Source organism: Panthera uncia, unplaced genomic scaffold (assembly GCF_023721935.1).
Source record: "Panthera uncia isolate 11264 unplaced genomic scaffold, Puncia_PCG_1.0 HiC_scaffold_1225, whole genome shotgun sequence".
NCBI lineage: Eukaryota > Metazoa > Chordata > Mammalia > Carnivora > Felidae > Panthera > Panthera uncia.
This window is the reverse complement of record NW_026057838.1, coordinates 34565-106653: the sequence shown is the minus strand read 5'-3', so window position 1 is coordinate 106653 and position 72089 is coordinate 34565. Positions and strand designations below refer to the sequence as shown.

At 40.1% G+C, this 72089-nt stretch overlaps 1 protein-coding gene and 1 long non-coding RNA gene across 2 annotated transcripts; both read right to left on the bottom strand.

Annotated features, from left to right (window-relative positions):
* Positions 1 to 42159: 42159 nt before the first annotated feature.
* On the bottom strand, positions 42160 to 47778 carry LOC125916829 (ankyrin repeat domain-containing protein 26-like; the record flags this gene model as incomplete). Its single annotated transcript, XM_049623099.1, has 3 exons — positions 47394 to 47778; positions 42495 to 42609; positions 42160 to 42333 (listed from the first exon to the last, which is right to left on the bottom strand). Coding segments are annotated over exons 1-3 (525 nt in total), but the record flags the coding sequence as incomplete, so codon positions are not given.
* Positions 47779 to 55775: 7997 nt separating this feature from the next.
* On the bottom strand, positions 55776 to 61617 carry LOC125916830 (uncharacterized). Its single transcript, XR_007456043.1, has 2 exons — positions 61519 to 61617; positions 55776 to 55997 (listed from the first exon to the last, which is right to left on the bottom strand). It is a non-coding gene; the product is annotated as an uncharacterized LOC125916830 (long non-coding RNA).
* Positions 61618 to 72089: the final 10472 nt, after the last annotated feature.

The following is a 72089-nucleotide window of genomic DNA, read 5'->3' as shown; positions in this document are numbered from 1 at the left end:
ACTTTGGCTCCAAATCCCAAATTTTATACAAGCATAAGTTCCCAAAATTTCAGAACTTTAACTGAAGATAAAGAAGGCATGAAAGTAAAAAAGAATTTGTGAGAAAAGTTTTCAGAATCTTAGAATTGGAAAAGCCTTTCTCTGATTTACAAACCAGAAGGCCTAAAATAAAAGATTAATACATCAGCCTACACTTAAATATTGAGTTTATGGTAGATATCGAACACAGGTACCCCACAGTAAAATCCTTAGCTCTGCATATACTAGGACAGATTAAATTTCCTAAAATTCTTCTTTCCTGAGAATATTCCAGAGATATCTACTTTGCTACCATTTCTGTAGTCAGTTATAAGAATTATATCTATTGATAACTGAAAAATCTAGGCACTGTAGTATAATACAAACCCTTCTACATACATCAATGAACTCATTTGGTTATAACAATTCTAGAATGGAGAGATTAAAAGAGTGAGCTGCAGGACTCTCCCCAGGTCTTCTCACTCCACAACTAGTGTTCTTGCACCAACCACTGCCACTTCTCTAGTGTAAATACACAAGTACGAAAGAAGTCTTGTATTTCAAACTACTCATAGGAAATAAGGTGAAATTTATACATCTCTTAGAAAATCATGAGAGGATTTACTGCTGCAATAACTTGTATTTCCTCTTCATGTTGAAAACAGTAATAAATATAAAAGTGGGGAAATACACTCAACCATTTTATTAGGAATACAATACCTATCAATATATTATCATTAAGTATATGCCACAGCATAACATTGTTATCAAAAGTTCCTTGTAATGAAATAGGATGCTACTTGAAGCAAAACTGTTATATTTCTCAAAAGTTGGAGACTTGATGCCGAAAATATGACCAGTGAACTGGCTACACTCGTCCTCCTGTCCATTAGCAGAAGTGCTCAACTAACCTAGTAATGTATCAAGGCAGTGAAGTAACTGTTCAAAATCAAAACACATATTGCCAGTAGAAATAGTTTTGAGATTAGGGAAAGCTCATCAATGCCTAAAGAAAGTAATAAAAGCCTCTCCTTTGGATGAGGACATTATGAATGTCACTACTTGTTGCACACAAATGCATTTAATCAAGAATATTATTTTATCCAGTGAAGCAAAAATGCCACCATCCCCCATGCCCTTCTGCAAAATATATGTGCTTTTAAAATCCTTTATACTTTCCATGATGAACAGAGTTCAGTTTCATATATACATATATATATTTATACACACACGGAGAAAAAAGTAATAGTAACTAAAAAATAGAATGTATACAAATACATACACACATGTACTTCAAAATGACTAAAGAAGATACCTTAGAATTAGTTTTCTTATGAGCCATTTCTTGCTCCTTTTGCTTGTAAAGGTAATTGTTTAGACTTCCATCTTGTAAGACTCTGGCCTTCTGACCTGGAGAAAGTTGTCACTGAGTGTCACTGCACTCTTCTACAACCTGGAGACACATTTCATTATGATTCTGGTCTCATACCGGTAAAAAAAAAGGTCAAAAACTGAAGAGGAGAACTTTAAACAAATGCTCAAAAGAACAAGATCCCTTGTTTTAATTTATTTTAAACCTAAATAATATATATTGAGTGAAATGTATACTATAAAATATATATGTATTGCACTATGTAATAATGATGGAAATACAGTTTTTATCAAAAACTGATTTACCTGATTTTTTGTGGCCTTCAATTCCATGTTTAGCGTTCTAAGAGCGAGTTCAACTTGTTTTGTTTCAACTTCTTTCTTATAATCGTCTTCGTTTCTTCTTAACTTTTCCTTAATGTTTTCATATAACATATCAGCATTTCTTTTTTCTTCTTTTTCTTGTTTTAAGGTACATCTGCAATTACATGTGCTTCTTTTATTTTTTTAATTCATTTTTTAACATTTATTTATTTTTGATACAGAGAGAGAAAGAGAGCATGAACGGGGGAGGCAAAGAGTGAGAGGGAGAAACAGAATCGGAAGCAAGCTCCAGGCTCTGAGCCATCCGCCCAGAGCCCGACGTGGGACTCAAACTCACGGACCCCGAGATCGTGAGCTGAGCTGAAGTCGGACGCTCGACCTACTGAGCCACCCAGGCGCCCCTACATGTGCTTCTTTTAAAATTTGTTTTGTTAGACATAAAAATTTCATTTTATGATCTGGTTCCACATAAGTTAGCTTATTATCCAAATGAAAAATTTCTATGTTCTCCAATTGTTTTCCTTGTAGGGCTCACGTTTTTAATTTGTCACTTCAATCTCTTCCAAACCATATATACAGTTGAAAAAAACCCAGGAGAAAGCATTATGCAACTTAGTTTTAGTCAGTAATAACTCTGGTAGATGTTGTAGGAGAGGAAGTTTCAAAATTATTCAGGAAAGTTAGAGTTGAAAATTACCCCCTTTCCCACAGGTATAATTATTCCTCCATAGGACAGATAATTCAGTTTCTCATTAAAAAGAGAATTTGCTGTCTATAAGCAAGTTTATCAATTCACTGGAAATAAAATTTCCACTTGAAGAAACCTTACAGGTACCTCCAAAAATGATGTGCAGTGTAAGAGAGCATCTGTGGATGTTGTTTACACAACATACACATGCAGATTACTGTCATCCAAGACTACGCTGACGAGTCTAATATCTGTTGCCTATATTTTTGTTTCTTCTTCCACAACACTTGCAACTTACCTTGTTGAGGGTGATTACCTACTTTACGAATCACTTAAACATCCCTTTTAGAACACAGGATACGTATTAAGTAAACAATAAAGAGTAATATGACCTTTTGAATTAATTTACACTTTTGAATTAATTTTATCTACCTATGACAGAGATGTTGAAAAAACATCAGTAATCACTTTCCGTATTACTTTTTTTTAATGTTTATTCATTTTTGAGAGAGAAAGGGAGAGTTCATGCAAACAAAGGAGGGGCAGAGAGAGAGAGGGAAGCAGAAAATCCGAAGTGGGCTCTGCACTGACAACACACAGCTCGATGTGGGGCTCGAACTCACGCACCCTGAGATCATGACCTGAGCCAAAGTCGGACGCTTGACTGACTGAGCCACCCAGGCGCCCCCATTTTACTTTGTTTAAATTTTTTTAGAGAGAGATGGTGCAAGTGAGCGAGGTCAGAGAGAAAGAGAGACAGAATCCCACGACGCGCAGAGAGGGAGAGAGGAGCTCACCCGACGCGGGGCTCGTGCTCACCCAAAGCAAGGCTCAAACTCACGAGATCATCACCTGAGCTGAAGCCAGATGCTTAACCAACTGAGCCACCCAGGCAGCCCCACTTTACTTTTTAACCCCTGCATGTTAAGAAGCAAACGGAATAAATTGGGGGAATTTTACTGTCTTGAGAAAAATGACCATTTTATAATCTGTTGGTAGATACACAAAGTAATATAAACTTTCCTGAGAACAATTTAAAAAATATGGATCAATGACTTTTTAAAAAATTTTTATACTTTAACCAGATTATATTATATTGAAGAATTGATTCCAAGTAAGTAACCAGACATGTAGAAACAGATTTATATAAAAGACATTCCTGCCAGGATTAAATAATACTGAAAGATGAAAAACAAGCAGAATTCAATCTCTTAAATAATGTTTCTTGGACTATGGTGGACTTTTATATGGCCATTAAAATTTTGATTTGGAATACACATTAAATTATTATAAGTATTCACTGTTAAGAACTTGCTGTGTTATTTCCAAGATCGCGCACCTCACAACACTAAACAAGAATACTTTCCAGGAAAATCCCATAAGGTAAGTCAGCAATTACAAAACTGCCCCTACACATCTGTAGTATAAAAGAAACAGTTGAAACATTTCCTTAAAGCCAAGATGCTATACCTAAAACTGCAGAATTCACGTTCCCATTCCACTTTTTGATGCTCTAGTGATATCATGTCTTTGGCTTCTCGTAGCTCGTTTTGTAGTGCGCTATCCATTTTGTCCATTTTTGTCATTTTTCCCATAAGTTTACAGTGATTTTTGTTAAGTTTCCTTAATTTCTCATAGGAAACACGAATATCTTGGATTTTCAAGAAGCCAGCATAATCTGCATCAGAGAAGAAACAGAAATAAAATACATGAGTACTTTTTGCATACACAGGCCTGTGCAACTTCATTTCACTCATTCATACATTGAATATATACCTTCAATGGAAGATGTTATACTCAGCTCTACAGATACAATAGACCCTTGGCTCTCGATTAGCTTAAAGTCTAGTGAAGGAGAAAGACAACTCAAATGGTAATTCTAAATTCAGATAGTTCCTATTAGAAGACAGAGTTCTGTGATCATAACTTGATCTAGATTGGGCCCAAGGAAGATAGATATCCCTGAAGAAAAGATAACTACACTGAGGAATGAAGGATGAGCAGGAGGCAATTAAGCAAAGGAGGAAGACAAGCACTCTTGACAGTCTAGAGCATGTGCTGAAGTTCCACTGTAATCTGCTTCTGGACAAGATGGGGTAACACGTACTGATTGATCTTCCTGAAACAAGCAAAAACAGAACAGAAAAAATACAATTTTAACATGATTTTCAAGATGCAGAACTTCAGGCAATGAAAGACAATGATCCCTGAAAACAAAACACGTTAGCTTAACACGTATGCCCAAACTCACTGCCTTGAGAGAGTTTTCAGGCTACGACACAGGAGACATAAATTATTTAAGTAGATTTCACCATACTCCTGTGTCAAGGTGGCAAAACTGAGAGTGTGGTGAAGTCAAGACAGATAGAGACGACAGGTCAGCATCCAGGAGAGGAGAAAGCAGGACACAGAAAGAACCCTGGGCATCTGCACAGGGTCCCCTTTGGCTATTCAGCAGAGTAACAACCAGTGCATACATGGAAGGAAGTCATCAAGGGAAAAAAAATCTGAAAAGAGTAGAGGAAACACTGCCTGGTGCTCCCACAGCACGAGGGACAGTATCTATTCACATTAGCTAAGATAGAAAAACTCAAAATTTGCCTTAGTCTGATCACCACTCTGGATTTAGCCAATAATTCGTAAGAGCAAGACTAAAGGATCCAACTGTTTGTAAGTAACTTAACTATATCTCCAAACAAAGCATGAAAAGATAACTAGAGGCATAGAAGCTATTGTTTTAAAAACCAAATAGCACTTACAGAGATGTAAATTATGTTAGCCATGAACAATACGATGGGTAGGAATAAACACATATTAGACATCACAAAACAAAAGTTTAACAAAACTGAAGTTTAACATTGGAAACCTGGGAGAAAACTTTAACTGGGAAATATACAATTGCCCAAAGAGGTAGGGGAAAGGGACAGGAAAAAAAAAATGGCCCAAATCTTCCTAAACTTCATGAAAACTATATTCCCACTGACCCAGGAAGGATATGTTTAGGAAAGAGAATTGGAAGTCAACTCTTGTAATTTGCCTAAACTATATACGATGTGGTATATCATTACTGGAAGGGAGACTGTGATTCTGAAGCCATAGACTACAAACCCTAAACCAACCATTAAAGCAGCAAAACTGAAAAGTTCTAGCTAAGAAGCCTAAATAAATAAGTGAATAAATGAATACATGAATAAATGAATACATGAGTAAATAAATACATGGATAAAACTGAATCATAAAAATTACTCGATTAAAAGAAAGCGGAAAAAGAAGAGAACGGGAACAAGGAGCAGATAGGGCAAATGCAAATCAAACAGCATGATGACAGATTACAATCAACGGTCTCAAAAATCACAGTAAATGAAAACGGTCTAAAAGCCTCAACTAAAATGCAGACTGTCAGAATGGATAAAAAAGTAAGACTCAACTATATGCCACCTATACAAAATGCACTTTAAATGTCAAGACAGAAATTTATTCAAAAGACAGAAATATGATATACCACACTAACACTTGACCAAAGAAGGCTGAGCTAGAGTGGCTATATGAATACCAGACAAAACAGTTTCAAGCAAAAAATTATTACCAGCAATAAACAACAGGTCATTGTATAATCATAAAAGAGTCAATTAAGAGCAATCTTAAATGTTCATGTATCTGTTAATAGCTTCAGAGTAAACGAAGCAAAAATTGATAGAACTGAAAAGAGAAATAGCAAATTCACAATTATAGTCTGATATTTCAACACGCTCAACATCAAGGGCATAGTAGAATTGGCTGCCACTATTCTCAAGGATCTATGGAACACTTACCAAAAGAGTAGGTCTTGGGTCAAAAATAAATCTTAATAAAAGGAAGAAGTCAAGAGGCCTGAAGTCATAATAGTGTGTTCCCTGACCACAAAGCAATCAAATCAGAAATCAAGTACAAAATTATCTCTGGAAAATACTCTATTTGTGAACTACAGAACACATCGAAATATCCCCTAGGTCAAAGAAGTAATAAAAAAAAATTAGAAAGGATTCTGAACAGAATGAAAATGAAAACATAGAATTTGTAGAGTCCTGCTTTAGTAGCACTCACATGAAGACTGATAGCACTGAATGTATACATTAAAAAAGAAGAGGGAAGTGCAGTGATTCTTGCTGCCTTTGTTTCTCCTCCCCCAGCTTCTCGAGCGCCCCGCCATGCCCCGACCAACCCTGGCAGTGACTGGAGAGCAGGTTCTTTGTTCACAGCGCACAGCAGGCACTTGGACGGGTGGGGGCGTGGTCTGCCCCCTGCCGGGAATTGAAGATGGGGGAGTAGCTGTAGATAGCTGTAGGAGGCCTAGACTGAGGTGGGCCTGGGCTGGGCCCCGGGCTCTGCTGGAGCCCGAGGCGGCGGCGGTGACAGAGTCATGGGCCCTTCTGGAAGGGAGAGCCCAATGCCTGTGCACCTGTCTCCCCTCCCTTCCTCTCCTCCCCTGCCAAGAGTTGTGTGTTCTAGCTCCCCATCTTTTTCTCACTACCTACATCATCACCCTTCTTCCGACTTCGCTTCCCAGCTTCTTGCGACCGTTTCTCTCACTTAAGCCGCAGTTATTCAGGCTCTTTTCACCCTAGTCCTGCCGGAGACTTCATATGCCAGCAGTCTCTTTCATGGGATGCCCCCATCCTTCCCCTCTCCCCACATCCTATTCTGGGCTGATGGCAGCCAGAAATCCTTCCTATTGTGTTTACCGGCAGTTTCCACCTGGCCCTGAAGCTTGGCGCAGATCAAGTCCACCACACCCACGCTGAGAAGGACCCCTAGGAGAACCACTTGTCCCATGGTGGTATTGGACAGTATGTTCTCGATTTTCCTCTGGTTGTTTATTTTACTCTGAATATTTGTTACTCTCCACCACTATAATTTACAAACGTATGTTTTGGTTGCATGACAAGGAGTTAGAAATGAGCCAGAGACCATTCGCTGGTAAGGAGATTTAGACATTTAGTATTAAAGGAAGAAAGGACAAAAAGAATGTTAAGAAGTTTAGATTCTTCAAAGTATTTTGATATCTTTTGTGATCTGAGGAAGTGGAGATTACTGAACCTACACAGATTGACATTTTTGGAGAAAATTTCATGATGCTTGATTCCGCTCTTGGAGTAACGTGAACACAAGTTCTCAAACCTGCATAATCTCTCAGCTGGAACCAGCTGTATACCTGAATGTTCACTTCCATCAGAACTTGTATAAGAGAAAGGACGGGAGTCTGTTTCAACAAAAATGACTACGTCCGGGACCTGAAAAGGGTAATTCTGTTTCCTAATAGTGTATATGGTCATTTTAGTGTGCACAGATCAGAATTTTTACAGTTTACTTGGAGTATCAAACACTGCAAGCAGTAGAGAACTTCATATGCTCTATTTTCTGTGGGAAAAGTATGACAATTACAGAACAAAGGGACTTGCAGATGATCCAGAAGGTGGCCCGTATGAAACCTGGGATTATGAATAACCCTGGGCGCCTGGGTGGCTCAGTCAGTTGAGCGTCCAACTTCCGCTGGCTTGAGTCATGATCTCACAGGTTGTGGGTTGGAGCCCGGCGTCGGGCTCTGTGCTGAAGGCTTGGAGCCAGGGGGTTGTTTTGGATTCTGTGTCTCCCTCTCTGCCCCTAACCCACTTGCATTCCGTCTCTTTCTCTCTCAATAGTAAATAAATACTAAGTAAATAAATAAATAACCAACGAACCTACCAACCAAAGGATAGTCCTAAGGTACAGAGTGATTTTCAGAAATAGAGCATATGAAGTACTGAATGCCTCAGTCAGTTAGCACCTGACTCTTGATTTTGGGTTGGGTCATGATCGTTCATGGGTTCAAGACCCCTTCTCGTTCTGCAAAGTACAGGGTCTGTTTGGGATTTTCTCTCTCACTTTTTGTCTCTCTGCCCCTCCCCACGTGTGCTTTCTCTGTCTCTCTCTCCAATTAATAAATGAATAAAATTTGAAAAAAAGTCAGAAAATTCAGATCAATACAGTTCAAGTATGAAAAGCCCATTGTAACACTCTATGAAACATATTAAACTGATAATAATGCAAACCTACACAGAATTGTGAAACTGTGAAAAGGAAAGTAAAGGAGGTGGGAAGAGAAAAGATGGCAGTGGAGCGGGATCAGAATTTCCCTTGTCCCTCAAACACAGCAGTATTGAGGTCACAACATTTGGAATACCAGAAATACAGGCCGCAGAGGGACAGAAATATCTTCACAGGTGCAAAGAGACAGCTTGGCGGGACGGAAGGGTGTGTATGCGAATTGGGAGAAATAAAATGGTCTGCACATAGAGTGGGGGAAGCATTTTGGTGGAGAAATGAAAGAGAGAGAGAGGCTGTGGGAAGTTTATTTGGATAAGAGAAAACTTGTCCGGACCACAGACCAAAGAGAGGTCCAGAGAGCCAGTTTCTACTTTGCAAAACAGCCTTGGAAGCTAAAAAACAGAATTTTCAAGGTTGCCAGACTTTCTCTAGAAAAGAGCTGCCACCTCCCATGACTGGTGGGGAGGGAGCCGCCCCTAGGCTTGGTAGCAATCTCAGAGCTACCCTGGGAGAGAACACCTTGAGTATGGTGGAAAGGGGAAGTATTGCCCTGCCCAAGGGAAAAGACCCTGCAGGCACGAGCCAGAAGCCCTCTGTTCACTGGGCAGAGTGGTGCAACTCTACTACCAGGTCCGAGCAAAGCGGGATGCTACAGGGTTTTGAAACCCAGCTCAAGGCTCAGGGAACACAGGGGACTGTGCACCAAGGCAAGCCGGCCCTCCAGGCTATTCAGTGAGGACGACCTAAACAGTGAGTTTTGAGACACCTCGTGTGGGCAGGAAAGATTGGGGTATCACCATTTTTCTCCCCATGACCAACGTCGTGCGGCTTCAGGGAATGGACAGTGAGACTCTGTGGAGGCAGGCCCATTATACCAAACCCTGCCTCTCTGTGCCTGGTAACTGCTTCTCTATGGGAGTGAGACTGACATTGATGAGACAGGACAGCCCCTCCTCTAGACCGGGACAGACACCAGTACCAGACACCAGTAGACAACAATCCTCTGGTTTTCTATTTTAGTTTGTTTTCATTTGTATTATTTTTTTTTATCTTTTCTTTTTAAATGTTTATTTCTTTATTTTGAGAGTGAGTGATCAAGCAGAAGAGGTGAAGAGAGAGGGAGAGAGAGAGATTCCGAGCAGGTTCCATGCTCTCACTGCAGAACCTGATGAGGGTGTCGAATCCATCAACAGCAACATGACCTGAGCCAAATTCAAGAGTCGGACGCTTCACCAACTGAGCCACCCAGGCCCCCATCTTTTCTTACCTTTGCTTTCCTTTTCTTCTCTTTTCCCTTTTTTCTCTTTCTACTCTATTTCCTCTTCTCCCTTTGAATTCACCCTACTAGTATCAAATTGACTTTGAGTCAAAGTTAATTATATATATATTTTTTCCTTTGTTCCTCTGTTCTGATTGTTTGATCGAACCTTTTTTCTATGCTTTTCCAGATCTCCTTCTTCATTTTCTTCCTTTTCTTTCTGGATTAAGCCCTATAGCTCCTTTGAGTCACTGCCTGATCTTTTTTCCACTCTTGTCATTTCTCTCTTTGGGCTGATTCTTCACCACTCTCTTCTATTTTCCAAGATTACTTCAACAAACAAATCAAAGCACACTTAGTGGAAGGCCAAAACCACCAATCCAAGTAGCGAGAAAAGCAGCCAAAGACGCACCAAAAGAGTGCACACAACACACTCCAAAAACTTTGGTTTAACGGCCAGGCCCTGGACCCTGTAGGACCTTTTTTTTTTATAGTAGTACTCGCAGGTGTGGGACACAGAACAAGCTATTAAAACACAAAAAGGACAGGAATCTAGCCAAAACAATGAAATTGAGGAATTCTCAAAAAAATTCCAGGAAGGACAGCCAGAGAAGTGCTCAAAAGAGACAGAAACAATATATCTGAGCATGTTTTTGGAATAATACGCATAAGACGCATAGTTGCACTCGAAACCAAGCATAGAAGACAGCAATCTACTGCTTCAGAGATCAAGGACATAAGGATTCGTAACCATGAATCCTGAAAATAAAATGTAAACGAGATACAAAATAAATTAGATGCAGTGTCAGCAAGGAAGGGAGAAGCAGCAGTCAGAATCGGTGAAACAAAAGAGACAATGTGGACAAAGATTAACCAGAGAAAGGAAAGAAAGGAAAATACTAGACCACGAGGCAGGTACTAGAGACCTAAGTGATTTGGTGAGATGAAATAATGGCCACATCATAGGAGACTCAGAAGAAGAGAGAAAGGGACAGAAATTTTATACCAACAGCTTATAGTTGAGAGATTCCCTCATCTGGGGAAGGAAACAGGCATCCAAGTCCTGGCGGCAGAGAATTCCCTTCCAAATCAACAAAACCAGGTCCATACCAAGCGAAACCGGAAAAAATACAAAGATAAACAAAGAATTCTGAAAGCATGTAGGGACAAACAGGTCTTAATCTGCAAGGGAAGACAAGGGTAGCAGCAGACCAGTCCAAAGAAAATTGGCAGGGCAGAAGAGAGGGGTAGAAAACAGTCAATGTGCTGAATGGGAATATATGCAGCAAAAGATCCTTTCCCCAGCAAGCCTGTCATTTAGAATAGAGAGAGAAAGGCTTTCCCAAACAAAACCTAATGGAGTTCATGAACACTAAACCAGTCCTGCAGGAGATCCTAAGGTGCGACTCTATGAGTGGAAAGCAGCAGAGACTACAAAGGACCAGAGACCTCACCAAAAGCATGAAACCTTCAGATAACACAATGACACTAAATCCATATCTTTAACTAATCACTCTGAATGTGAATGGACTCAATGCCCCAACCAAAAGACACAGGGAATCAGAATGGATAAAACACAAAACAAAACCAAAGAACAAGATCCATCTATATTTTGTCAACAAGACACTGATTTTAGACCCCAGGACACCTCCAGGTTCAAAGTGAAGGTATGGGAAACCACCTATCAAGCTACTAGAAGTCAAAAGAAACCTGGAGTTGTCACACTTCCACCAGAAAGACTAGATTTTAAACCAGAAACTGTAGTAACAGATTCAGAAGGGCATTGGATCATAATTAAGGGGTCTATCCATCAAAAGGAGCTAACAATTGCAAATGTTTATGGCCCCAAAGTGAAACGCACACACATATGAATCGATTACTCACAAACATGATTAAATGTATACATACAAATACCATGATTGTAGACAACTTTAAGACTCCACTCATGGCAATAGGCGGATCATCAAGGCAGAATATCAGTAAGGACACACAGATCCAATGTGTCATTGGACCAGATGTATTCAGATATACATAGATATATATTGGCCTAATATATACATTTATATACATGGATATCAACACCGATATATTAAGATCTTTTCATCCAACAGCAGTAGAACGCACATTCTTCTTAAGTGTACATAGAACATTCTCCAATGTCTCCAAGTGACATCCTGGGTCACAATACTGCCCTCCATGAATAAAAAACGACAGAGATCATATCTTGCATATTTTCAGATCACAATGAGCACTTGCTCATTCTTTCTCTCTCCCTCCCTTTCCAAGAGAAATACAAACATTACAAAAAAATTTCTCTCAGGTTCTTCCAGGAAAGACAAAAAAGAATAAACCTTGTGGGGCAATGAGTCCTGGATGAAAACCACACACAGACAGTAGAATTCCATAACAAATATGTTGACAGTGGAGCTGACAGAAAGTGATGAACTAAAAGAACAGATACTAAAGGAATGGTTTCCGCAAGGAAAAATTAAAGTAGGGGTAAACCATTAAAAAAGAGCATGGTGCGGGGAACACGTAGGTGGCACAGTCAGTTCAGCATCCGCCTTTAGCTCATGAGTCATGATCTCTAGGTTTGTGGGTTTGAGCCCCACATGAGCTCTGTGTTGACAGCTCGGAGCCTGGGGCCTGTTTTGGATTCTGTGTCTCCCTCTGTCTCTGCCCATACCCCGCTTGCACTGTGTCTTTCTCTCATACTCCAAAAGAAATAAACTTTAAAACATCAAAAATACCTTAAAATCATGGGGGGAGAAGAGGAAATAGGAAAAAAAATAAGACATGACCAATCAAGCATGAGCTTAAGACAAGGAAGAAAATGGGAAATGTGAGCCAAGTAAGGTAAATGGAAACAAAACACACTTTTCAGCAGGTTCATAAGTATTACTGGGAATATACAATGAACAATAGTCTCTTTTAAACCTTTTAAAGATATATATAATTTATACATAAAACAGAGGCCTTGATCCGGAGTTTATCCCTAATAATACTGACTTTTATCACTCTACAGTTATCTTGTTATAAATACTGAAATAAAGAATTTAATTTTTTTCACTATAAAATAAACTGTTCAATTAATGGCACCTATCACTTCCAAAAAGCTATAAATTATTACTAGACTAACAAAAAAAAGAAAAAGAGAGGTTCCTTACACATCATCTTTCACTATGGAGAAAGAATTGGGAATGAGAATTCTAGGAATAAATAGGGACCTTCAAAGGTTTTATGTAATGGGACACTGAAGGGGTTAAAAAAACAAAGGCTGAGGACTTTTTCTCTGCAATTCTAAGCTCAAAATGGGAGAATACTAAAAATATACTGTAACCTTCTTTCTTATGTAACTCCTGATTTCCTCAATAGAATTCATTTGCGTGTATACATGCTAAACACTAAAACGGAATAAAAACTGAAGCCTTGCTTTTCAAATTCACATATTTGTGATATATCATGCGTACTTTGTTACTTTTCAAATTCCATTCTATGGAATTCCATTTCCCTACTCATTTATTCACATTCAACAACTATGACATTGCTTTTTCCAAGCAAGACTTTATTCTAGGAGCTCCAGGAGTCAAACAAGTGTGATTCCTCACCTCCAGGAGCTTATAATGATTTAGGGGCTTTGAAATGAATATTGAAATAAATATCAGATGTCTGAAACTTTAAATTTTAGAATCTGACACAAGGACAAAGAGGAGATAGTTTTCAAAACTAGAATAGGAAAGATTTCTGAAATTAGAAATTTGACAACTTGGCTATGAAAACCCCTGCTCATAAAACTACTCATTTCAGCAAAATATGTATTCTTCGGGGAGATGCACAATTTTAACTTACTCTTCATGGAGTTATTTCAAAACAAGGGAACACCTTTGTAAGGTAATTGTTGAGAAATAATGTAAACATCTAAATGTCTACATTTTCTAATGTTATTTTTGTCTAAATGTAGAACAAAAGATAGAGCCAAAGGAAAATCCTGTATCTCACCAAAATAAAACATGCCCGGGACGGGGGGCAACCTACAATAGATACTAGGACCCGAAAAGATTTCATTTAGGCATGACTATTATCAGTCATGTTACTATCACAGTAAGAATCCTTATCCTTAACCAAATGTCATATTTCCTCCATTATGGGAAAGCTTTTCCCAATAGAATTTGAGGGTCATTAAATATTTTCCAGCCCATTCTTTTATCAGCCTCTACCTCTAGGATTTGCCAAAGTAAAAGAAAACAAAACAAAACAAAAAAAACTTTCATCGCGTCATATATCTGTAGAGTGGTTTTTTTTAACTTTCCATTACACACATAAAATGATGATACACAGGCTACTCTCATATTTTCCGAGTAAAAAAGGGAGAAAACTAAATTCAGCATAGGAAAGTGAGTTTCACAGGAGGGTACTTTACCTTGGTACCAAAATCTAAGTCTTGGCTAGCTGATGTACGCCATGAATCATCAGGACAAGTTTTGTCAGAAAGCATTTAGAGCAAAAATATACAACAAAAACATGTTCATTTATTTAAAAACAAAATTTCAAAAATTAAATGAAAGTTCAGCTGTTTATTAAACAAAGTTTCTTGGTATAATTAAAAGGTGGCCTCTGGTGTTTTCATTAAGTTTTATTTTAATTCCAGTAATAGTAACATCCAGGGTTATTTTTTTTATTAATATAGTGATTCACCAACTACATACTGACCCCGTGCTCATCATGACAAGGGAACTCCATCCCCATCATCTCTTTCACCCCTCCCACCAATCACCTCTTCTCTGCCACCCTCTGTTTCTTCTCTGCAGTGAAAAGCCTATTTCTTGATTTGTCTCCCCTTTTTTTTCATCTTTGCTAATTCGTTGTTTCCTAAGTACTACATGAGTAAAATCATATGGTATTTGTCTTTCCCTGACCTTGCTTACCATACTACTCTCAGGCTCCATCCAGGTGATTGCAAATGGCAAGATTTCATTGTTTTATGGCGGAGTAATATGTTTTTTTGTGTGTGTATGGATATACATATCCACACACATACAGGGCTTCTTCTTCGTTCTCTCAATGTCAATGGAGGCTTGAGCTGGCTATTGAAAATAATGCTGCAATAAACACAGGGGTGTGTGTGTCCCGTGGAATTCTTGTTTTTGTATTCTCTTTGGTAGTATCCAGTAGTGCAATAACTGGATCATAGGAGAGTTCTGTTTTTAATTTTTTGAAGAACCTCCATACTGTTTTCCACAGGAGCTGCACCCATTTGCATTTCCACCAAAAGTGCAAGAGGTTTCTTTGTCTCCACATCCTCGCAAACACTTGCTTCTTGTGTCTTGGAGTGTAGACACTCTGACAGGTGTGATGTGGTATCTCGTTGTAGTTTTGGGGAGCATCTTTTCATGTGTCTGTTGAACATCTGTATGTTGTCTTTGGAAAAATATCTGGTTATGTCTACTGCTGATTTCTAAATTGGGCTTTTTTTGGAGGGATGTTGACTTGTATCAATTTTTTATACATTGTGGATACTAACCCTTTACTGGATTTGCAAAACCTTTGCAAATATGTTCTCCCATCCCAGATGTTGCATTTTCGTTTTGACGGTTTCCTTCACTGTGCAAAAGCTTTGTAAGTTGATAGAGTCCCCATACTTTATTCTTGCTTTATTTCCCTTGGCTCAGGAGACATAACTAGTAAATGTTGCTACAGCCAAAGTCAGAGAAATGGCCTGTGCTCTCTTCAAAGATTTTTTATGGTTTCAGGTCTCACACTTAGGTCTTTAATTCATTTTGAGTTTGTGTGTAGGGTACAGAAATTGGTCCAGGTTCATTCTTTTGCAAGTGGTTTGTCAAGTTTTCCGAACACCATTTGGTGAAGAGACTTCCTTTCCCCACTGGATAATCTTTCCTGTTTGTGGAAGATGAACTGACCATACAGTGGTGGATTTATTTCTGGGTTTTCGGTTCTATTCCACTGAGCTATGTGGCTATTTTTTACGCCAGTACCCACCATACTGTTTGGATTACTACAGCTTTGGAATACAACTTGAAATCTGAGACTGCGATACCTCCAGTTTTCCTCTTTTGCAATATTGCTTTGGCCATTCAAGGTCTTTTGTGGTTCTATACAATGTTTAGGATTGTTTAGCTCTGTGACAAATGCTGTTGGTATGTTGACAGGGATCCCATTACATCTTTAGATTGCTTTGGGTAGTGTAGACACTTTAAAAATATGTATTCTTCCCGTGAGCATCGGATGTTTTTCTCTTTCTTTCCGTCACCTTCATTTTCTTTCATCAGGGTTTTACGGTTTCCAGAGTACAGGTCTTTCAAAATTTGGACAATGTTTTAAAAAAGCTTTCAGTTCTCTATTTTGCCTCCACCTCTCCTAACCTGTGAAATCTCCAGGAAAGACCCAGTCTGAGTTTCCATAACCAAGGGTGACAGGCAGGGAATTCTCTGAAATTGTTGAAAATTAAATGTATAAACGTTACCACAATGACCTCTCACCTCACCTCTGTCAGAATGGCTCTGTTTCAACACACAGGAAACAACAAGGGTTGCTCAGGGTGTGGAGAAAAAAACAACCTTTGTGCACCGGTCATGGGATGTAAATTGGTATCACCACAGTGAAAGCCAGTATGGAAGGGCCTCAACAAATTAAAAATACAAATACCATAGGATCCAGTGATTCCACTACCATTTATTTACCCTAGGGAAATGGAAATACTAATTTGAAAAGATAAATGCACCCCTATGTTTATTATAGCATTATTTACAATAGACAAGATATGAAAGCAACCCAAGTGTCCACAATGCATGAACAGACCACAAACACACAAACACATACACACAGACGCAGACACACGCACACACACAATGGAATATTATGCAGCTATAAAACAGAATGAGATCTTGCCATCTGGAAACATCATGGATACACCTAGATGGTATGAAGCTAAGTGAAATAAGTCAGAGAAAGACAAATCCTATATGATTTCACTTCTGTGTAGAATATAAAAAGGGGAATAAATGAACAAACAGAGAAAAAGCAGAAACAGACCCATAAATGCAGAGAATTGACTCTTGCCAGAAAGGAGGGCAAGTGGGGGGATGGACAAAATGGGTGAAAGGGAGAGGGAAGTTCAGGGTTCCAGTTATAGGATGAATAAATCACAAGGCTCAAAGGTACAGCATAGGGAATCTAGTCAGTGGTATCGTGATAGCATCATACATTAACAGATGGGAGCTACGCTTCTGGCGAGGATGGTGGACCATCTAGAGTTGTTGCATCACATATTACATTGTGTGTCAGGTAGACCTCAGTTTAAGTAAATATATCAAAATTTAGGTCTCTATGTTATGAGTGGAAGTGCTAACTAGAGATTAAAAGAAGAAAAGTTCCAAAGGCCAACTTTGTTCCTACACTGGCCTTGCCTTATTTAGGTCCATAATAACTAGCAAGACCTTCAAAACCTTCAGGGATTTTCAACTACCCAAGGATCAAAAATGGTCCTGGTAGTTGTGCCGCTATTTCTCTATACACTGCCTGAATAATTTCTTCCCTATGAACTCCCACTCTTACATCACTCTTCGGCATGGTTCTGTGGCATTCCCCAACCTTTCAATCTTTAGCCTATGAAGGCACAGACTCCTACAAGGATGGGCTCAAATGACCGAGGGTAGGAGCCATGTCCTGCTCCTGGAGAACAAGCTAATTGGGAGTCTCAGTCATCCACACAGTCACCTCAACATAAGCATGTTATCACCTATCCAGATGAAGCTCCCTTACTGATTTGACAAGTCAGTCCTACCACTGCCGAGCCCTACAAGTACATGGGAAGGGCATCACAGATTTAGGAAAAGTGGTGGAGTGAGGAGACAGCTTGCCTTGGGCCATACATCTATGCTGTTTGGAATCTCCACCCCCCCAGCCCCAATTCCTTCAGAGGATCTAAGCCATCCTCCCTCAGTTGGGGTGGAAGTAGATGATATATTTCTACTTGCTGTAAACAGACTCTTCACAGCAGCTCAAATGATTTTTAATCTCTCTCATCAGAAAATCTGAAGTATGCTCGCACCTTCAATGAAACCAACACACACAAAAGCAGAAACCTGGTCAGGACCCTCTTGAACTCTCTATTTGAATATGCCTTTCTAAACAACTCCCCTAATCCTGGGTCCTTCATTCTTGTCCTTCACATTTACCTCACTTGGCATAAACCCCCATAGTCTGACATCTTTGCTAAAACCCTTATACTTATCCAACTCATTGTTGTTCTTGAACCCTGGTCTCTTCTGCTAATTCGATTCTTACCCTCCTTCACTGTATTCATTAGACCCATTCTCCAGCTTTCTATTATTTAAACAGTTGCCTGCAAGATGAAGACAAAAAACAAGGAACAAAGGAAAGAAAGAAAACTATAATTTTGATCTCATTTCTGTCACTTATATCCAAATAGATCACTTCAATCTCTTTTGAGTTTCAAATTCTCCATGGAAACAACCATTGGGCAAGGAGGTTAAACATAGGTTGACCTACCACAGGGTATTTTGAGGAACTAATCTGTGAGGTTACCTAAATCTTGAGACTCTAAGTTCTTTTGATTGGGCCTCTGGAAAAACGTAGAGTCCTTAGCTGGCAGAAGTGGGAAAATTATTGGAAAAAAAAAGAAATACCAAGAAAACCAGAAAAGAAAGCAAAAAGGCAAAAATAGTACAAAAAATTCATGGGAAAAAAATCTCCAAAAAAAAGAAAAAGCTTCCTAGAACTAGACAAGTGTACTAGCCCAAAGGGAAACCAGACTGGGAACTTAGGCAACAGAGAATCATATAGCAATATCCTCGAAATAGAGGCAGAATTTAATGTAACAGGGTCTACAACTAGATAACCTTCCCTTACAGAAAACTCATCTGTCTCAAGAGGGGATATCCCTACATCTAAGGAGCTGCCTGAGGAGATCTTGCTAATGTAAAAGCCGTGACACCATGACCATAGCTGACATCCACCCCAAAATCTCTGATGGTAAAAACAAGGGACTAGTTACCACTGCACTAATTACTTTTGTTAGCACTAGTGGTCAAATATATAAGGGCAAATGCTTGGACTAACCTGGGTTCTTAAGAAAACCCTAAATTAGAGTTCCGACATCATTACCTTTGACACTCTGAGTTGATCTGCCCTAGGATTTGTATCTTCATCTCAGTGCTGCTGAGGAACCAGAGAATGGATGTGGAAGCTACACAGGCTGACAGGCAAAGCCCCTCAGCTACCCATTAACTATGGAATCATGGGTCAAGTAATCAACCTCCCTGAACCACAGTTGCCAAACTAATAAAAAGTAGGCTAACATAACACAGCTACCTTTGCAAAGCTATGCAATGACTATTTAACTGAACAGATGTTAAGCATATGATATTGTGTCTAATCCAGGGTAGAACACTCAAAAACTGCTTTTGTTCTCTGCCTTCCCTTAGAAGACACATAATTTTCAGTTCATTCATTTCCTTTCCTTTCCTTTGATTTTCCGTTTCATTTCATTTCATTCCTTTATGCTTTGAGTGTGAGTGCACACAGAAAGAGGGAAAGATATCCCAAGGAGGCTGTCAGCGCAATACCCGACATGAGGCTTGAAGTCACAAAACTGAGTTGAAATCAAGAGTCACATCGTTAACCGACTGAGCCACCCAGGTGCCCCAATAAATGTCATTTTTACAAATCCATAAAAATACTACCTGGTTATAGAGTCTTCCTAAGCATTCTTATCTGCTCCTAAAGAAAAAAGCAAAATACTTGTTTAATCAACAATCGAAACTACAGGAAATTACAAGTGTACGGCTTATGATTTGTTAAAAAGTATTGCTTTGAAACCACACCTGGAAAACTTCACTACACTATATGGTAATTATACCATTGATAGGCTTAAAACACTAAGAATTCTTACTTTCTCTTCTACATTGACCAAAAGCAAGAATGGGTTTTATCGGAATTTGACACCTACAGGTGAAATGATGTTTACAATAACCATCACTGACCGACTCTATGACACTGGAGGAAAATTTTATCATTAGGAGAATATCACAAACTGACAATGTCAAACTGAAACTATCATGATTTTTCGGGACTTCCACTCCTAGAGAAGTTAAAAGAGAGTTTGTTTATTTTGCTGTTACACGGCAGAACTTTCCCAGTCCTTTAGTAGAGTATATTCAGTTTTAGGATGAAAAAAACCCTCACAAATATGCTCTATATAGCTATGGTACTTTGCAGCATGGCCAAACCATAGCAAACAGACGCTCTCTGGCCTTATTTCCAAAGGCAAGGTAAGTAGAAAGGATTTGGCCTTCCAATTGATAAAGTTCTAATTTCTATTGCTAGAGAGTCTATCTAGACCCACTGAACATCACAGAGGAGGATTATCCCAATTTGAGTGCTATGTAGTGGTTCATGATGTCATTTTTCTCAACCCTCCCCATTAGGTGACACACATCTAGAGAAATCATGCTTTTTTTCATGGAAGACAGAGATCATCAGATCCTCTACTGATGAGCAACAAAACAAATCAAAGTGCAAAGAAATCTTGAATGCCTACATTCAATTACTGGGGACTTTTAATTTTCTAAACATTCAACGATATCCACTGTATAATTCTTACTATATGACACTCTGGAAAGAGCAAGACTATGGAGGTAAGTGTTTGGGTGAATGTAGGGGAAAAGGGGCACACCACTGAGGACTTAAAAAAATTTTTTTTAACCTTTATTTATTTGAGAGACAGAGCATGAATAGGGGGAGTGTCAGAGAGAGGGAGACATATAATCGGAAGCAGGCTCCAGGCTCTGATCTTTCACACATAGCCCGACATGGGGCTCAAACTTTTGACCCATGGATCATGACTTGAGCCGACGTCAGACACTTAATTGACTGAGCCACCCAGGCGCCCAAACACAGAGGAGTTTTAAGGCAGTGAAACCCTTTCACACGATACCACAAAGGTGGATTCACATCATAACACATTTGTTAAAACTCAGAACGTATAACACCAAGGCTTAACAATAATGCAAATTAGAGACTTTGCCTGAATTCGATGAGTTAGTGTCCATATAAAATGCACCACTCTTGTCAGGGAGCCTGGGTGGCTCAATTGGTTCAGCCTCCATGTCTGGATCTGAGGTCAGGTCGTGATCTCAGTTCAGGGGATAAAGTCTTGCATCAGGCTCTGTGCTGACAGAACAAGATTTTTTCTCCCTTCTCCCTCTGCCCCTTGGCTGCTCACATGCATACATGCTCTCTCACTCAAAACTAAACAAACTGAAAAAAATACTACTAAAAATGGACCACTGTCTTGCAAGATGTTGAAAACAGGGGATGCTAGACATGTACGGGAGACTGGTATGGTATATGGAGAATCTCTGTATTTTCTTTTTATTTTTTATTTTTTATTTTTTATTTTTTAATATATGAAATTTACTGTCAAGTTGGTTTCCATACAACACCCAGTGCTCATCCCAAAAGGTGCCCTCCTCAATACCCATCACCCACCCTGCCCTCCCTCCCACCCCCCATCAACCCTCAGTTTGTTCTCAGTTTTTAACAGTCTCTTATGCTTTGGCTCTCTCCCACTCTAACCTCTTTTTTTTTTTTTCCCTCCCCCATGGGTTTCTGTTATGTTTCTCAGGATCCACATAAGAGTGAAACCATATGGTATCTGTCTTTCTCTGTATGGCTTATTTCACTTAGCATCACACTCTCCAGTCCCATCCATGTTGCTACAAAAGGCCATATTTCATTTTTTCTCATTGCCACGTAGTATTCCATTGTGTATATAAACCACAATTTCTTTATCCATTCATCAGTTGATGGACATTTAGGCTCTTTCCATAATTTGGCTATTGTTGAGAGTGCCGCTATAAACATTGGGGTACAGGTGCCCCTATGCATCAGTACTCCTGTATCCCTTGGATAAATTCCTAGCAGTGCTATTGCTGGGTCATAGGGTAGGTCTATTTTTAATTTTCTGAGGAACCTCCACACTGCTTTCCAGAGCGGCTGCACCAATTTGCATTCCCACCAACAGTGCAAGAGGGTTCCTGTTTCTCCACATCCTCTCCAGCATCTATAGTCTCCTGATTTCTTCATTTTGGCCACTCTGACTGGCGTGAGGTGGTATCTGAGTGTGGTTTTGATTTGTATTTCCCTGATAAGGAGCGACGTTGAACATCTTTTCATGTGCCTGTTGGCCATCCGGATGTCTTCTTTAGAGAAGTGTCTATTCGTGTTTTCTGCCCATTTCTTCACTGGGTTATTTGTTTTTCGGGTGTGGAGTTTGATGAGCTCTTTATAGATTTTGGATACTAGCCGTTTGTCCGATGTGTCATTTGCAAATATCTTTTCCCATTCCGTTGGTTGCCTTTTAGTTTTGTTGGTTGTTTCCTTTGCTGTGCAGAAGCTTTTTATCTTCATAAGGTCCCAGTAATTCACTTTTGCTTTTAATTCCCTTGCCTTTGGGGATGTGCCGAGTAAGAGATTGCTACGGCTGAGGTCAGAGAGGTCTTTTCCTGCTTTCTCCTCTAGGGTTTTGATGGTTTCCTGTCTCACATTCAGGTCCTTTATCCATTTTGAGTTTATTTTTGTGAATGGTGTGAGAAAGTGGTCTAGTTTCAACCTTCTGCATGTTGCTGTCCAGTTCTCCCAGCACCATTTGTTAAAGAGACTGTCTTTTTTCCATTGGATGTTCTTTCCTGCTTTGTCAAAGATGAGTTGGCCATACGTTTGTGGGTCTAGTTCTGGGGTATCTATTCTATTCCATTGGTCTATGTGTCTGTTTTTATGCCAATACCATGCTGTCTTGATGATGACAGCTTTGTAGTAGAGGCTAAAGTCTGGGATTGTGATGCCTCCTGCTTTGGTCTTCTTCTTCAAAATTACTTTGGCTATTCGGGGCCTTTTGTGGTTCCATATGAATTTTAGGATTGCTTGTTCTAGTTTCGAGAAGAATGCTGGTGCAATTTTGATTGGGATTGCATTGAATGTGTAGATAGCTTTGGGTAGTATTGACATTTTGACAATATTTATTCTTCCAATCCATGAGCAGGGAATGTCTTTCCATTTCTTTATATCTTCTTCAATTACCTGCATAAGCTTTCTATAGTTTTCAGCATACAGATCTTTTACATCTTTGGTTAGATTTATTCCTAGGTATTTTATGCTTCTCGGTGCAATTGTGAATGGGATCAGTTTCTTCATTTGTCTTTCTGTTGCTTCATTGTTAGTGTATAAGAATGCAACTGATTTCTGCACATTGATTTTGTATCCTGCAACTTTGCTGAATTCATGTATCAGTTCTAGCAGACTTTTGGTGGAGTCTATCGGATTTTCCATGTATAATATCATGTCATCTGCAAAAAGCGAAAGCTTGACTTCGTCTTTGCCAATTTTGATGCCTTTGATTTCCTTTTGTTGTCTGATTGCTGATGCTAGAACTTCCAGCACTATATTAAACAACAGCGGTGACAGTGGGCATCCCTGTCGTGTTCCTGATCTCAGGGAAAAAGCTCTCAGTTTTTCCCCATTGAGGATGATGTTAGCTGTGGGCTTTTCATAAATGGCCTTTATGATCTTTAAGTATGTTCCTTCTATCCCGACTTCCTCAAGGGTTTTTATTAAGAAAGGGTGCTGGATTTTGTCAAAGGCCTTTTCTGTATCGATTGACAGGATCATATGGTTCTTCTCTTTTTTTTTGTTAATGTGATGTATCACGTTGATCGATTTGCGAATGTTGAACCAGCCCTGCATCCCAGGAATGAATCCCACTTGATCATGGTGAATAATTCTTTTTATATGCTGTTGAATTCGATTTGCTAGTATCTTATTAAGAATTTTTGCATCCATATTCATCAGGGATATTGGCCTGTAGTTCTCTTTTTTTTACTGGGTCTCTGTCTGGTTTAGGAATCAAAGTAATACTGGCTTCATAGAATGAGTCTGGAAGTTTTCCTTCCCTTTCTATTTCTTGGAATAGCTTGAGAAGGATAGGTATTATCTCTGCTTTAAATGTCTGGTAGAACTCCCCTGGGAAGCCATCTGGTCCTGGACTCTTATTTGTTGGGAGATTTTTGATAACAGATTCAATTTCTTCGCTGGTTATGGGTCTGTTCAAGCTTTCTATTTCCTCCTGATTGAGTTTTGGAAGAGTGTGGGTGTTTAGAAATTTGTCCATTTCTTCCAGGTTGTCCAATTTGCTGGCATATAATTTTTCATAGTATTCCCTGATAATTGTTTGTATCTCTGAGGGATTGGTTGTAATCATTCCATTTTCATTCATGATTTTATCTATTTGGGTCATCTCCCTTTTCTTTTTGAGAAGCCTGGCTAGAGGTTTGTCAATTTTGTTTATTTTTTCAAAAAACCAACTCTTGGTTTCGTTGATCTGCTCTACCGTTTTTTTAGATTCTATATTGTTTATTTCTGCTCTGATCTTTATTATTTCTCTTCTTCTGCTGGGTTTAGGCTGCCTTTGCTGTTCTGCTTCTATTTCCTTTAGGTGTGCTGTTAGATTTTGTATTTGGGATTTTTCTTGTTTCTTGAGATAGGCCTGGATTGCAATGTATTTTCCTCTCAGGACTGCCTTCGCTGCATCCCAAAGCGTTTGGATTGTTGTATTTTCATTTTCGTTTGTTTCCATGTATATTTTAATTTCTTCTCTAATTGCCTGGTTGACCCACTCATTCGTTAGTAGGGTGTTCTTTAACCTCCATGCTTTTGGAGGTTTTCCAGACTTTTTCCTGTGGTTGATTTCAAGCTTCATAGCATTGTGGTCTGAAAGTATGCATGGTATAATTTCAATTCTTGTAAACTTATGAAGGGCTGTTTTGTGACCCAGTATATGATCTATCTTGGAGAATGTTCCATGTGCACTCGAGAAGAAAGTATATTCTGTTGCTTTGGGATGCAGAGTTCTAAATATATCTGTCAAGTCCATCTGATCCAATGTATCATTCAGGGCCCTTGTTTCTTTATTGACCGTGTGTCTAGATGATCTATCCATTTCTGTAAGTGGGGTGTTAAAGTCCCCTGCAATGACCACATTCTTATCAATAAGGTTGCTTATGTTTATGAGTAATTGTTTTATATATCTGGGGGCTCGGGTATTTGGCGCATAGACATTTATAATAGTTAGCTCTTCCTGGTGGATAGACCCTGTGATTATTATATAATGCCCTTCTTCATCTCTTGTTACAGCCTTTAATTTAAAGTCTAGTTTGTCTGATATAAGTATGGCTACTCCAGCTTTCTTTTGGCTTCCAGGAGCATGATAAATAGTTCTCCATCCCCTCACTCTCAATCTAAAGGTGTCCTCAGATCTAAAATGAGTCTCTTGTAGACAGCAAATAGATGGGTCTTGTTTTTTTATCCATTCTGATACCCTATGTCTTTTGATTGGCGCATTTAATCCATTTACATTCAGTGTTATTATAGAAAGATATGGGTTTAGAGTCATTGTGATGTCTGTATGTTTTATGCTTGTAGTGATGTCTCTGGTACTTTGTCTCACAGGATCCCCCTTAGGATCTCTTGTAGGGCTGGTTTCGTGGTGACAAATTCCTTCAGTTTTTGTTTGTTTGGGAAGACCTTTATCTCTCCTTCTATTCTAAATGACAGACTTGCTGGATAAAGGATTCTCGGCTGCATATTTTTTCTGTTTAGCACACTGTAGATATCGTGCCAAGCCTTTCTGGCCTGCCAAGTTTCAAAGGAGAGATCAGTCACGAGTCTTATACGTCTCCCTTTATAAGTGAGGGCACGTTTATCCCTTGCTGCTTTCAGAATTTTCTCTTTATCCTTGTATTTTGCCAGTTTCACTATGATATGTCGTGCAGAAGATCGATTCAAGTTACGTCTGAAGGGAGTTCTCTGTGCCTCTTGGATTTCAATGCCTTTTTCCTTCCCCAGTTCAGGGAAGTTCTCAGCTATAATTTGTTCAAGTACCCCTTCAGCACCTTTCCCTCTCTCTTCCTCCTCTGGGATACCAATTATGCGTATATTATTTTTTTTTAGTGTATCACTTAGTTCTCTAATTTTCCCCTCATACTCCTGGATTTTTTTATCTCTCTTTCTTTCAGCTTCCTCTTTCTCCATAACTTTATCTTCTAGTTCACCTATTCTCTCCTCTGCCTCTTCAAGCCGAGCCATCGTGGATTCCATTTTGTTTTGCATTTCGTTTAAAGCGTTTTTCAACTCCTCGTGACTGTTCCTTAGTCCCTCGATCTTTGTGGCAAGAGATTCTCTGCTGTCCTGTATACTGTTTTCAAGCCCAGCGATTAATTTTATGACTATTATTCTAAATTCACTTTCTGTTATATTATTTAAATCCTTTTTGATCAGTTCATTAGCTGTTATTATTTCCTGGAGATTCTTCTGAGGGGAATTCTTCCGTTTGGTCATTTTGGAGAGTCCCTTGCGTGGTGAGGACCTGCAGTGCACTTCCCCTGTGCTGTGGTGTATAACTGGAGTTAGTGGGCGGGGCCGCAGTCCGACCCGATGTCTGCCCCCAGCCCACTGCTGGGGCCACAGTCAGACTGGTGTGTGCCTTCTCTTCCCCTCTCCTAGGGGCGGGATTCACTGTGGGGTGGCGTGTCCCGTCTGGGCTACTTGCACACCGCCAGGCTTGTGTTGCTGGGGATCTGGCGTATTAGCTGGGGTGGGTAGGCAAGGTGCACGGGGGGTGGAGGGGCAGGCTTAGCTGGCTTCTCCTTAGGTGATCCACTCCAGGAGGAGCCCTGTGGCAGCGGGAGGGAGTCAGATCCGCTGCCGGAGGTTTGGCTCCGCAGAAGCACAGAGTTGGGTGTTTGCGCGGAGCGAGCAAGTTCCCTGGCAGGAACTGGTTCCCTTTGGGATTTTGGCTGGGGGATGGGCGGGGGAGATGGCGCTGGCGCCTTTGTTCCCCGCCAAGCTGAGCTCTGCCGTCCGGGGGCTCGGCAGCTCTCCCTCCCTTTGTCCTCCAGCCTTCCCGCTTTCCGAGCAGAGCTGTTAACTTATGACCTCCCAGACGCTAAGTCGCGCTTGCTGTCGGAACACAGTCTGTCCGGCCCCTCCGCTTTTGCCAGCCAGACTCGGGGGCTCCGCTTGGCCGGCAAGCCGCCCCTCCGCCCCGGCTCCCTCCCGCCAGTCCGTGGAGCGCGCACCGCCTCGCCGCCCTTCCTACCCTCTTCCGTGGGCCTCTAGTCTGCGCTTGACTCCGGAGACTCCCTTCTGCTAATCCTCTGGCGGTTTTCTGGGTTCTCTAGGCAGGTGTAGGTGGAATCTAAGTGATCGGCAGGACGCGCTGTGAGCCCCGCGTCCTCCTACGCCGCCATCTTCTGGAACCCCCCGAATCTCTGTATTTTCTATTATATTTTGCTGTGAACTTAAAACTGCTGAAAAAATAAGGCTCATTAATTGTAAAAAACAAAGTAAAAAACCAAACACGGTATCCATTGAAGCTACTCTTACCATATATTAACGCATGAAACAGTCACCTTGAACATTAAGATAGAGATCAAAGTACCACAATAGGGTTCTCTCCCATATGGAAGTATATGAAAACACATAAAGTAAAATACAAAAATCCAGAAGTTATATATATACTTAGGCAAGAAACAATTGATGAATATGATCCAATATCTTATAACTATAAACAGGGATTCAGCACTATATGAATCAAACCTGGGTTTTCCATATAATTAGGAGATTTGATTCTAATTTTAAATCAAAAATCATTATCATTGTATCTAAGAATCATAATGAAAGCTTAATCACATAAAAAAAGATTATAATGACCTAATATTGCCCGTTTTTTTGTACAAATACCTACTTCATATGGATGATGAAACTGAAACCAGTACCATGTTAACCATATTACTTTCTATTAAAATAAAATTTTAAGACTCCGCCAAAAATTAAGTGAGGGCTGTAATTCCTATGCAGAAAAGGTTTCATCAAGCAGGCCAAAAATGGCTAGCCTCAGAATATCGTGCTTGAATGACTGGCCCTGTGATGTTCCTTGGGATCTTGGATTTAAGGAAGGTTTCTACCATTCCCCAGCTGAGTAAGAGAATCTCACTGCGCCTGTGTTGGTAAAATCAGTGTGCTTAAGGCCATACACTTGATTTCTTTTTGGAAACCTGAAATTTTGGGACATGCTAAGAAGATGCCTATGTGATTAGCATTTGATGAGAACCTCAGGCACTGAGTATCCATAAGCCTCTTACTGGCAGATATTTCACTTTTGCTGTCCTAAATTGATGCTGGAGGAATTAAGCACATCCTGCTAACTCCATAGAGAAAGGATTCCTGGGAGACTGTGATTGGTCTCCTCTGGACTTCACCCCATGCACCTTTTCTCTGTGCTGATTGGCCTTTCTAGCCTGTCCGCATAACAAAACATAGGCAACAACTATAGGCTGAGTCCTGTGAGATCTTCTAGTGAATAATCAATTCTGGGTGTCGTTGGTGTGCCTCTAGGACAAATGCATTTTATGAATTTTTTATTATTTGGGTTGATGTCTTACACGTGGTTACAGTCAGAAGGTTATGTCACAGAATACCTTTCCTGGAAACTCTTTTTCTTGGTTTCTGCCTTGAAAATTCCTACATTCCTATATATCCATTTGAAGAAAGGTTTAAAAGGCATAGATGAAATCATGATGTCAGAAATTGTGAAAAAACAATCCTATTTTACTCAGAAAAAAAAGAGAGAATCCTGGTGGTTGCCACTATGTTCTACTATATACAAGTTCCTCTCAAATATGAAAAATCAGTTAATTTTTCCAACTAACTAGGACTTAGTTCATTTTTCTGGCATATAGGAATCAAAAGAAGTAACAGGGATTTTTCGAGAAAAAACAGATCAGACGCAGTATAAAAACATACTACTGATTATATTGTTTTGTTTGTTTCTTTTCCCTAATTTCTTAGAAAATTAAAAATATAGTTCATATATTAAAGGTAGTTACTGCCAAAATAATAAAAAAGTCATAATTACTTGTGTCCTCATTCCTGCTGCTCTCTTTTGTTCATATGATAAAGTCGTACACATTCTTCATGTCCAATTTATATGCCTGCACACAACCTGGAAACCTCTGAATCTTCTGAGAGTTTTCTCTAACCCCCGAACTTTTTATATTCAGGAATCACAAATTCGTATTATCTATATTGTTTCGGTCTCTGCTTTATTTTTCCGCTGCCGCTGCCTTAGTCCAACATGAGTTCTTAACTGATGAGTTTCGCAGGGAAAAAAAAGCCACCAAATACTATTATTTCTTAAACGAATAAAAAAATTGAGAAAAACAAATTAGAAAGACACAAGGCCCAGAAAAGAAAAATAATGGAATAAATTGAACCCTCTGAAGTTTTCAATCTTCACAGCTGAAAGTTTCATAATGGACTAATACTAGGCTAAGAAAACAAGAGCTTCCTTTTCCTCCCAGTCTCTTTATGTGTTTTCCTATAACCTATCCTCCATATGAGGGTTCAGCGAACCATGGTCACAGGCCAAATCCAACCTGCCATTTTGTTCTGTAAATAATGTTATATTGGGGCAAAGTCCCATGTCTTCACTTACCTATTGCTATGGCTGCTTTCACACTACAAGGGCAGAGCTGAGAGACCACATCACCTAAAATATTCACTGGCTCTTTAGGAAAAAGGCTTGCTAATCTGTATTTTATGCATTAACCAGAGTGTCTTAACTCAAATCTAATCTTATTAGTCTTCTGTTTCAAATTCTCCAAAATCCCTGCATCAAATACTGCTGGCCCCCTCCCTAAGAACCATTCCATATTCTTCACTCTTGCTAGAGAATCACAACTTTATTTCGATATTTATTGTCTCCATACACAAAGAAGGTGGCCTCACCCTGGCTTCAAAAAGAGTAAGGATTATTCTAAGCTAATCACAGTACCTGATTTACCAGGGACCAGTTGAATGAGTGTGTGACGTAACCTAGTCTTTAAAATGTTAGAAAAAATCTACAAAAAGCTTCTTCCTAGTGAAAAGAAACACCGAAAGAAAAGCAGTCTTTCCCACTCACTGGATGTTGCCATGTGAGAATATGATACCTGGAGCTCTTGCTAATTAGCCACCCTGGAAAAGAGAAATAAAAATACCACCAACTCCAAAACTGGACAAGGAAAGGCTGGGACCCTGATGACATCACTGAACCATCAAAATATTTCTGGTTCCTACTGTTTTAGTCACTGTTAGAAGTCACCTATTTGCCGCTAGAAGCATTCTACCGAAGAAATTTCCCAAGGCCTATCGGGTAAGATCTACTCCTTTCTATAGCACTAACAAGCTTCCATAAGCTTGTCTTACCTACGTATTCACCTCAATCCCAACCATGGCCATAGCACACGTTTTCTACCAACAAAACCCAACTGCTCATAAATCCTGCTAAGTTCACTCGTAAACCTTTGCCTCTGCACTGTTGTGTACTCCCCCAAACACTTAATCATGATAGTTTACAAATAGTCTCAAACATACAAATGTTTGTCCTTCTGCCTCTCTACCTGGCAAACTGAACTGCTCACTCTGCACGCTTACGGTAGATTCTACCCAGTCTCTGAAAACACGGATTCCTCACCGTGAACTTACGGTAACTGGAACAAATGCCAATACAAAATAACAATGATAATTATAAGCTCTACGAGACTCTGGCACCTAGTAAGCACTAGAGTAAATAATAAAAATGGCAGTGGTAACAAAAAACTGGGGTGCAGAGACTGGTTTTTTAATGTTTGTATTCTACAACAAGATAACAGTAGCTAACAGGCACTTAAGAGTTACTTGTGAAGTGAACAAATCTACATGAATAAAAATGATTCTTTAGAAAATTATTTTTAAAAACGACAGAAACTTTTCTGTTTCAAAAACCACAGGGACAGCTCTATTCTGTCATGAGCACCTTAATGATCAAAACGCTGTCTGTTCTTTGACTTTCCTGTAACTTCCAAAACTAACCTACAGAAGTTCTTTGGTAAGAGTCTACCAAGTTAAAGCTTTCTTCCTACTTTTCACATTGTACAGTGCATTAGGTGCCACCACTAGAGAGCAACTGTACCAATTTTTGTGTATGTGATTGTGAAACATCTTTGTGCAGTTATAATTTCTGGAGCCCAAGTTGCCCTATATGAATACTTATGAAGATAAAATTTTGACTAATGGCAATAGACTATCTTATTCTAACCAAATTACAGTGTCATGACAATTCTCCAACAAACAGAAGAAAACATTGTTCTAATGAAGTCAACATATCTCATTCTGGATTTCTGTTGTTTTTATATGTTTATTCAGAGAACGACAGAGCATGCATGTACAAGGGAGGGCAAAGAAAGAAGGAAAGGGGAAAATGCCACAGAGTCTCTGAGCTGTCAGCAAAGAGCCCGACAGAGAAGTCTGACACAGGACACCAACTCACCAACTGTGAGATATGGATGACCTGAGCTGAAATCAAGAGTTGGACACTTAACTGATGCAGCCACCCAAGTGCCCCTCTCATTCTGTTTTGATTTATGAGGAGTGAAGTTGACAAAGGTGAGACCTTGTTGATACAATATGTGAAATAACGTAAGCCTCTCATCAAGGCATTGCTTTTCTTCGGTACTCCTGGAAGCTATCTGTAAAAAACAATCTCATTGGCAATGCTGCACACTAGCTAAGATTTGCAGTTATTAATTTGCCATTTGTTTCTGGTACCAGGAAACTCCCGTAGAATTCCCAGTTTTAGGGCTGGTTCATTTTTTAATGAGACAAATCGCTAGGAAACAATATTTACTAAATATAATCCATTTGTAAACATTTTATAAAAGATCAATTTTTATAGCAAGTGCAATTTGTTATAATATGTTTATGGAGGAAACATAAAACATACTAAAAAATCTTTTTTTTTCTCTGGGCACCTGGGTGACTCAGTTTGTGAAGCATCTGACCTTGGCTCAGATCGTGATCTCGCAGCTCACAAGTTCGATCCCCACAATGGGCTCTCTGCTGTCAGTGGTGGAGCCTGCTTTGGATCCTCTGTCTACATTCCTCTGCCCCTTTCCTTCTCTCTCTCTCTCTAAATAAACAGTTAAAGCATTTTCGTATTTATTACACAAAGATGTCACATGGTATTTTCGGGGTCATGACTAAAATAATGAATTTCTTTTCAGATAATACTGCCTCATATTTTCAATTACCTACAATTAACTTCTTAAATCATTCTGAACATTAGACTCTAAAGAAAGACATTAAGAAAAAAAATATACATGCAATTTACACACTGGTGTTTTCTTCATTGTTCTTTCATTATCAAACACAGTTACTCTGACTTATGTTAGGACCACCAAGAACAATTCACTATGTAAAGTCTTACCAGGATTGCTGTTTGCAAAGAATTTTAAGCATGATTTCTTCTTTATGTCGGCAAATTATTTTGTAACTGCTATGTATAAAAAAGGGTGATAAATAATATTACTATTTTAATGCTGATATGAAAAACATTTACCAAATACATCAAATTCTTAGAGTATTTCAAATAATATCAGAACAAATAGCAAAACTTGAATTACCCTATACACTTCAAATTTGTACGTTCTAGAAGATTTTCATCAGGTCTGTGCTTAAAGAAGAAAAAAACAGGAAGATGAACCAGTCATGAATTGAAGTCATTCTAGCTTAGTAAATTAGAACTAGCTTGCCAGGGGCACCTGGGTAGTTAAGCCTCTAACTTTAGCTCTGGTCATGATCTCACGGTTTATGGCTTTGAGCCCCATGTCGGGCTCTGTGCTGATAACGCAGAGCCTGGAGCCTGCTTCAGATTCTGTGTCTCCCTCTCTCTCTGCAACCATCCCCCCACCCCAGCTCGTACTCTGTCTCCCTTTACGAAAAGTAAATACACATCAAATAGAAATGACAATAATTAGAAATCGCTTGCCAGAATGGAAAGTGTCTGGAACTCAGAATCCTAGCTCTATAACCTATAGCTATTTTTTCTTGGAGAAGCTACTTCTCTTTGGCTCAAAATCTCCCTCTATAAAAGAAGGGAAATTACTGCCTTATTTTACAAGGTTGATAAGAGTTTTTAGTGAGAAATTATACCCAAAACATGACATCAAGCCATGGCCTCTTAGGTGATGCTCATTACTCTGGGAAGGGCAAGATGAGACCTTCCATGACTTCAGAAACGATGCTCCACAGGATTTAAAGCGGTGGTCCAGGGGCACCTGGGTGGCTCAGTCCGTTGGGCATCCAACTCTTGATCTCAGCTTGAGTCTTGATCTCAGGCTCGTGAGTTCAAGCCCCATGTTGGACTCCACGGTGGGTATGGAGCCTACTTTAAAAAAAAGGCACGGGTACAGATCTACTAACATAGGAGAAAGGGAAGTCCGATCTCTTGCTGCAGCATCATTTGAACCTCTCTGAGAGCTTAGAATGGTCCCAACGAATATTTTCTGGCAAAAAAAAAAAAAAAAGACAAATATCCTCAAATGGTAACTCATAAAGAAAGTCTATGCTAAGATATGAGTTCCACATAAAGTCTTTCAGTGTGGAGGGACAGGGGTGTATGGCGAAAGCCAGGAGGCCCAGCGGCTCCAACAGGGTGCCGGGTCTTTGGGATAGCTGCTGAGCATATGTGCATATGCAGTGAACAAAGAAACTTTGTGGCTTTGAAATCCAAGTGTGGATCACCATGAAGACTGAAAACTCTGGATCAGCAAGGGAATCCTGGGAGTTAAGGTCAATCATGACAAGACTGCATCATGAATATCAAAAGCAATGCTGCAGCAACAGAATCAAAGGATACTGTAGAATGCTCAGGATGACTTTTTTCCCCTCTAAATGACTTGTGAAAGAGGACTGTCTCTTTGGTCTTAGGGTGCTCCTTGTGTTCTTGGAAAATTCAAGGGACAGAGTACAGGAGATAGCCCTCAAAGGAAAGTAGAGGGTCTTCTACAAAACTGAACATTTCAAGACCCAAGTTACTAGTTAGAAAACACAGATGAAACATTATTTGTGTCCCATGCAGAGGGGTTATACTGAAATGAAATGGATTAGGTTAGGATCCTGGAGGATAAAGGTCTCAAAAGTCCTGAGATAAAGAATCCTGCACACCTTCCTACTTCCAACTATTCTAGTCCTTTTCTTGATTTCTGGCTGTTGTAGACTGACTGCCATTCCAAAACTGCCTGACCAAACTAAGAAATCCCATCTGTTACGAAGTTAACAGTTAAATTATTTTAAACCTGTTTAGTAATAACTAGCATTTTAATACACAGATTAAAACCCTTAATATAAGCATATTCATCTGCAGCCCATCCATATACATCTTGAGGAAAGAGGTCAATAACTTGCAGAAGAAAAAGCCTGACTACATTTGTTGAGTCATAATTTACAGCAAACATGAAGGCTGTTCTAAAATAACAGATAACGTCACTCTTAGGAATTTAGAGTTATTTAAACAGCTAATTTGATATACTTTAACAGGTTAATATCTTGCCTATCTGTTCAGAATCGACCATTTAGATGTTTCAGTGTTCATCTGTGTAAAAGATCTCCAAGACCAAAATGAAGGGAAAAAAAGAAGCTTCTTGTTCCACTTGGGTAATGTATTATAGGCTTACTAATTTAAAGTCGTTTGATAAACAAGAAACTATGCTAAGTCACTTATCTGTATAGGTAAAGATTTTAAAAAAATAATTCCCCATTTCTTCCTTAATCTGATATAGTGCACTTCAAAGCCATCTAGAGGTCAAGTAAGTATAAAAACTATCTGCAGGCTTAAAATGATAATATTTAATGCGAATGCTAACAAAATAAGCATAATTATAGTTAACGATGCTGATAAGCATATGGTAGGCACTAAATCAAATGCTATGTATATAAAATATTATTTACGCACAACCACATTTGAAGGATAGAATATTATCCTCCTTTTCATATCAGGAAACATATTTAGTGATGATACGTAACACTCCCAAGCTCACAACACCTAGCCAGTAGGAAAGCTATGAATGAACCTAGTCTTGTGTGAATCTAAAGCACATCTCTTCCTTCTTTATCACCCACCTATAACATCCTCATTAAAAGAAAAGTCTATAGAGTTAAAGTTATCTTTCATATTTCTACTCCTACCAATTGAAAATAAAATAAAAAATACATATACTGGACATGAAAAGGATAAAACCTGATGAGACTTGGTAATAGTAATTAATCATCACTTAGAGATCACCTAACGACATCAGTTTTACTCAAAAAAGAAAAAAAAAGCAATTTAAAAAAAGCCATTCAAAAGACACAACTCCTATTTATGTTTAATATGCATCTTTTTTTTTTTTAACATTTATTTGCTTTTGAGAGACAGAGCTCAAGCAAGGGAGAGGGAGAGAGGTATACACAGAATCCAAAGCAGCTACAAGCTCCGACCTGTCAGCACAGAGCCCGGCGTGGGGCTCGCGCCCATGAACCACGACATCATGACCACGGCCAAAGTCATAGAATTAACCGAGACACCCAAGCACCCCAGTATACATCTTTGAAGGAAAAATGTATATGAAGTAGAGGTTTTTTTTTTAATTAATGATTTATTTTGAGAAAGAGAGAGAGTGCACGCGAGAGTGTGGGCAAGGGGCAGAGACAGAGAGAGAGAGAGACAGAGAGAGATTGAGAATCTGAAGCAGGCTCTGCACTGTCAGCACAGAGCCTGATGTGGGGTTCAACCCACGAACCATGAGAAGATCACCTGAGCCAAAGTCGGATGCTTAACCAACTGAGCCACCCAGGTGCCTCTATGAAGTAGAAGTTTAAAAAATACCATAAAAGGTTTAATAAAGCCAATATTTTGCCCTTAAGTAAATTAAGAGCTGAGAGTCCATCCTTTATAAAACTAAAATGAAATCCCTTTAGTTAACACAAAATCATGTGGCAGAAAACAAAAACAAAAACACAAACAAAAAAACCATTGCAGGAGCAACAGGGTGACTCAGTTGGTTAAGCATCAGACTCGACCTCAGCTCGAGTCTTGATCTCAGAGTCATGAGTTCAGGCCCAGCGTTGGACTCCACGCCAAACATGGAACCTACTTAAACACTGCAAATGACATGAGTCAACATCACCAAGGAATATGAATTCTGCTATACCCTGTTCTTCATCTTGCCCAGTCAGAATAACTGCTTTCTGCCTAACTGGTGATGTGTTGACATTTTTCACTATATAATTATAAATTAATCTTCTGAAGTTAATCTTCCTGAATTGAATATTTATTACCACTCTAGAACCATACTAAGGTTTAAAAGAAAACTACTGCACCTTTTTAATTTATCCTCTGCAATTATATTTGCTGCCTTTTTTACTAAAACTTCCACTATTTGCTGTTTTTTTCATTTACAGCAACTAGAAGTAGTGTGATGTTTTCCTGTAAAAGAGCAAAAACAATTTAGAATTTACAAAATGACACCTTTCCATACAGAATTTTAAACCATGCAAAATATCCTCTAAACTTAAACATATAATACAAAAAGTAAATAAAAAATGGCCTCTTCCCTCCTACCACTGTGCTTCACTTGCTGCTGCTTCTCTTTAAAATAGCCCTCCTCCACTGGGGCACGTGGGTGGCTCAGTTGGTTAAGGGACCAACTGCAGCTCAGGTCATGAGCTCAGGGTTTGTGAGTTCGATCCCTGCATTGTGCTCTATGCTGGCAGCACACATCTTGGAACCTGTTCCAGATTCTGTCTCTCTCTCTCTCTGCCCTCTCTCTCTCTCTCAAAAAGAAATACACATTAAAAATTGTTTTTAATTAAATAGCCCTTCTCCACCTTCTTCAACAGATTATATGAAGTCATTCTCCCAAACTCACTTCAAACAGTACTTGTTCCAAGATCGTTGCTTCTATCACAGCACTTATGGTATAATGTATAGTTCCCTATCTAAACCAAGAGCTTCTTGAGAGCAGGGACTATTTTTTATCTGTATATCTCCAAACTCCAAAACACAGCAGTAAATGCTTTAAGTACTTTTACTAAATTAATAACCTACATGATGATCTCTGGAGTAGTGTTTCTTAAATTATCTTCCAAAGAATACCTACTTTGCCAGAAGGTAAGTACTATGTCCCAATGGAAAGATTTCATGATCATCTATGTTTGAGATATATTATAAAACTGCATTATATGTCTGGCATTACAGAAATCCATGTAAATCTGCTCAGTCCCCATTTGACAATCCTTTTTGTGGCAAACATTCACATTTGAGGAATCAGAGTTTCAGGGATATAGTTTGGAGAGTTTTCCGATAAAGGTGAAGCTTTTCCCCAAGTTATACAAACTTGCTTGTCTTCTGTCAGTGGTATCAGGATCCACTGACATCCGAGATGTCAACGTAAGGCATCGCTGCTCCAAATGGGTCACTAAGGAGATGGGCTCAGAACTCCAAGAGTTAAGCTTCAAATGAACTTTGATTACTTAGTATTAAATAGCCCATGGGCTTTCTCCTATTATAAAATGCTAAATTTTTATCTTAACTGTTAGGAAGCTCCATATGAAATTTTATTGTCAATTATAATAATCCTGGGACCCTAATACGTATCTACTTCCAAAAAATCTGTTTGTATTCTAGTTGTATTCCAGTTTCCACTGGAATAGCTACTTACTTTATATTTTAGGCAAAATATAAATTGGAAATAAAAATGTAATGGCTTATCAATAAAAATTCAAACACTGATTTATACAGATCATTTTTAGCATAATGAAAGTGACTACATTATTTGCATTTTTAGGGAACAATGCTGAGAAGAAAGAGACTGTTGCTGCAATAGGCATAACCTATTCAACTGTAACCATGATTAATCTAATACGGTTTGCAAATATTCCAAAAGGAATATGATTATTCTAATTTTGTTTCTTTTAATGTTTATTTATTTTTGACAGAGAGAGACAGAGCATGAGCGGGCTAGGGGTAGAGAGAGAGGGAGACATAGAATCCGAAGCAGGCTACAGTCTCTGAGCTGTCAGCACAGAGCCCCACACGGGGCTCAAACTCACAGACAGCAAGATCATGACCTGAGCCGGTCAGACGCTCAACCGACTGAGCCACCCAGGCACCCCAGGAATACAATTATTTATAGTACACAGAAGGAAAATTGTCTTTTCAAACTAACTTATGGGGCACCTGGGTGGCTCAGTCAGTTAAAAGGCTGACTTCGGTTCAGGTCATGATGTCATGGTTTGTGAGTTCAAGCCCTGCATTGGGCTCTATGCTGACAGCTCAGCCTGGAGCCTGCTTGGGATTCTGTGTCTCCCTTTCTCTCTGCCCCTCCCCCACTCATGCACGTGCTCTCTCTCCTACAAAAATCAATAAACATTAAAAAAAACAAATACAATACAAAAACAACTTAGAAAGTCTAACTTGGAAAATTCAATTTTATTCCAAAGATATTAACATAAAATACAAAATATATATTATGAATCAATATGGACTGCCTTGAAAACCTTGAAATCTTTATCAAAATAGACCATAAAAGAGAGACGCCTGGGTAGCTCAGTCAGTTAAGCATCTGACTCTTGATGTTGGCTCAAGGCAGGTCTCATGATTCATGAGTTCAAACCCAGTGCCTCCTAGGGATTCTCTCTCTCTCTTTCTCAAAATTAACTTTAAAAAAAATTACCAAGGTTTCTTGGTGTCCAAAAGAGATCTGATTAGCACAGTCTAAAAAATATATATATGTATATTTGTGTGTATAAATATATGTGTGTGTGTTTGTGTGTGTGTGTATATATATATATATATATCATAAAACAGTAATTGTAAACGCAATGCTTATGAAGGCAAAGTAGGTGACTCGAGTAAGTGAAGAACATAAGTGGGGACAATAGCAAACTGGAGACATACCTCATATAAAAAGGGCGGCCACGGGGCGCCTGGGTGGCTCATTTGGTTAAGCATCCGACTTCAACTCAGGTCACGATTTCGCGGTCTTGAGTTCGAGCCCCGTGTCGGGCTCTGGGCTGATGGCTCAGAGCCTGGAGCCTGCTTCCGATACTGTGTCTCCCTATCTCTCTGCCCCTCCCCCTTTCATGCTGTGTTTCTCTCTGTCTCAAAAATAAATAAACGTTAAAAAAAAAAAAAAAGGGGGCAGCCACTGTAATTCATACCAAACAGTGGTATGGACTCAAAGTACAAGGTATGATTGTATAAGAAAAGTCTGAAATCCAGATTTCTGCATGAGTGTCATAATTTTAAATGACTCAATTTATGGAGGAAACGAAACACACCCAGTGGCCAAATTTAGTCAGGCCAAGGGTAATTTGGTTGTGTATAAAGCAAATTTATGTATGTAAATCTTTCCTGAAGTATCAGTATCACCTTTACCAAAATCTTAAGCCCCAACATGTAATAAACATTGCTATTAAGACTCATAAGAGGGGAGCCTGGGTGGATTAGTCAGTTGAGCATCTGACGCTTGACTTCAGCTCAGGTCATGATCCCAGAGTTGTGGGACTGAGTCCTGCATCAAGCTTGGCACTGAGCTTGGAGCCTGCTTGAGGTTCTCCCTTTCTCCCTCTGCCCTTCTCCCCCACTCACTCTCTGTCTAAAAGAATCACAACAATAAAACACGTAGCACCTACTTTAAGAATTTTTCCAAAGCTTATTAAAACTGCAATCTATCTGTGTTTAATTCTCCCAGACTGTTAATCAAATAGACAAATTAGTTCAAAACTATGCTGAAACTAAATTATGAAAAGAATTCTCAACTGTATTGTCACTAACTACATTTCCAAGTTTAAAACTACCATTTGGATTATGCCAGGCCTATATGAATTTAACAGACCTCATAAGACAGTCGTTAACATATCTTCAACAAATAAAGAAGAATCAAGATTTTCTCCTATTGCAATCAGGAAAACATTGCTTGTAATAACCAAATGGCTATTAATATGAGAGACAGGGAGAGAGAGAGCAAGCGTGAACGAGTGGGGGAGGGGCAGGGAGAGAGACTCTCATGTGTGTCTGCACCATCAGTGCAGAGCCCAGTGTGAGACTCGAACTCACAAACCATGAGATCACAACCTGAGTGGAAGTCGGACGCTTAATCAACCGAACAACCTGGGTACCTCTCCATTCAGTAGCTTTTTCTTTCTTTTTTTTTTAAATGTCCACTTTTTGTGGAAGAGAGAGAAAGAGCACGAACAGGAGAGGGGCAAAAAGAGAGGGAGACTGCAGAATATGAAGCAGGCTCCAGGCTCTGTCTAAGCTGTCAGCACAGAGCCCAACACAGGGCTAGAACTTGTGAACTGTGAGATGACGACCTGAGCCTGAAGTCAGACGCTTAACCGACTGAGCCACCCACACACCCCAGTAGTTCTTACCCAAGAGTTGTAGCACAGTCTCAAAAAAAATATTTCTAAATATCCATGTCTATGTATACATGTTACTAGATTTACTCAAACTCTTCAGGGGAGAGTTTAGGCTTGTTAAAAAAAATTGAAACTTCCCCAGGGCACGGGGATTCACCACCACAATTCTAGCTGAGAGCTGGTGCAGCAATCACATCAGTCTCATCTATGTGGCCAACTCCATCATTTGAAGATTTAGCCAAAAGAATGACTTATCAAAACTGCATTTAATTTCCCTGAGCAGAGGTAGAACAGGGACTAAATGTAAAGTCAAAGTGCAACTTGATTTCATTACTTTTAAACTTCTTACTTCCCATCAAGATATTCTAGATTTCAGAGCAGAGTTTAGAGTCTTAAGTGGCTGTTTCTGCCAGAATAGGATTATATGACAGTTATTTATTTGTTCTTTCTTCTCCTTGCCCACTTAATCAACCACCTGTTCACTGCCAATCTGATTTCCTCTGAGTCCTCCTACACTAGGTCTCTAGGCAGGTTTACAACTCACTCTTTCCCTAAGTAACAATTATTCCCCTCAAAAATTGAAGACTCCTTGACTAAACATATAAAATGAAGGGGGAAAAAATAGAATAAACAACTTCTTCTTGTTATTTTTTCTCACTTGTCAAATTTCCAAATTGGCCTACTTAGTTCTGACTGCTCCCTCCTTTCCCCTTTTTTCTCTTAAGCCTTGGCCAATAAAAAAAATCCCATTTTTTTAAATCACTTTTTTATCAGATAGGAACTTGTCAACAGCAGCAATATTTTTTATTGTAAAATACATTTGTTTTCTTTGAGTTTTAAGACAAAGCTTAGGGAAAATTTTGCTTTCCCGTGTTGTTTTCCACTAATAAAAAAATTTGATGGGAAAAATGTTTGAAAACGGAATGTTTTACCTTTAACAAATATATTGTTTTCATAATTATTCGCCATAAACAGAAAACAAAGTAGAATTCTCTAATGTTTCTTTAGAAGTATCCTTATTTAAAATGAAATCTTAGGGGTGCCTATGTGGCTCAGTTGGTAGAGCATTCAACTTTGGCTCAGGTCTTAGTCTCATGGTTCATGAGTTCATGCCTGCATTGGGTTCTGTGCTGACAGCTGAGAACCTGGAGTCTGCTTCAGATTCTGTGTCTCCATCTCTCTCTCTCCCCCCTCCCCCTCTTGTTCTGTCTCTGTCTCTCTCAAAAATAAATAAAAAATAATAAGGAAAAAAGAAACAAAGAAATCTTAGATAAATAAGTTATTGCCAAATATTTTCATTCAGGGAATACTTGAACTTCCAAATACGTAAAATTGACCCTACCCTTGTCAACCAAAGGTGTTCTTCTAAGGGCTTCAACAGTGAGAGGTAATGCATGTCAAAGAAAAGGCCGGTGGGCCAGCAAGTGTGGCCATCATCTACTCCGCATGTACAGTTACAACCCTGCTGAGGAGCTACACAAAGTTGGGCAGGAGCTACTCTCTGAAGTGGGACACCCAACATGGTACATGGCTGGACGAGTGGCTACTAACACAAGTAGATGCCTTTGCTGGATGTCAAGACATGACCTGACCCCAATGCCCTCATCTTCAGAGCACCGGGGCCTGCAGTGCCCAGCACCTACAACCTGCTTTCTCCTCCCGCTTGCACACATCCAAGCTCTCCCTGATGGGTCTGGGTCTCTATTCCTCCTCCCCCCTATCCCCAGCAGCATCCCTTGCCTAAGCCCCTGCATAGCACCCAGCCTCCATCATCACCTCACTCCCCTCTAGACCTTTTAGCCCTTTATGGGCTCTGAGACTACCATCCACTTGTAGGCACTAATGGAAACATTTTCTTTCTGAGGTGGAAGGGTGGCTGGGAGATAAAACTTTGCCCTTTCTGTAGGCACTACCTTTTTCTAGCCCTCCCTGACTTGGCATTGGAGTTATTTCCATGATGACAGGGACTGATGTATAGAATTCAGTGAGTGAGTGTACATGTGTGTGTGTGAAATAAAACATTTTGAGGCTAAAATATTCATAATATATAAAATTTCAAATACTGTATAAATTAGTTCTTTACCTTATTTCTTGCTTCAGTATTCGCATTGTACAGCAGCAGCTTCCCTGTTATGGATATATTATCACCAAAGGCCGCATAGTGGAGAGCAGGGTTGCCACTCATATCCCTAATATTTGGATAGGCACCATTTTCCAATAGTATGTTTACACATTTCTCTTCCTGGCACTGTACGGCCTGTCAGTGATATGCCAATAAACAGAGTGTAAATTCTGAGAATTTAAAGTAAGCTTGCCACGGTTCTCACCAATTAGTTTTGTTTCAAGGCAATAACTTCATTTTCATTCTAAGTAAGGACATCAAATCTATCTCAGGCAGACATAGCTGCTACTACATACCTTCATGAGAGCTGTCCTGTTTTCATGATCACAGAAGTTAAGATGACATTTCCTCTCTACTAGGAGGGTCACCACTTCTGGATGGCCATTGGCACAGGCCAAATGGAGAGAAGTCCTAAAAAAGTGAGAGGACTTTTTAGGAAATGATAGTGCACTCTCTCAAAACTTGCAGTTAATTCAGGAATTTGTAAACATTAAGTAGCATGTTATTCCTATGCCTCCAAAACAAAGATTCAGTTTTCCCCTGGAGAAAATACAATATTTAGTAGTGATTACTCATCACACTAATAAAAGAACAGCCTGTTTGAAGAGAAGAACATGTCCTTGGGATTCACCTCCGCTTGGGTTTGAATCCTAGTTTTAACTCTGTCACTCAGTAGTTATTGCTTAGACTTATCCTCAATGTCCTCAACAAAAGGGGATAAAAATAGTAGTTGTCTCAGGTCACCTGGCTAGCTCAGTCTGAAGAGCATGTAACTCTTGATCTCAGGGTCATGAGTTTGAAGCCCCACAGTACGTGTAGAGATTAGTAAAAATAAATAATAAAATGAAATGAAATGAAATGAAATACAGAGTAGTTATCTCACAAGACCTTGTTGTGATGCTTAAATGAGGATCTATGCAAGTAATTAGAACAATTCCTAGCACAAATAACATCTCAATAGTTGTTGGATAAGATAATTTTACCATTACTACTGCTGTACATAGACAACACTTCAATTAGGTATCTTGATACAATTACACCTACTTTGCAGACAAGTTTTAAGGATTAGCAAGAATACTGTGTTTCAGTGATTCTAAGATGCTCATTTTGTCACATTTTAATATCTCTGACATTGTAATGCAATTTATAACTCAAATTGTCTTACAAGTGTAAATGGCCTGTCTTTAAAAAAATTTTTGGTATATAAAATAGTGGGATACCATAGAATCTTGGTGCCTTCCATTATGTGAAATGATGGTATATACAATAGGTCTATTGCAGTTCTAATATGATTGGCACTTAAATAAATTTTAGTTCTGAAAAGCATTATAGCAAAATAGGACTAAATTAACAAAAGAAAAAAATTTTAAGGATTTCTTACTTTGCCTCTCAAGAAAGTTTAAGACAAAGGAAACTCAGGATTCCAATGACTAGGAACAGTTCATTTTATTAAATATTGAGGCCTACAGATTGTACGAAAATCATTTCCAGTGATCAATATGAGTACTAACTACTCTCATAAATTTCAGAAGGGCAGGTAAAGGTTATCTTTTACAATTTCCTATCTTCAGAAACTTTGAAAGGAAGGAAGAAAACTTCCCATTGAGATTAAGTCTTAATACTTCAATGTAAAATTTCTCATCTTAGGGGTGCCTTGCTTGCTCAGTCAGTAGAGCATAGGACCTTGATCTCAAGGTTGTAAATTTGAGCCCCACGATGGGTATAGAGATTACTTAAAAATGAAATCTGGTGCAGAGCCTGCTTTAGATGCTCTGTCCTTCCTCTCCCTTCCCCCTCCCCTGCTCATGCTTTCACCCTCAACAATAAATAACACTTAAAACATAAAGTACACAAAAGCTGGGGCACCTGGGTGGCTCAGTCCGTTAAGCGTGCAGCTCTTGATTTGGGCTCAAGTCATGATCTCATGTTCACTGGCCCAAGCCCTGTGTTGGGACTTTTTGAAAAGTGTATTGGAAAAGTTCCTGCTTTCAGCATGGGGCCTGCTTGGGATTCTCTCTCTGTCCCTCTATTCCCCCCACCCCCACCCCACCCCATCCCTCTCAAAACATAAACTTAAAAAAATAAAATCTTTAGAAAATAAAAAACAGGGGCGCCTGGGTGGCGCAGTCGGTTAAGCGTCCGACTTCAGCCAGGTCACGATCTCGCGGTCCGTGAGTTCGAGCCCCGCGTCAGTCTCTGGGCTGATGGCTCGGAGCCTGGAGCCTGTTTCCGATTCTGTGTCTCCCTCTCTCTCTGCCCCTCCCCCGTTCATGCTCTGTCTCTCTCTGTCCCAAAAAAAATAAATAAAAAACGTTGAAAAAAAAAATTTAAAAAAAGAAAATAAAAAACAAAATATCTCATCTTGCTCATACTGTGCAAAATGAAGTTTTTGAGAAAAGGATCTTGGGTAGACTATGTCCGCTATATAGTATATGTGCAGGTTCTAGTTGATAAATAAGTGGATGGAAAGAGTGGATAAATATAGTAGGAGACTTCAAAAATTTTAAAGAAAGTGTATATAAAGGAAAGCATACTTCTGAAACAGTAAATAATCACTTATATTTGCTAGGACTTATTTTTTTCATAAGCACACAACTAATATATTTTACTTTCATGATTAATATAAATCATTTACCTATTACATGTAATCTTAATATATGCATAATAAAATCTACAAGTGCAAATAAAAATACTCACTTTACTTCTGAAGCACAAAGTTGTCCAAATATGCCAATCTTCAAAATACATTTTAATTAACTCACTTGGCTTATATTAAATCCAACAATATTTTTTAAATCAAAATGAGAAATTATTCTTATGTTTATAAGATTTATATTCTTGCTCTTTTCCAGGGTTACTTCAACGATAATAAACCCTTTCTGTTGATAATAAACTTTTAATAGGACCTTTATACACCTTTTCTTGTAGAATGAGCACAGAGTTTCTTTGAAGGCAGAGAAAAATCTATGTAAATACAAAGGCTCAGAAATAAGTGTCATCACATTTTGTGCATTTTTGGGCTGTGTACCTACGATCACACTGATTTTTTTCTTACTTGAAAAACTAAAGCACAGCTTTGCATCTCTGTGTATATCTATTATCTATGCCACTTTCAATGATCACAGATCCATCTTATGGATGTAATGACATTTACTTATAAAAGCCATAGTACGAGGGTTTCTTAAAACATTGCTATTTTAAATAGTGCTGAGAAAAGCAAAATATATGTCATTTATCTCTAGTGATTTCCTAAAGATATTTTAGTAGAACTAAAATTGATGGGTAAAAGGAATACATATTTTTTAAAAGGGGTACTTACACCAAATTGTCTATTGGGAAGTTGAAAACAACCTAAACTTTAAGCCGCGGTATAAACAACATCACTCTTTCACAAAGGTTGTAGATGAAAAACTATTTCAGTCCCTTTTTCACTTAGATTTCTTTTTCCCATGGACACTGTATTTCCCTATGTCCACTGGCCCCTTGTAGATATGCAAAGAAATACTTTGCACGATTTCAAATTACAGATTTTTGTACGTTTTGTTTTCAAAAACTTCCCTGTAAAATGAAGATAAATTTTGTTGCCGGATACAAATATGTTGTAAATATTTGCAAGTGCCTGTCTTTTATTTTAATATTATTTTCTGATAGAGACTTTTAGTTTTTTATGTTGCTAAATAAATATCCAGAATTCTTGATTAAAAAAATATTTTTTAATATTTATTTTTGAGAGAAAGAGACACAGCGTGCAAGCAAGGGAGGGGCAGAGAGAGAGGGAGACACAGAATCTGAGCTGTCAGCACAGAGCCTGAAGCGGGGCTCGAACCCACAAAGCACGGGATTATGACTCTGAAAGTCAGACTGCTTAACAAACTGAGCCACCCAGGGGCCCCAATTTTTTTTTTTTTTTGAGAGAGAGAGAAATAGAGAGAGAGAGAGAGAGAGGCAACACAGAATCCCAAGCATGCTCCACATTGACAGCAGGGAGCCCGTCGAAGGGCTTGAACCCACGAACACCTGAGATTAGGACCTGAGCCGAAATCAAGAGTCAGAGACTTAACTGACTGAGCCACCCAGGCACCCCCCAAAAGTCTTGCTTTTCAAGTCATTCTTAGGATGGGTAAATAGGCATTTGTGGGATTTTTTTCTGTTACTTTTCTTTTTTTGCATATTACAATTTTTAAATTTATAGCCCATCTGGAACTTATTTTAGGGAGATAAAATTCTAACAAGTTTTCTCCAAATCGGCTGTTTCTCCACTACTTATGAATAGTTCACCTTTTCCTACTAATATGCAATGTCACCAGTATGAAATTCTAAAGTCTTATGTATATTTGAGCGTTGGTCATATTCTACTCTGCACCACTCCTTTATATGTCTTTTCAGCTGTTTGTAAATGAATAATTTGTGGAAATTTCAGGTACATATTGATATCTGGAAGGGCAAATTTACCTCCTATATAAAAACATAAGTTCTTAGGTTAATTTCAGTTAGTTAACATACAGTGTTCTATCACTTTCAGGTGTACAAGATAGTGAGTCCAAAAATTTCCTTAATGACATCAAAGAAGAGCATGTGTAGCTCAAAATTCTTAAAACCAGGATGCTTTCATTTGCTTTACTTAAAACTGACAAATACAGGAAGGGTACACATTTTGAGAAAAAGGAGTCCTCCTATTCAAAGCCAACTTCCACTTCAAAATGTCCTTCCAAGGTCCCTCAGGAAATAGGACACATACCTAAGTGTACCCAGACATAAACTGGATACTGGATTTTGTCCCAAGAATTTCTAACCCAGAAGTTGATTACAGGAATTATTTCTCCCATTATGCACTTTTCTATGACGTGATGTTATGAAAATGAGTCCATTAAAAACAACATGTTGTCGACACTTCATTTCGTGTGTATTACTATTGAAATTTGGGTAAATTACGTCAAACTTGAGAGTCAAATGGTCTATTCAGGAATTAACGGGTACGTGCCAGGGCAGCTGAAGACTTTGTTTTTGCCGCTCACGCTGTCGGCCTGGTGCTAGACCACGTAGGGTTCCCACGACCGAGGGGCAGCGGGACCTCAGGAGGGAAGAGAACCCAGCTCCCCGAGGGAGGGCTCAGATGCACAGGTAGAGATAGGCCTGGTGTGCTCTTCTCCACGTCCGTCCCGCCTCCTCCCTGCCAGCCTCCAAGCCCCTAATACCTGTTCATCCACGCCATTTCCCCGAAGAACAGAATCTGTTGCCCTTGCTCTGCGTTGCCCACGCAAGCAGCCTTGTGGATCTTTCTGAGATCTGTTTCTTGGACATGGTAACCCAGCAGCAAGTTGTCAATTCTATTGTTCTTCTGCCCAATGCCCCTGCCCTGCCTCTGCAAGCCAGAAGTGGAGCCCAAGGGCGACACGCCCCTCTCCTTCCCGAACCCCCAAATCCTCTTCATTGCGAACCCTGCGGGCTCCACAGAGACTTCACCCCACCCTCCCTTTCCACTACTTCCTGAGCCCAACACTAGCGCCGGAGATAGGCCAAACCCGCCTGGCCACAACACCCCAGCAGTGAGGATCCGAGTTTGGGTTTCTGCCACTTCTTAGTAACTGAAGCAATAATGCTAAAAAAAGCCGGCTTGCACACTTCAGAAGACAAAATCGTAAGAGCTATCATCTTAATCCTTCCTATCAACCAGGGAAGTTTAATTCTAGAAAATAAATTTAGAATTTAACAGGAATGTCCTAACCTGTTTTGAAGTCAATCAAGATTTAAAGTCAAATACTGAAAATTAGTAAAACTATTCTTTTTTTAAAGTTTATTTTGAGAGAGAGGAGAGACCCCAGGTATATGAGAGCAAGGAAAGGGCAGAAAGGGAGACAGAGAATTCCAAGCAGGCTCCGTGCTCTCAGGGCAGATCCCCACTGGGGGCTTGATTTCACGAACACTGAGATCCTGACCTGAGCTGAAATCAAGACATAGATGCCTAACCGACTGAGCCACCCAGGCGCCCCAGTTAAATTACTCTTTTATCAGCAATGTCAGGTAAGAGTAAACACATGACACCCCTGACCCCCACAGTATAATCATACAAACTATATTTATTCCGTAAGAAGCCCAATTGTATGGCTATTTCTGAGCATATATTTATCTTCTTGCTCCTGTACCTTTTTTACAAACTTTTTCTCAAAAAGAATTTATTATCTAACATAATGAACAGTGTAAGACAGGGGAAACAAAGAGAGAACCTACCCATTAGAATTTTGTCTTTGGAAAACTCTAGCTCCTTCATGGTAACCATTTCTTTTCCATCAACATCCACCTTTAATGCAGCCTGGTTCACAAGATTCTCCAACTCTGTTCCAGAGAAGCCAACAATACCTCAAGCTATGATTTCTGGGTGAACAGCTATGAAAATAGAAGACACCATTAAAATTCCAAAAGAGCTCTTCACAGACAACTGACATTCCAAAAGAAAACGCTATCCTCAAATAGCACTTAAAATATCTCACTGCAACTACAAAATAAGTTCCCTTTATTAAAATCTAGAGGCAAAAAGCCAAAACTGCCATTAAATATACTATTAATATTGCCAACGGGACAAATCACAAAATTTCTTAAATTAAATAACTTTGTGAAAAACAAAGAAATGTACAGTTGCCAGACATGATTTATAAACCTTCAGATTATGACGTAAATTGTTCCTAGCCTAACCACAAGCTGATAAAGTATACTCACAGACAATATTTTTTTATTTTCTGAATTTCATCTAAAAATTCTGTATACATATTTAGTCTTTTATGTACATTTATAAAACTATCCTTATTATAAGAAACATATTTGGTTTAACAAATTAATTCACCTATCTTTGAAAATAGTACAGCTTGATATCTGTGTTTATTGAGTCTGTAACCTTTTCATGTGTTTTGTTTTCCAGTTTGCCTCTTTTAGCCCCAAAGTGATTATGCTTTCTAGTATTTCATATTTTACATTCATCCTAAAAGCACTTATACATACATTTATCTTCAAGTATTACTTATCTGAAAACTTGCAGGAAAGCTTCCTTTAGAATCAGGATTCTAATGATAAAGTCTCTTGCATATACAGTAATTAATAAATCAACTTTAAAATGGACATATAAATGGAGAGAAAGAAAGGACATGTAAAACTAACTGGTCTCTTGAGATATCGATCAAGTAAGGACCACAAACCGGGTGGAATGAAATATTACCATTGTTTATAAAGATAATAATAGAGCTTGTGTTAATGGAATTAGACTTACACTGATCAAACTTTATTTTACTGACCAACCAAATGTAATGCACGAACCCTTGACTTGATATTTCATAAAAAAACATACATAAGAAATTCTAGGGACATTTGAGGAAAATTTGAAAAAAAAAACTTGGAGTACCAGATATTAAGGAAATAGTATTTAGTTTTCTTTGGTAGGATAAATTATTCTCTTTATTTAGGGCAAATGTGCTTTGTCTTAGGTAATGCATACCAAAGGCTTTCGATGTAAAGGAGTTCATGTCTACAGCTTTGAAACTTTTTCATGTGTTTGAAAATTTTCATAACCGCTGTCAGTTCTTCCAATTGAAATAACAGAATTCTTTGGTTTCCACAACTTTGAACTTTTCAGACTATATTTAAAAAGGCAAAAAAACTATATTCATGCCATGTTTTAACATAAAACACTCTTTAAAAGAAAGCGGAAAAATACCCTTCAGACCGTCCCCTTTTGTTGCCCATGTTATTCCTAACTGGTTTAACTCCTCACCATATCAATTTCTTATAGAATATATTTTGGTAGCTGAGAATTTTCCCACAATTTTATACAATACCCCTTGTGACTGGAAAGAAAAGTGTAACTACTTTATGGTTTTAAACACGCTCTTTATGATGTTATAATCTTGACTTAAATGAACCCTAAATTAGCAGACTCATGGAAGTAGTTCTAGGAACTTCTGAACATTCTCAGTAGAGACAGTGTGTAGCACAAAACCAAATGTAAATAGGAATGTCCCTTTTAACTCACCAATTCCATTTCTAGAATTGGAATCTAGATAAATGAATAAAAAACACATGAGTAAATTTCCAGTGTATTCTAAGGAGTTATTTAAGAATGTGGGCAAAGCCTTGAGACCTTAGGATGATCACCACATCACTGATTTTATTATCGTAATTAAACATTTTTATGTGAGTAGAGCTGACACACAGTTACATTAGTTTCAGGTATAAAACATAGTTATTTGATAAGTTTACACATTATGCTATGCTCACCACACATGTAGTTACCTTCTGTCACTATGTGACACTACATTACAGTATCACTGACTAAACTTCCTATGCTGGGCTTTTTATTCCTCTGACTTATTCATTCTACAACTGGAAGCTTGTCTCTCCCTTCCCCTTCGCCCACTTTGCCCAGCCCCCAATGTGTTCATTTTAACAGCAAAACACTGAAACCATTTAAAAGTTCAACCTAAATGATTGAAGTATAGTACAATTGTAGAGTACAAGGACACCATGAAGTCATTACGATTTTGTTCCCTCACATGTGTTGCAGGGAGCATGGCTGGAGTCGCAAAAGATGAGTCTACAACGTTCAGTTAAGTGAAGTTCCTCATACTCGAGTCGGAATGAGGCCCCGACTCCAGAACGAAGCTTCTTTTTACTAGGACAATTGCTAAAGACTATGTGCATCAAGTCAGCTAAGCAAGTGTGTCAATCACTCTAATGGTTTAGCTTTTCAAGGTTGAATTTCGAGTTAACTGGTTTCTCTATCACTAGGAAGGGTCAGGTGTGAAGGTCAGATGTGTCCCACCTTGGACAATGTTAAAGGCTCTAGGCGTTCCTTAGAAGCCGCAGTGTTCAGCTATGGAAACATGTCCTAAGGCCTTGCACCTTCTCCAGCCCTTCCCTTTTGAAGTCTTTTCTTTGGATGCTTTTCTCCTGCACCTCCCACCTCTCCCCCTTTGGAAAAGCTGGAGAGCAAAGACAGAGGCTCCTGAGGCAGTCTCAGCTTTGTTGCTGTCCTCTTCTCCAGACTAGGTACATGTAAAGTAATAAGACAAAGATTAATATAAAAATACCAATGGCAGAAAAGCTTAAGGGCTTTATATAATTCATTGGTTTTAATTCCAAGATTCGATTAGTTATCTCAGATAGAGAAGGGGCACCAGAAATCATCTCAAGTTTATTTTTGAACATTTCATAGATATCCTTTTGCAATTGAGCTATATCAGCAGAGGTGTTACCTTGAATAAGAAGGTGTCGATGCACCAGGTCCCATATCTTAGATTTATTACATACATGGGGGGGGAAGGGGGGGTGACACAAAAGGTTTTATGTTCCAATCACACTGAAGTTTTCTCTGTTGTTGTAAACTAATCAATTGATTTGCTAGAAAAAGAACAGCTTGTTACAAGTCAGATAATTGGCTCTCTGTTCGGCTATCAATCAGCCGTTGGCTGTTCCACAGCCTTTCTGAATCTTGACCCCAGTTTTGTACAAAGTGGGTGGTTTATACAGTCTGACGCAGCGCAAAACCGGCTGTTGCTGCTGTAGCTGTAATAGCTATAATTCCAAGTACAGAAGTTACCAGTAAAGCTAGAAGCCTTCGGGTGTGGTGGAAGACAGGTTTCAATATTTCATCTATGAGATACATTTCAGGGGAGTGTTGTCAAGACCGATCCATGAATACAGGCATCCAAACCCCATTACGTGCCTTAAGGATATATAAGCTTTACTTTTCCTGGTTAAAAGAAATAATAGAATTAAGACAGGTATCAAAAGAACAATTATGGCAAGTAAGATGATTGTTATCATGGTCCCAATGAGGCATGCCTAACATAAACAGAAAAGGAAGTCTGACACATGCTTGAATTTTATGAGTCTCATTTAATCTAAAAGAGATGGAGAATTTATTTGAAATATTCAAGTGGCCTTTCCAAGTGGCCTTGCCTAATAATCTAGTACCAATTTTCCAAAGTTCTGCAAATGGCCCATCAAGTAAACGTGGGCAGGGGGGAGCCCTCCCTCCTTCATGCCATACAGTGGGTTCAGATGTTACATCTGAAATGATGTCGTCTTGATATCGACGCCATGAGAGCTCTCTTTTGGAGCATTTGGTCCGAGCAGAGCCCACAGAGTCCCGATTAAAGACGCTTCCTTTAGAAGTATTGAGAAGAACTCTACCAACCTCTCCTCGACAGAGCTCCCAATTAACCCACTCCTCAGTATTTATCATCTTTCTTAATTGACATCGACGCAATTAAGGAGGGTGCTCATGTATAATTCTTTGACTTCTCATGGAGACTCCCTTTAGTAAGTACAATGTAGAGACCGTCCCATTGCATATTTTTGCTATCCATGCCTGTGAATGAAATGTAACACAGTGTTGCCTGTTCCAATCATATAGGTGGCCAATTTGCACCTACAGAATATTCAGGGATTACTTTTCCTTCTTCTTCTGGTTTAAATGGACCTCTATTATCATAAGGTCCAAGGAACCAAGCTGAATCGTTTGCATAAACTGGGAAAGAGGGATCATCCTATGGAATTTACAGGTACTGATTGTACAGTACCTGTACTGATTGTACAACTCGAGCATGATAAAGGAGGTGGTTTTGATAAATTCAATTAATTTGGATTTAGGTTAATGGTTGTCTCTGTGAGGACCTATATAATCTGCAACTCCAAATTGCCATGAAATGCATTGCCAATATGCCATGGATATTTGTGCGTGAGACAGAGGTACTATAATTGTCTCAGGCCCTTGGGTTTTTATTTCCTTGTCTCTCCCCACCCTGAAAAATTAACTTTCCTATTTTGTCTAAATATGTAGATAATTTTTTAAAGGCTTTGTTGGAAAGAAATATCCATTCTATGATTCCATTAGCCTGCCAAAGTACTCCTGTAAGAGAAGGAGGTTATGGTAAAATGAACAAGGAAACATGTAGCGAGGAGTCAATTCGAGGAAGCTGACTGGAAGCAATCTTTTGTTCGATCCATTGTAATTCTTGTGATGCTTCCGGAGTTAATTTTCTAGGGCTATTTAAATAGGAATCCTCCTTAAGTACATCAAAAAGAAGAGTCAGTCGATAAGCAGGTATACCTAGAGTAGGACCTAACCAGTTAATGTCTCCTAATAACTTCTTGAAATCATTCAAAGTATGCAAAGGATCTCTACGAGTTTGAACATTTTGAAGCATTATTGAATTTTGTACTAATTTTTGACCTAAATAGAACAAGGGATTTTCAAATTGAATTTTGTCTTCTGCAATAATGAGGCCATATTTTGAGACGGTTGCCTGAGCTGCTAAAAAGAGTGCATGTAAATCATGTCGCTTGGGTAAAGCTAGTAGGATGTCATCCATGTAATGGATAATCTTAGCATGAGGAAACTGAGATCATAAACATCGGAGAGGTTCTGCATCAAAAAGCTGACAAAGAGTAGGACTATCTAACTTTCCTTGAGGTGAAACTTTCCATTGAAATCTGCTTATGGGTTCCTCATGATTAATTATAGGAACAGAAAATGAAAATCTCTACGAATCTTTAGGGTTTAAGGAAATGGAGAAAAAACAATCCTTAAGATCAATAATTATAAGTTTCCAATCTCCAGGGATAGCAGCAGGCGTCGGAAGGCCAGGCTTAGGAAGGCCAACCCCACAGGTTGTATGATTTTACTTATGGCTCGGAGATCAGTCAGCATTCTCCCAAATATATATTGCATTAATAACAGATATTCAACACCTTAAAAACAGAAAATTGTAGGAAATTTATCTGGAGATGTTCAAGGGGCCTTTTAGACATGGTACTAGTCCATGACTCACAATTCTCTGCTTTTCCATAATTGTATTGGTTTACAGGTGTGACATGAGTGGTCCATATCCTCTGTCCTCCTTAAAAAGTGTCCCCATCAGGGGGCGCCTTGATGGCTCAGTTAGTTGTGTCCGACTTTGGCTCAGGTTTTGATCTCATGGTTCATGGGTTTGAGCACTGCATCAGGCTTTGTGCTGACAGCTCAGAGCCTGGAGCCTGTGTCAGATTCTGTGCCTCCCTGTCTCTCTCTGCCCCTCCCCCCTCTCTCTCAAAAATAAACGTTAAAAAAAGTGTCCCTATCCATGTTTATTTTGTATCACAGCCAATTTGTCCCTACCATGATGGGTTATCTCATGGAAACTCTTAACAAGTAGCCATTTACATTTATCTGGTACTACCTTATGGCCAACCTGGCTTTGCCAAAATCTATAACCATGCATATTATAATCTAATTATTCTCAGTATGACTGTCCAGAATTGCAGGCCACTTTTTGTGTGTTTCTGATGGAATCCTTGAAGATCTTCATGGATTTTTCTTTCTGTTCTTATGAAATCCTTGCATGCAGACTTTTATCAGGGCAGCCTATTTAGCATGATGGCTAAGATTTAGAATGTGGATCTGGGCATGATAGTTACCATTATGCAGTGACTGCTGTATACTGCAGACTGGCATTGGTCACTTAGGAAGACAGCATCGAGACATAAGGAAGGACAGTGAGTGTTTCTTTGAAGAAAAACTCTAGAGTTTCTCTAGAGGTGACCGAAAAATAAGTGCTTGGTAACATTCTACCTTTTGCCATAGAAGAGTGCCCCACCTCCAACATACTTCCCTAGCAGCCAAAGTCAGCACATCAGCTAGTACTGACCTTGGCTATGGGGACATAACAGCAAGCATGGAGAGACACCTGGCATTTGGTAATATCTGGGTGAGAATTTTCCAAGCTATTATAAAGTATGATGTACATGGTACATTTCTAACGGGAAAATTTTTGCTGTGAAAACACACGAGGTCAGGAATTAAGACCTTTGATGATGCCACAACAGGAAAAGAGGTGGCAATATGATCACCAGTCTTCAGTTCTCTAACATCCTTGCTTATGGCTGTAACTGTACCACTGAAGTTCAGCGCCAGTAATTTGTGTTTCTCTATTGTGTCATCAGCCCCATATAAAATATTGCTGAAATGTTAGCTGGAGGTGCTGACAGGAAAATAATCTGAGTGGACACGTATTTTATCAGTCTCAGCTTCCGCAACGGATCATTGAGCAATGTGCTTGTGCCTTTCTGTCTCAGCAGTCACCTCCCCTACACTGTAGGGATCCAAGGTGTAGTGAGTAGACATCTGAGTTCTGTTTGCCTTTGTGAGGTTTACTATCATAAGCCTTTCCAAGGAGAGTACACCTGGTTTCAGGAGTAAATAATCTACTCTGATCAATAGAGTTCTGGATAATCCTTCCCCTTACATTTAATAACAGCTTCTGCTATACTTGCCATGTCTTATGGGCTTGTATCCTTAATATGTATCATCTGAAATGTGATTGTTGGCACTTCAATCAAAGAGACACTTGTCAGGCTACAGAGAACAAATCCTGGAATAATGTGACTCAAATTTCTCATTGCTTTATAAGAATAGATTACTATCACAAAATAATCAGCACTTTGGTCTTCTGTGGCCAAAATAAGTTGATGAAATTCCTCACAGCACGTTGGTGGGTACTGAAGACGTATACCGGGATTTCTTCACTTAGCTGTTTAATTCCACACATGAATAAAAGATGACAGAGTCTTTTATTTCGGTCTTTATCTTATCACCTACTATCATCTCAGAATCTTGGCTTGCTTCTCGTTCCTGAAACCTAACATACTCAGAATCATAAGGCAAATATTTTGTAAGCTCTTGAGCTATTGCAAATACGTCAGCTAGAATTAGTAATAGAAGCACTTCACCAGCCCCATGCATCTCAGTGTGCGATACGTGTTTCCAATGGTTTCTAGAAGAAAAGTATCATTAGATTGTGTTTTGTTTACTATACATGAATCTTATCTCTTCTAGGTTTGCTAAAATGTAACCATATTTGTCCATAAAGAACCCACACCCTTCCAAATAGTTTTCTTTACATTCTACGACCTTTATATATTCATTTCCCCTTCCAGATTTTTGAAAACTGTCAATTTGTCTTTGATGAAACACCAGTTTTCCTCCAATTTTTCTCTCTTGTGACCATGACAACTGTCATTTCTAAGAAATAGTCTAACATTGTAGTCTAAAGTATATGAAATTCATAAGTTTCTCTCTACAGACCTTTATTAACTTTGATGGTTGTTATGGCTTCCATTAGCTCATCAGAAAATAAAATGGAAAGCTGCTAACCCAGAGAAGAAGGTAGAGAGTTAGCCAAAATGCCGAGCCAGAAGAACTTATCCCAAATGAAAGAAAAAGATAAAGGCCATGGACAGAGATCTAAGCAAAACATATAACATGTTTATTGGAGAATGTAAAGCAACAACCATAAGATACTCACTGAACCTAAGAAAAGAATGGAAGACATCAGTGAGACGCTAACAACAGAGATCAAAGAGTTAAAAAAAGAATCAATCAGATTGGGGTGCCTGGTTGGTTCAGTCAAAGCGTCCAACTCTTCGTTTCAGCTCAGGTCGTGATCTCACAGTTCCATGAGTTCGAGCCCCATCTGTGCTGATGGCATGGATCCTGCTTAGGATTCTCTGTCTCCCTCTCTCTCTACCCCTCCTCAACTTACGCTGTCTCAATCTCTCTCCAAATAAATAAATAACTTTTATATAAAAAAAGAATCCATCAGAGATGAAGAATGCAATAAATGAGACTGGCAACAGGCTTGATGCAATGAACAGCAGACTGGAAAAAGAATGAATTATTGGCCGAGAAGATAAAATAATGGGCAAAAATTAAGCTGAACAAAAGAAAGGAAGATGAATATTCAGAACAATAGACAGGAAATTCAGTGGCTCCATCAAAAGTCATAACATTCATATTATAGGAATCCCATCAGAAGAGAGGGAAAAGGAGGCAGAAAATTCATTTCAAGAAATAATAGCAGTAAACTTCCCTAATCTGGGGAAGGAAACAGACATCCAGATCCTGGAGGCACAAAAAACACCTATCAAAATCAACAAAAGCAGGCTCACACCAAGGCATATTCTAATTAAATTTATAAAGCATAGTGATAAAAGAAACATCTTAAAAGCAGCAAGACAAGTCCTTCACTTGCAGGAGAAAAACCCATAAGGCTAGCTGGAGATTCCTCAACAGAAACTTGGCAAGCCAGGAAGGAAGTGGCATGATATATTCAAAGTGCTGAATGGGAAAAATCTGCAGCCAATACTCATCCCGCAAAGCTATCATTCAGAATAGAATGAGAGATAAAGAGTTTCCCAGACAAACCAAAACTAAAGGAGTTCATGATAACTACACCAGCCTTACAAGATAGACTGAAGGGGACTCTGAGGGCAAAGCAGAGGCCAAAAGTGTCAAAGACAAGAAAGGATCAGAAAATCTCCAGAACAATGACAAAACATGCAATAAAATGGCAATAAATACCTATCTATCAATAAGTACCTTGAAAGTAAATGGAACAAATACTCCAATCAAAAGACATAGGGTGCCAGAATGGATAAAAAACAAAAACAAAAACAAGACCCATCTATATGTGGCCTGCAAGACTCTGCAGATCTAAAGACACTTCCAGATTGAATGTGAGGGGTTGGAGAAAACATTTATCATGCAAATGGATGTCAAAAGAAAGCCCAAGGGTTAATACTTATATTGGACAAACTAGACTTTTTGTTCTTGTCGTTTTTATCCTGCTTTGCTATCAGTGTAGAACTGGCCTCGTGGAATGATTTTGAATGTGTCCCCTCTATTCCATTATTTGTAAGATTTTAATTAAGGTTGTCATCCATTATTTCTTTTTTTTTCAAAAAAATTTTTAGTGTTTATTTTTGAGACAGAGAGAGACAGAGCATGAATGGGGGAGGGCCAGAGAGAGAGGGAGACACAGAACCGGAAGCAGTCTCCAGGCTCCGAGCTGTCAGCACAGAGCCCGACGCGGGGCTCGAACTCGTGAACCACGAGATCATGACCTGAGCCAAAGTTGGAACTTAACTGACTGAGCCACCCAGGTTCCCCCATTATTTCTTTTTAATGTTTGGTAGAATTCACCAGTGAAGCCAGATGGTCTTGGGATTTTCTGTGCTGGGAGATTTTTGATTCCTAATTCAACTTTCATTCTTGTCATGGGTCTAAGAAGATTTCTTACTTCTTGGATTCAAGATTCATGATTTTATCTTGGTAATTTGCACATTTTAAAGAATTATCTTATTTATAAATTATTTGATTTGTTACTATATAACTGCTTATAGTAATCTGTAATCACACTATACTTCTGTGGTTATCTGTTCTATTGTTTTTCCCTCCATTTCTCATTTTCATTTTTGAGTCTTCTCTCTCTCTCTCTTTTTCTTTTCTTTTCTTTTTTTTCTTTTTTTTCTTTTTTTGCTTAGTGTAGTTAAAACATTGCCAAAATTTGGGTTTGTTTGTTTGTTTTTGGAAAAAATGGTCATTACTTTAAATATTATGTTATTGTTTATTCTAGTTTCTATTTTATTTCTGATTTTTCTTTCTTATTCCTTCATCTATTAAATTTCAGCCAAGCTCCTTCTTTTTATAGTTCCTTATAGTGTAATGGTACAATGCTTATTTGAACTCTTTTAAAGTTTGGTTTTTTGTTTATTATTTATTTATTTTAAGAGAGAGAAAGCGTGAGTGGGAGAGGGTCAAAGAGAGAGAATCCCAAGCAGACTCCACACTGCCAGCACAGAGCCCCATGTGGGGCTCGAACTCACAAACTATGAGATCATGACTTGAGCTGAAGTTGGACACTTACCCAACTGAGACATCCAGGTGCCCCTGAACATTTTTTCTTAATACAAGCATTTATGGTATCCATTACACTCTATCATCTGTTTCTGGTGCATCCCATAGGTTTTGGAATATTGTGTTTTCTTTTTTATTTTAAGACATACTTTGACTTGCTGTTCGATTTCTTATTTGGCCCATTGCTTGCGCAGTAGTGTGTTGTTTAATATTTATATATTAAATATTTATTATTTATTACAAAAAAAGAAGGAAAAGAAAATGATATTGAACTATTTGAAAATGGTACCATATTGAAAAACCAACATAGAAGAGTATTTCATAAACTTTATCACCAAAATCAACAAACACAGTTGCAAGATGCTCCCAAGGGAAATATGCTTTTTTTCACTCTAAGTTTTTTTTAACTTCCTCCTTTGCATAAACTGCTGTTGCTGAAGAGATCATGTCAAATTTTGTTTCTGTTTCTCCTGATTCCAACTGCATCTTTATATTTAAGAAGTTTTGGCTCACCACACAGAGAACTAAGAAATCCACGCTTATCTGATATGTACTCAGAGGTTCATGGAAGTACCTGTCCATCACATAGGCCAAACCAGGTTCCACAAACCAGGAATGAGGAACCAAAGGAGTCTCATTGTTTTTGTGCTCAAACACATAGGGTGTTCTGCACCGGAAATTCCAGCTCTACAGGCAACATAATGACAATCAATTCATACCTTTCAGTACTCACTCTAAACGTTAATGGACTAAGTGCTCCAATTAAAAGACATAGGGTAACAGAATAGATAAGAAAACACTATATAACTCTATGCTGTTTACAAGAGACACGTTTTAGACCTAAAGACGCCTTCAGGTTGAAAGTAAGGGGATGGAGAACCATCTATCATGCTAATGGTCGCCAAAGAAAGCCAGAATAGTAATACTTACAGCAGACAATCTAGATATTAAAATAAAGACCACAAAAGATGAAGAAGGGCATTATAACTTAATTAAGGGGTCTATCCACCACGAAGATCTAACAATTGTAAACATTTATGCTCCAAATGTGATAGCACCCAAACATAGAAATCAATGAATCACAAACGGAAAGAAACTCACTGACACTAACACCAGGATAGTAGAGGACTTCAACATCCCATTTATGACAATGGACAGATCATCTAATCAAAAAACCAACAAGGAAACAATGGCTTTGAATGACACATGGGATGGGATGGACTTAACAAATATATTCAGAACATCTCATCCTAAATCAACAGAATACACATTCTTCTCAAGTGCACATGGAACATTCTCCAGAAGAGATCACATACTGGGACGCAAACCAGCCTTCAACAAGTACAAAATGATCTAGAACATACAGTGCATATTTTCAGATCACAATGCTATGAAACCCGAAATCAACCACAAGAAAAAAACTGGGAAAGATGACCAATACTTGGAGACTAAAGAACATCCTACTAAAGAATGAAGGGGCTAACCAAGAGGTTAAAGAGGAAATTAAAAAGTACATGGAAGCCAATGAAAATGATAACACCACAGCCCAAAACCTCTGGGACACAGCAAAGGCGGTCATAAGAGGGAAGTATATAGCAATCCAGGCCTTCCTAAAGAAGGAAGAAAGGTCTCAGGTGTAATCTTACACCTTAAAAAGCTAGAAAAAGAACAGCAAGTAAAACCCCAAGCCAGCAGAAGACAGGAAATAATCAAGATTAGAGAAAAAAAATCAATGCTATCAAAGCCAAAAAACCCAGAAGAGATCAAAGAAACCAGGAGCTGGTTCTTGAAAGAATGAACAAAATTGATACAACCTTAGTCAGTTTGATAAAAAAAAAAAAGGAAAGGACCCAAATAAATAAAATCAAGAAGAAAAGAGATCACAACCAACACTGCAGCAATAAAAAAAATAAGAGACTATTATGAGCAGTTATACGCTAAAAAAATGGGAAGTCTGGAAAAAATGGACAAATTCCTAGAAACCTATAAACTACCAAAACTGAAACAGGAAGAAATAGAAAATTTGAACTGGGCAGCTGGGTGGCTGAATAGGTTAGGCGTTTGACTTTGGCTCAGGAAATTATCTCACAGTTCATGGGTTCAAACTCCCGGTCGAGCTCTATGCTGACAGCTCAGAGCCTGTTGCCTGCTTCGGATTCTGTGTCTCCCTCTCAGACCCTCCTCTGCTCATGCTCACTCTATCTCTCTCTCTCTCTCTCCATCTCTGTCTCTCAAAAATAATTAAGCATTACAGTTTTTAGTTAAAAAAATAAATAAATAAAAAGAAAATTTGAACAGACCCATAACCAGTAAAGAAATCAAATTAGTAATCAAAAATCTCTCAAAAACTAACAGTCTGGGGCCAGGTGGCTTTCCAGTAAAGAAGAGTTAACACCTATTCTTTTGAAGCTGTTCCAAAAATAGAAATGGAAGGAAAACTTCCAAACTCATTGTATGAAGCCAGCATTACCTTGATTCCAACATCAAAGACCCCACTAAAAAGAACTTCAGACCCAATTTCCCTCATGAACAAGGATGCAAAAATCCTCAACAAGATACTAGCCAACTGGATCCAACAATACATGAAAAGAATTACTCACCATGGCCAGGCCGAATTTACAATGGGATGCAAGTCTGGTTCAATATCTGCAAAACAATGTGATACATCACATCAATAAAAGAAAGGACAAGAACCACATGATCTTCTCAATAGATGCAGAAAAAGCATTTGACAAAATACAACATCCTTTCTTGACAAAAACACTCAAGAAAGCAGGGATAGAAGGATCATGCCTCAAAATCATGAAAGCCATGTAGGAAAGATCCACCATTAATATTATCCTCAATGGGGAAAAACGGAGAGTTTTCCCCCTAAGTGCAAGAACAAGACAGGGATGTCCACTCTCACCACGGTTATTCAACATAGTATCGGAACTCTTAGTTCTCAGCACTCAGACAACACAAAGGAATAAAAGGCATCCAATTCAGCAAGGAGGAAGTCAATCTTTCACTGTTCCCAGATGACATGATACTCTATATGGAAAACCCAAAATATTCCACCACAAAACTGCTAGAACTAACCCATTAATGCAGCAAAGTAGCAGGATATAACATCAATGAACGATACACCAATAATGAAGCAACAGAAAGAAATCAAGGAAACGACCCCATTTACAATTGCACCAAAACCCATAAAATACCTAGGAATAAACATAAAGCAAGAGGTAAAAAGTCTACACACTGAAAACTATAGAAAGCTTATGAAAGAAACTGAAGAAGACACACACAAAAGGAAAACTATTCCGTGATCCTGGATTGGAAGAATAAATATTGCGAACATGTCAATACTACCCAAAGCAATCTACACATTCAATTTCAAACAACACAAGCATTCTTCACAGAGCTAGAACAAACAATCCTAAAATTTGGAACCACCAAAGACCCTGAATAGCCAAAGCAATCTTGAAAAAGAAAACCAAAGAAGGAGGCATCAAAATCCCGGACTTCAAGCTGTATTACAAAGCTGTATTCATCAAGACAGTATGGTACTGGCACAAAACAAACACTCAGATCAATGGAACAGAATAGAAAACCCAGACATGGACCCACAAACGTATGGGCAACTAGTCTTTGACACAGCAGGAAAGAATATCTGATGGAATAAAGACAGTCTCTTGAGCAAGTGGTGCTGGGAAAACTGGACAGCGACATGCGGAAGAATGAACATGGACCACTTTCTTACACCATACACAAAAATAAACACAATATGGATGGAAGACCTCAATGCAAGACAGGAAGCCATCAAAATCCTCAAGGAGAAATCAGACAAAAACCTCTTTGACCTTGGCCACAGCAACTTCTTACTCAACACGTCTCTGGAGGCAAGGGAAACAAAAGCAAACATTAATTATTGGGACCTCATCAAGATAAAAAAGTTTCTGCACAGGGAAGGAACAATCAGCAAAACTAAAAGTCAACCAAGGGGATAGGAGAAGAAAGTTGCAAATGACATATCAGATAAATGGTTAGAATCTAAAATCTACAAAGAACTTCTCAAACTCAACAGCCAAACAACAAATAATCCAGTGAAGAAATGGGCAAAAGACATGAATAGACACTTCTCCAAAGAAGACATCTGTATGGCTAACAGACACATGAAGAAATGCTCCACATCACTCATCATCAGGGAAATACAAATCAAAACCACAATGAGATGCCACCTCCCATTTGTCAGAATGGCTAACATTAACTATTCAAGCAACAGCAGATGTTGGTGAGGATGCAGAGGATCTCTTTTGCACTGCTGGTGGGAATACAAACTGGAGCAGCCACTCTGGAACGCAGTATGGAGCTTCCTCAAAAAGTTAAAAAGACAACTACCTTATGACCCAGCAATTGCACTACCAGGTATTTATCCAAGGGATACAGGTGTGCTGTTTTGAAGGAGCACATGCACCCCAATGTTTATAACAGCATTATCGACAATAGACAAAGTATGGAAAAAGCCTAAATGTCCATCGACGGCTGAATGCATAAAGATGATGTGGTATGTATGTATGTGTGTGTATCTATATCTATATCTACACCTATATCTATATCTATATGTCTATATATACCTATATATCTATATCTACATCTATATCTATATCTGCATACAATGGAGTATTACTCAGCAATCAAAACCAATGAAATCTTGAAACTTGCAACTACGTGGATGGAACCAGAGGGTATTATGCTAAGTGAAATTAGTCAGTCAGAGAAAGACAAATATCATATGACTTCACTCGTATGAGGAACTTAAGATACAAAACAGATGAACATAAGGGAAGGGAAGCAAAAAGAATATAAAAACAGGGAGGGGACAAAACATAAGAGACTCTTAAATATAGAGAACAAACAGGGTTGCTGGAGGGGTAGTGGGAGGATGGGCTAAATGGGTAAGAGGCATTAAGGAATCTCCTCCTGAAATCATTGTTGCACTATATGCTAACTAACTTGGATGTAAATTAAAAATAAAGTAATTAATTTAAAAAAAAACATTGGGTGTTCTCTCTTGAGTTATGAAACAGGTAAAATCTAAGCTGCCTTGGCACGACAATAAGAGGATGTTGAAGTAAGCAATTTTGTTCTACAGCTGAATGGCTTTTTAAATAAGTCTTAAGATATTTGTGTTCCAACCGATATTTTAGGTAACCTAGTAGAATTGTTTTCAAACCTTCATAAAAGGATGGTCAATTATGGTTGTAGCCAAATTCAGATAGAGATTTTACCAAATCAAAAAGAGTCTCATACTCTTCAATTGGTTTTAGAGAAGGAAAGTTAGTATTTCTCCACTTAAGATTTCCCTATTTCTTTGGAGTCCTCTCTTAAGAGCTATTTCGACAAATACAGCATTTTCCCTTCCTTTGACTGCAGCTGTGATAACCTGGGTGAAAGCAATTGGTTCTCAAACATTTCTAGACCTATATTTGCCAATAGCAAAATCTTCTCCAGAAGCTCTTTTTCTTTTAACTGTTGAAATGATTTCCATTTCTGATTCCATCCTCACCCCATTCCCAGTGCATGCTTGAGTATGGGATCCATTATGTAACTATGATAAGCAGCTAGAGCTGATACGATGGGCAGAAATATATTCCTTTTCTCAAACTGCTCAGCTAGCTTTTCACACCTGACTATAACTTTTGCTTCTCCTGAGTACATGAACTAGAACTGTTAAAGATACAATGCACACCTTTATGGAAAGAGAGAAAAGCGCCTCCGAAATCTCCTTTGCAGGAATGTTTCTGACCACCAACATTCTCCCTCCATCCGCCTCTGCCTATGACCTGCTCTAGCGGTGGATCACCTTCACAGCATCTTCAAGGGAAATGACACCTGCACAGTGGACAGCAGCAAAGTCTTCCACTGAGGAACCTAATATGGCATTAGGAAAAATGCCCCAGTATTTACGGACAGTCATCAAAGATACTTAGGGTCTACAAAAAAGAGATTGGACTATTTCAGGATTTGAAAATTGCTCATGGCCATTCTCCATTATTTCAAGGAGACTGATGGGCTTATACTGGAGAAACAACTTGGCCGTTTCCTGGGATTTTTCTCTGAATACTGGTTCACATGTGAGTGGGATCTTGCCCATCCATTGGTAGTGGAGTCCATTTCCACAGAATATGAGTATTATTTGGGGGGACCCCAAGTTTTAACTGTTCCCTCTGTGGCTGCTGATTCTAGCTGTTGCCTTAGATGTTCTGAGGAAGCTATTACAAATGCTTTCCTGTATAGGTAGCTTGTGTGGTTCCTTCTACGGGATGCTGTATAGGCCAGATTTTGCAGTGATTTGGGCCCAGATGATGAGCAGTGTCTTCCACTGGGAGCTGGAGGGATTTCCTTAAAGGTGCAGACTATGAAAATGTTTCATACAGCCTCCTAAGATTCTGAGATTGCTGTTTCAACTGATGACAACATGGATGTTGGCTACCCCAGACCCAAAACTGCGAACCCAAGCTCCTCTGCCAAATTCTTGGGATTCTTCCCAAGCCTCCAGGTTTCCTAGAATGGGCAGATCCAACCACTTATGCTGTTTACACTGTCTCACTAGTGCAAAGATGGAAGAATCTTTTCATGGACATCATCAGAAGTAACTTAATGAGACCTGCTATTTCCACTGAAGATTTCAGTGGTCACTGTTGCCTTTCACTGATCCAATCTTCAGACCAGGAGCCCCTTATGGCTTGTTTCTTCCAGTGGTGTTTGCCAAGAAGGGTGTCCAATTCAGTGAGATCTCCAGCAGACATTCCAATGCTGTGAGCCTCGATGTGCTGCACTCTTAATGGGTCAACAGGATGCTCTATAGGGGCCTCCCCTGCTGCCTCTGAGATGGTCTGGTGATGAGAGGAGCTGATCATCTTGACTGACAATCATCTTGATTCCCCAGACTGCGGTTTGGCCTTCTAGTGCTTCATAAAGGAAATAATAAAAAGCATTTCAGCTTTCATTTTCAAAATTAATTTGTAACGGTGACAGTGATGATAACTAAATAATGTAACAGTTTGTAATGAGTGTGAATATGGTGAATTGTGCTAACTCAGGATCAATAAAACATGGTTTTTACCTTCTCCCTTCTTTACTATCTAGCATAATCATTCACAAATTTTGGAGTGAATTTAAGATCTGGGAAACTTGGGAGTGATGTCGCCAAAATAACAATGTAGGAGACCTCCATCCCATCACCATGATCAACAGACAGCTATCCATGAAAAAACAATAAATTGGCTCTGGAAGAGCCCAAGAGTCCTCCTAAGAAACTTCAGCGACACAGTGGGGCAAAACAAAACATAAACAAACAAACAAACAAAAAACAAAAACAAATTGAGAATAACTACAGAAAAAGAAAAGGACACTTCATTTTGCCTGCATCATCTCATCCCTCAAGTTGGCACTGCTCAGTGCCAAGAGGGAAGTTCCCAGCTAACAAGAGTCCCACTTACCAGAAAAAGAAGAGCAGGGTGAGTGACCAGTTTCCATTGCCTTTTGGAAGGTCCCACTTCAGTTTCATCCCACCCAGAGACCAAAAGAGCTGACATGTACAGAGGAACAAAAAACAAGTGCAGGAACTACTCATAGAAGCCACGCAGCAGGACCTACTCTCCAGAAAAACCCAGCAGCTTTTGCCACTGAAGAAATCAGTGACCAACTTAGCCTCCATGGAACCCCTGCAGTTTTCATCAGCTTTCACTCCACAGGTACTGGCATTCACTGATACCAGTTTCCTGAGTCTCTTCCCACTACTTCCCCTGTCCTGTTCCCATAAGGGCCTGGAAACTGCACCAGCAGCCATCCCAGGTCTCTGTGGTTGCACAAGTGTAAGATGCCAGCCAGCCTAGGCCCCTGAGGCTGACCCACCACCAGGTGTGTACTTGGGCTAGCCCACTCTGCTGTGCACTTGCACACAGCCAGCCTGCCAACTGTCACTGTCCTCCACTGTAGTGTGCATGCCTTGGGGGAAGACTGTGGAGGCACAGGAGAGGACACCAAAAACCAGGGCTTCTGCAACTGCTTGTGGGCTTGAATTAGGCCTTGTCTTCTGTCACTGGCCTGTGCCACTATAATCACCTGCAGCTAGTTTCTCCAGCTGTGCACCCACGCACCGCAGGCTTGATTTCTGCCAAACAGTCTAGACTGTTGTACACCCATGGCAATACCCAGCAGCCACAGTATGCATGCCAGTGACTTGTAGTTAGGTCCGTCCATTCATGCCTACCCTGACCCCCACCACTACAATGCATGTCCGAGTGGTACATGACACTACCCAGGCACCTACAGCTGGACCCTGAAGCCAAGTATGTCACCACAAGTTCTGGCCACCACCACTACCTGCCTGGTCCCTAACCACGATATGTGGAGGTGCCACTGAGAGCCCCAATTGCCCTTTAAACCACTATGGACGCCTTGAACGCTTGCCAAGGACCACAGTGTTGTAGATGCTGTGGATCCCAGTGGCCTGAGCCAAAGACCCAGTGTCATCCACACCCTACACTTGGGGTCCTGCGTCAACATGCCCACTCTGAGGTAAAAGTCTTACCTTATCAAAGTCAGGCCATAAAGTCCAGAAGAGGTGACTACTTCTTCAAATGCACAGATGTAAAAAATGCTATAGGAATCACAAAGAATTAGGGAAACATGTCTCCGCCAAAGTAATAGACTAAACTTCCAGTAACTGGCCCCAAAGACATGGAGATCCAAGAATTGTTCAACAAATAATTCAAAGCAGTTGTTCTAAAGATGTTCATGGAGCTATAAGAAAACACATATAAGCAATTTAACAATATCAGGAAGACAATACAAGAAGAAACTGAGAAATTCAACAAAGAGTTAGAAAATATTTTTAAATACAGCAATAAGAACTTTGGGACTTGGTGGAATGCAGTAAATGAAGAGTTCAGTAGAGAGCTTCACTCTCAGACTTGACAAAGCAGAATAAAGACTCAGTGAGCTGAAACACAGATCATTTGAAATTATCCAAATAAGGAGGAGCCTGGGTGGCTCAGTCAGTTAAATGTCCGACTTTGGCTCAGGTCATGATCTCGCAGTTTGTGAGATTCCCCCATCGGGCTCTGTGCTGACAACTTAGAGCCTGGGCCTGCTTTGGATTCTGTGCCTCCCTCTGTCCCTACCCCTCTCCTGCTCGTGCTCTGTTTCACTCTGTAATAAATAAACAAATTTTTTTTTCAGAAATTATCCAAATCGGAGAGTAAAAGGAAAAAAAAGAATGGCAAAGAATAAAGAAAACCTATGAAACTGAAGGACCCCACCAAAAAACAAAACAAACAATGTATCATTGGAGTCCCAGAAGGAGGAGAGAAAAAGGGATAAAAAAGCATATTCAGAGAAATAATGGCTAAGAACTTCCCAAACTTGGGGAGAGATTTGGACGTCCAAGTTTATGAAGCAAATAAATCACTACGAAGTTTCATTCCACAAAAATCCTCTCCAAGACACATTATAATAAAACTGAATAAATCAAAGACAGAGAAATAAGTTAAAAAGCAATGGGAGAGAAACAAAACAAAACAAAACAAAACTCCAATACCAGGTAAACCCCGTAAAGCTAAAGCAGATTTCTGAGCAGAGAGCTTGCAGGCCAGGAGAGAGTGCAGTGATATAGTCAAAGTACTACAAGAAAGAAACTGCCAACAAGTAAGACTTAACTGGCAAAGTTGTCTTCAGAAATGAAGGCAGAATAAAGACTTTCCCTCACAAACAAAAGCTGAGAGAGCTCACCACAGCTAGACCTGTCTAGCTCACATGGTGGGCTTCCAGGCACCATGCCGAGTGAGTCTTCACCGCTTCTGGACCCCTGGGGCGTGTTGTCAGACTTTCCTATTGAGTCCCCATGGGGAGAGAGCCTTAGCTACGGTTACAGCTGGGTCCAGGGATGTCGCCAGGGCCGAAGAGACTCCGGTCTTGTGATGTCCTTCGAGGGCTGAAGTGAGGGCCCATGCGACGGGGTGGCTGAAGTGTACAGTTAGTGTTCAAGGCCGGCATAGGTTTTGGTGGAAGGTCCCGGTGCGGCGTAGGGTTAGGGTTAGGGTTAGGTCCCAGGAGGCTCCAGGTGCTGAACCCACAGCAGGGAAGTGGTCTCCCAAAGGGCTGAGTTGAGGGCACAAGGGAGGGTGCGGGTCAGGATCAGTCTTTGCCAAGGCCACACAAGTCGATGGGCCCCTGGTCGGGGAGGCCTCAGGATTCCTCTCTGGCAGCTGCAGCTGGGCCTGGGAAACCACATGCTGAGCTTCCAGTTTCCATGCCGAGTGAGCCTGCACCGCTTCTGGACCCCAGGAGCATGGTGTTGTCAACTTTGGTTTTGGGACCACATGGGGAGAGAGCCTTGGCTAGGGTAAGGGTTCGAAAGAGGGAGGTCGCCAAGGCAGACGCGACCCCGGTATCGTGATCTCCCATGGGGGGTGAAGTGAGGGCTCAGCCGATGGAGCGGCTCAAGTGTATATTTAAGGTTTTAGGCTGGCTCGGTTTCGGTGGAGGGTCCCTGTTCAACGTAGGGTTAGGTCCAAGGAGGTTCCAGGCGACGAACCTACAGCAGGGCAATGGGCTTCCCGAAGGTCTGAATTCAGGGCACAAGGGAGGGTGCCATTCAGGATCAGTCTTTGGCTGCTAGACCACACATATCGATGGGCCACTGGTTGGGGAAGCCTCAGGAATCCTCTCGGGCAGCTGCAGCCAGGCCTGGCAAACAACATGGTGAGCTTCCAGGTTCTATTCTGAGTGAGTCTGCACTGCTTCTGGATCCCAGGCGCGTGGTGTTGTCAACTTTGGTATTGGGAACCCATGGGGAGAGAGCCTTGGGTAGGGTAAGGGTTAGGAACAGGGAGGTTGCCAGCACGGAAGCGACTCCGATCTCGTGATCTCCCTCGAGGGCTGAAGTGAGGGCTCAGGTGATGCGGCGGCTCAAGTGTACGTTTTTGGTTCGAGACCGGCTTAGGTTTCAGGGGCGGGTCACAGTTTGACGTAGGTAAGGGTTAGGGTTAGGTCCCAGGAGGCTCCAGGCGCTGAACTCACAGCAGGGCAGTGGTCTTCCGGAAGGGCTTATATAGGGCACAAGGGTGGGTGCCAGTCAGGATCAGTCTTTGGATGCCAAGGACACACACGTTGATGGGCCCCTATTCGAGGAGGTCTCCGGAATCCTCTCAGACACCTGCAGTCTGGCCTGGGAAACCACATGCTGAGGTTCCAGGTTCCATGCCGAGTGAGCCTGCACCACTTCTGGACCCCAAGCGCGTGGTGTTGTCAAACATGGAATTGGGTCCCCATGTGGAGACAGCCTTAGCTAGGTTTAGGGTTCCGTCAGGGACGTCACCAAGGCTGTAGCGCCTCTCATCTCTTGAATTCCCTCCAGGGATGAAGTGAGGGCCCATGCGAAAAGGCGGATCAAGTGCAGGGTTAGGGTTCGAGGAAGGCTTAAGATTCATTGGAGAGTCACGGTTCCAGTTATGTTTAGGGATAGGATAAGGTCCCAGGAGGCTCCAGGCGCCGAACCCACTGCAGGAAGGTGGTCTTTATGAAGGGCTGAGTTGAGGGAACAAGGGAGTGTGGGGTCAGCATCTGTCTTTGGCTGCCAAGGCCACACACGTCGATGTACCCCTGGTCGAGGAGGCCTCCGGAATCCTCTCAGGCAGCTGCAGCCGGGCCTGGGAAACCACATGCTGAGCTTCCAGGTTCCATGCCGAGTGAGGCTGCACCACTTCTGGACCCCAGGGCAGTAGTCTCCCCGAAGGGCTGAGTTCAGGGCACAAGGGAGGGTGCCGGTCAGGATCAGTCTTTGGCTGCCAAGGCCACACACGTCGATGGGCGCCTGGTCGAGGAGCCCTCCGGAATCCTCTCGGGCAGCTGTAGCCGGGCCTGGAAAACAACATGCTGAGCTTCCAGGTTCCATGCTGAGTGAGCCTGCACCGCTTCTGGACACCAGGCGGGTGGTGTTGTCAGACGTTGGAATTGGGTCCCCACGGGGAGACAGCTTTAGCTAGGGTTAGGGTTCGGCCCAGGCACGTCGCCAGGGTCAAAGGGACTCTGGTCTCGTGATCTCCCTCGAGGCCTGAAGTGAGGGCCCATGCCACAAAGCGGCTCAAGTACAGGGTTAGGGTTCGAAGCAAGCTTAGGTTTAGTTGTAGGGTCCCGGTTTGGGGTAGGGGTAGGGTTAGGGTTAGGGTTAGGTCCAAGGAAGATCCAGGCGCCGAACGCACAGCAGGGTAGTAGTCTCCCCGAAGGGCTGAGTTGAGGGCACACAGGAGGCTGCCGGTCAGGATCAGTCTTTGGCTGCCAAGGCCACACACGTCGATGGGCCCCTGGTCGAGGACGCCTCCGAAATCCTCCTGGGCAGCTCTAGCCGGGTCTGGGATACCACATGCTGAGCTTCCATGTCCCATGCCGAGTGAGTCTGCACCGCTTCTGGACCCCAGGTGCCTGGTGTTGTCACACGTTGGAATTGGGTCCCCACGGGGAGACAGCCTTAGCTAGGGTTAGGGTTCGACCCAGGGATGTCGCCAGGGTTGAAGCGACTCTTGTCTCGTGATCTTCCTCGAGGGCTGAAGTGAGGGCCCATCCGACAAGGCGGCTGAAGTTCAGGGTTAGGGTTCGAGGCAGCCTTGGGTTTCGTGGAGTGTCCCAGTTCGGGGTAGGTTTAGGGTTATGGTTGGGTGCCAGTAGGCTCTGGGTGACGAACGCACAGCAGGGCAGTAGTCTCCCTGAAGGGCTGAGTTGAGGGCACAAGGGAGGGTGCTGTTCAGGAGCAGTCTTTGGCTGCCAAGGCCACACACGTTGATGGGCCCCTGGTCGAGGAGGCCTCCGGACCTGCTCAAGTGCAGGGTTCGAGGCGGGCTTAGGTTTCGGTGTAGGGTCCCGGTTCTGTGTAGGGTTAGGGTTAGTGTTAGGTTCCAGGAGGCCTCAGGTGCCGAACGCACAGCAGAGCAGTAGTCTCCCCAAAGGGCTGAGTTGAGGGCACAAGGGAGGGTGCCGGTCAGGATCAGTCTTTGACTGCCAAAGCCACACACGTCGATGGGCTCCTGGTCTAGGAGGCCTCCGGAATCCTCCCGGGCAGCTGCAGCCAGGCCTGGGAAACCACATGCTGAGCTTCCAGTTTCCATGCCGAGTGATCCTACACTGCTTC